This window comes from Engystomops pustulosus, chromosome 2, assembly GCF_040894005.1.
Source record: "Engystomops pustulosus chromosome 2, aEngPut4.maternal, whole genome shotgun sequence".
Classification (NCBI taxonomy): Eukaryota; Metazoa; Chordata; class Amphibia; order Anura; family Leptodactylidae; genus Engystomops; species Engystomops pustulosus.
Genome location: NC_092412.1, coordinates 68,561,703 through 68,633,791, shown reverse-complemented (window position 1 = coordinate 68,633,791; position 72,089 = coordinate 68,561,703). Strand labels below are relative to the sequence as shown.

General features: G+C 40.5%; 1 protein-coding gene and 1 long non-coding RNA gene across 4 annotated transcripts; one reads left to right on the top strand and one right to left on the bottom strand.

Moving 5' to 3' along the window:
- Positions 1 to 33,980: 33,980 nt before the first annotated feature.
- Positions 33,981 to 65,717, top strand: NR4A1 (nuclear receptor subfamily 4 group A member 1). 3 transcript variants are annotated; one of them, XM_072135198.1, is made up of 8 exons: positions 33,981 to 34,224; positions 34,502 to 34,556; positions 59,804 to 60,618; positions 61,826 to 61,955; positions 62,192 to 62,343; positions 62,426 to 62,628; positions 63,018 to 63,196; positions 64,789 to 65,717. In XM_072135198.1, exons 2-8 carry the CDS (start codon positions 34,526 to 34,528, stop codon positions 65,043 to 65,045), a joined length of 1,767 nt encoding a protein of 588 aa, XP_071991299.1. In that variant the 5' UTR covers positions 33,981 to 34,224; positions 34,502 to 34,525; the 3' UTR covers positions 65,046 to 65,717. The 3 variants fall into 3 exon arrangements, with proteins under 3 accessions (XP_071991299.1, XP_071991300.1, XP_071991298.1); XM_072135199.1 differs by lacking the exon at positions 34,502 to 34,556; XM_072135197.1 differs by lacking the exons at positions 33,981 to 34,224; positions 34,502 to 34,556 and adding an exon at positions 57,931 to 58,083.
- LOC140117942 (uncharacterized) lies at positions 61,824 to 71,288 on the bottom strand. Its single transcript, XR_011853108.1, has 2 exons — positions 71,151 to 71,288; positions 61,824 to 62,736 (listed from the first exon to the last, which is right to left on the bottom strand). It is a non-coding gene; the product is annotated as an uncharacterized lncRNA (long non-coding RNA).
- Positions 71,289 to 72,089: the final 801 nt, after the last annotated feature.

Genomic DNA, 72,089 nt, shown 5'->3' with positions numbered 1-72,089 from the left:
CTATGAAAATAAATATCTCAAAAAGTCAATTATTACCACATCTAACAAATCCATAGTAAAGCAGGTTTATGTACAGCTGAGAATAATACATAAAAGTTCTCTTCTTGAATTCTGCGCATTCAGTCTAACTTTGATCCTGAAACACGTGTCAGGGAGCATGTGATAGAATGACTTAATCTGCTTGAGTGTCGTTCCAGAATTTTTGGGAGATCCCGTTCTGTCAAACAGGCACCTCACAAATGGCTCACTCCACTACATCATCTGACCGCATGTGCCTGTCTTGCGCACATTTGACTCTTTGAAATGTCCCCTTAATCATCTGACACATAGACTGTCACCATGGTGAAACCACACCATGCTCTCTAATGTTTCAGCCGCACTCATTGCCACTCTTACCAGCAACACTCAGCATCAGGTGGGGAGGGATCAAGTGGAGGGACACTGTCCAAAGCCACAAGACCCCGTGCTAATAGAGGGAGGGGGTGTGTTGTGGTGGCTGCTTATTGCAGCTCAGATGTCCTGTGCCGGTTCCAAAATTACTTTGTGTCTGGACATTTATGGTATGGGTTACTTGTGCCTTCTTTTTACAGTCAAGGACATTGCTATATCGAGCCCAAAGAAATTATTCCTGTCCTGTGCTCCTGCCAAACAGAAAATTCTAGCACCGGGCTAGTAATGAGATGGGTCATCTGATGAGATTCCTTCATGACTGCTCTCACTGCCTCTTAAGCAGGGCTTTCCCATTTTCCTATGCTACTAATCAGCTGGTCACATCGAGTGGGATTTAAAGGAGGTTCATTCTGCAAATTCAGCGCGTCATAAAAAGACAGTGAGTGAGAGCATATTATTACCTGTCAGCAAGTTGTAAAGTTAATGAACAGCGATTATGAAACTAACTGCACTACATTTTCCTATTAAATCTGGACTGAACGGGCATGTGAAAATGCAGGGTTAGTATGACTGCTGCCCAAGAATACTAAGATAATTGATTATCTTATAGGTTATAAAGAATGGCTGGGCTACTATACAAATACTGTCACCTCCTGTGTCACCCCTTCATCCTCATAGATTGTAAGCTCTTGTGCCCTCCTTTCTTCCTCCTCGTAGATTTTAAATTCAGGTGAGCAGGGGCCTCATTCCTAATTTTACATCTGTTGATGTATTTGTGTATGTTCCCCATGATCTGTAAGGCATTGCAGAATATAATGGTGCTATATAAATAAAGATTTATTATTATAGAGATTTTGAGGCTTATTTACTAAGGGTCCGCGGACGCATTTTCGTCTGACTTTTTGACTTTTTTGGGTTTTGCAGAGCTGTGACGGGTATTAAACAGGGGATTGTGTTGCACACGATCGGATTGTGGTGGAGCTGCGCCGGCTTTAATGCAACAGAAATTCGGCGGGTGTGTTGTCGGACGATCCGATTGATTCAGACTGAGCGCAGGATTTAACTTTCAAATTGTGTCGCAAGATCAAGCACTTACATACACCAGGAAGAAGATGAACTCTGGCGGAGCTGAGCGGGGAAGCGACACAAGCAGGATATCGGGTGCACAATCTTAGTGAATCACGGCAGAGTGCATTATTGTCGGATAATGCACTTTCTGTGAACTTCTCTGGATGGGTAAGTAAATGTGCCCCTTTGTCTGAATATGTAGAGAGTAGATGTTATACCTGCCTGGTCTACGTGAAAAAAACTTTTTTTTTTACTGATTTAAATTTTTTTTTAAAAGAATTAGTAGACACATATAAGTGTTATAGAGAAAGTCATAAGAATATTGATTGATTAAACTAGCAGATGCTCTGTAATTAAAATTACAATGTTATACATCTCAGAAGATGGTGATGGAAAAATAAATCAGTTTTTATTCAAATTAAAAAACAAAATGAATTCAGTGTCATCGGGGCACATTTACTTACCCGTCCCTGGCGCATTCCCCGATGTGCATTGTCCGTTCGCAATGCGCTGTGCCGCTACGATTCACTATGATTGTGTGCCTGATATTCTGCATCTGTCGCTTCCTCGTTTAGGTTCGCCAGAGTTCACCATCTTCTTCCCAGTCTATGTAAGTGCATTGGCTGCGATACAATTTTAATCTTAAATCCCTCGCTCAGTCCAAATCAGTCGGATCGTTCGACGGCCCGCCCCGAAAATGGCAGGAAGTCCGTCGGAAATGCGATCCGTCGACTCTTGGTAAATAAGCCCCATTGTGTCGAACAGAGAATGCCACAAAATTAAGCTAAATTTGTGCTTTTTTTAAAAATCTCCCCAGAAAGAGGTTATATAATTTTCATCATTAATAGGCACCTCACAATGGTGTCATTGAAAAATACAGCTTATCACACAAAACTCTACCCTGATATCTAGAAATCTTCAAATCGCAACATCATATCTCACAATTCTTTACAGAATATGGGGTACACCAAAATAAGATATTACAGTATTAAAAAAGTCATCATAAATCATAAATATAAAAGTAATCATAAGTTGAAACAATTGGAAGGACCCTGGTCACAAGAGCTTACAGTCTATGAGAACAAAAATGTATACTGCACCAATAAAAAAAATGTGCTGCAACCTTCAGAGCACAACTTACAATATCAGGAAGCAAAATTCCTAAGAAATATAAAAGCTATGTGATACTACATCACAGTATACTTCATATTTTGAGTTTACAATGAAAAACCTGAGGTTTGATGTATCCAAATACAGGTATAAATACCCTTTGTTACACCTTTATTTCTATAAAATAAATACATGCAACAAATGTTGGTGAAAATACTCACTAAACCCCTTGATAAATGCTTTTAAGGGAATATTTTCTTAAAATGGGGATATCACTTTACTGCCATCACATATGTTCTGAAAATGTGAAAAGTAATCACAAACCAAACTGTCTAAATATGTACTTGAGACACCATCTATAAGCCTTTTCTATGCAGGATACATTTATATCCAAAGAATTGCACATATACGAGAAACCCCTGCTAGCTACACAGAGAACAGTATCACATGGCAGGCAGAAGCGTAATGGGCGCAGGATATGCGACCACAAACGGGCCTGGGGCAGGAGTGGGCCTGCATTCTGCCAGCTGGAAGGCTGTGGGTCCCTCCAAGGGGAAGAGAATCAAGTGTATACATTAAGACCTGGATACAATTGATCACCAGAGTGGTGCAGGCAAAGACACATCTGTTCGCTCTGCCTGAGCACACCCTGTGATGTCATCATGCACGCAACAGGGTGCAGGCAGAACTCGCAGAACCATCTCTGCCTGCACTGCTGCACTGTACTGGAAGCTGAGGGAAATAGAAGTCTCCCGGATTGAGAGAGAATGGGGGTAAGTACATAGTTTGTTTTTTTACTATGTTGAGGAGCCATGTGTCTGCGCTGGACTTTTAATTAATGACTATGATATCACACACTATGATGTTAGCAAGTGGCTGAAGTTGTAGTCTCCACGCTGTCAGCGTGCATGGACCCTTTGCTGCCAGGGACACAGAAATCAAGAAGAGGGCATGGGCTGGGAGGCTGTATACTACGGGGCAGGGGCTGGCAGGCTATATACTAGGGGCATGAGATGGCAGGCTATATGCTAGAGAACATGGGCTGGTGGGCTAAATACTAGGGGGCATGGGCTGGCTGGCTATATACTCTGGGCATGGGCTGGCTATATACTAGGGGTTATGGGTTGGCTAGGTATATACTAGGGGTGGCAGGCTGTATACTAGAGGCATGGACTGGCAGGCTAAATACTAGGAGGCATGGGTTGGCTATATAATAGGGGTTATGGGCTGGCTATATACTGGGGGCATGGGCTGGCAGGTTATATACCACAGGGCATGGTGTGGCAGGCTGTATACTATAGGGCATGGGCTTACAGGCTAAATACTAGGGGGCATGGGCTGGTTGGTACAAAGTACAATGATTACATCATCCAGCTCACCTGGGAGTGCATCTTGAGGTTGGCGTGCCAGCAGCACAAGTAGATGCAAAAAGGAAAACGATCAGCAATTCCACTTTATATGAATAAAAGTAACTTCTTTATTTGTTTTTTTTTTAAGAATCGCATGACATTTAATAAAGGAAAAAAGAATCCAAAGATCTTAAGCATTTCGAGTCCTTCCAACTCTTAGGCATGGCCTGGCTGTATATTGGGGGCATGGGCTGGCTGGCTATATACTAGGGTCATGGGTTGGATATATACTAGTGGGTATGGGTTGGATATATACTAGGGAGTATGGGCTGGCTGGCTATATACTGGGGGAATGGACTGGCTATATACTACAGGGCATGGGCTTGCTGGCTATTTACTGGAGACATGGGCAAGCTGGCTATACACTGAAGGCATGGGCTTTACTATATACTTGGGGGGGGCAGAGGCTCGAAGGCTATTTACTGGGGTGGCTGGTGCTGGCAGGCTATATACGGGGGGAAATGGGCTGGCAGGCTGTATACTGGGTGGAGGCTAGTGACCAATATATTTACCACCATAGGCTTCCACTGGAGTCAACAGGTTTTCCCAGTTTTTTTGTGGTAAATTTAGGTACCTTGTCTTATATTCAGCTTATAGTCAAGTGCATACATATATATCAGTATATTTTAAATATTCTTTACATGCATAAAATAATTTAAGAGCACTATGGGTGTGGGTGTGTGATACTAGGCGGTGAAACTGGTATGGAGAAGGCGCCTATATTAAGTTCTGTTGCCTTCTTCCTTTGAATATTTTCACTGTTGCTTTCCACTTATGCAGTTATAGAATAAAAAATCCTTTAGAAGGCTGGTATTGTGCTGTTTTGCTATGTCTAAGATTCCTCAAGGCTGACACTGGACCATCAGGGTCTGTGACCTAATTACAAGGTCGCTCTTACTGTAAGACATGAGGCTGACTGAGATCACTAGAGGGAGTCTTGCATAGTTACTGATGACTGTGCACAACAATGCTGATAATATCGGGACATTCTATGCATTTGGGAGGAGGGGATGGAAAGGGAATGCTTTAATTTAGCTTTTTGGTCTAAAACGAAATTGACTTTATACAGTAGACATAATATAAGATACTAACTATGATAAAACGAATAGGTGAAGTTCAGCTTTTGACTAAGATTTTCTATGGTTAACAAATGTAAAATATGGCATCAATATGTCTGGGCATGTTTTTCCAATTTTTATCCATCTTTTCAGTTTGTTTTTATTTTAAGTATTATGGAGAAAAAACTCTGTTTGCAACATTCTGATCCAAATTTTGTAGTTTAGGTCATAATTGTTTGGTCACAGCCCAGGATCAGGTGTTCCATGGCCCAGTCTTGAACCGCAGCCGGACTGTTGGGGGATCCCTGCCTTAGATGACTCAGTGCTTTTTTTCCGTTACTGGTTTTTACTCCCCTTATTCCAAAAACCATAACTTGTTTATTTTTCCATTTACAGAGAAGTATGAGGGCTTGTTATCTGCAGAACAAATTGTACTTTTCAGTTGCACCATTTATTATTCCATGCAATGTACGGGGAAGCTGATCAATGCCAATCTCAGTTTTGTTTTTCAGCTTTCAATGAGCACTCTAGATCAGTCGTCCCCAACCTTTTGTATCCAAAAATTTTTTGACAGGGACTGGGTCGTGTAACCCCCTTACCATGGTGCATGTGAAAAATTGGTTGCCCGGTAAATACCCTATATCTAACCCAAACCCATTTCCAGCTGCCCCCTTTTCTCTGCCCCCTCTCCTGATAGTGCTACTTTTTGTGTTGTCTGTCTATATAATAAGGGGGGCTACAGAAAAGGGGACATTATAATAGCCCTTTTTCTATAGCCCCACGCACACCTAAAATGTCCTCTTGTCCTTGGCATTTTCAAAAAATACTCATATTGTACATACTCAAGTATAAGCCTAGGCATCTAATTTTACCACAAAATAAAAACTAGGAAAAGTTATTCACCCAAGTATAAGCCTAGGGTGAAAAATGCAACCACTACTCTTTAATAAAATATCCAGCAGCCTTGCCTCATCAATGAAATGTCCAGTAGAAACCTCCCCTAACTGATAAAATGGCCAGCAGCCCCTCACTAATGAAATGTTCAGCAGCCTCCCCTCATTAATACAATGTTCAGTAGCAGTTTCCCAATACAAGTAAAACATTGGGCAGTTGCCTTCCCTCACTAATAAAATGCCCAGCAGCAGCCTCCCCACACTAATAAATTTTCCAGCAGCCGCTTCCCCTCACTAATAAAATGTCCAGCAGCCTTCCCACATTAATAAAATGTCCAGCAGCAGTTTCCCCATAATTGTGAAATGTGCGGAAGCCTCCCCTCACACATAAAATCAAGTAGCAGTCTCCTCTCACTAATAAAATGTCCAGCATCAGCCTCCCCTCACTAAAAAAATGACCAGCAGCAGCGCCTCATAAATGAAATACCCACAGCAGAACCCCCCCGGCTAATGAATGGCTAATGTCCACATCAGAGCCCCCCTTTAAAGAAATATCAACAGCAGGTCCCGCTTTTAAAAAAGATGTCCTCGGTAGAGCCCCACTTTATTGAAATGTCCACAGAACAGCACGTTTTAACGAAATATCCACAGCAGAGCCTCCCCCTCACTAATGAAATGTCCATAGCAGAGTCCCCTTTAAAAAATGTCCACAGCAGAGCCCCCTTCATAGAAATGCCCATAGCAGAGCTCCATTAAAAAAAACCTCTATACTTACCTCTGGCTTCTTCTCCCCATGGCTCCGTCTTCTTCTCTTCCTGCATGTGTGCACACACTATGAAATCACAAGGCCGCATTGCAGCCGTGTCATAGTGTATGCATGCAGGCAGGAAGAGAAGACGGAGATGTGGGCAATAGAAGCTGGAAGAATGTACAGACATTTTTTTTTTTAAGTTGAAGCTCTTTGGCTGGACCCGGGACCTGGTATTTTACAGCCCGGTGGTTGGGGACCACAGCTCTAGCTTACACATCCACTTTATTCTTTGGGTCAATATAATCACAAAGATATGCATATAATTTTTTATGTCTTGATCTTAATGTTTAAAAAATATGTATAATTGCTATCACCAGTTTCGTTGTGTAAGGGAATTGAATGACCATTTTATCACTTATTGGTGAATTTTTTATGAGTGGTAAAATTATGAAAAAGCACTGATTTGGACATTTGAATATTTTTCTGTTATGACGTTAAGTTTAGGGGTTAATCATTTTTATATTTTGTTAGATCAGAGATCTAGGGGGTCTGATCACTTATATAGTATACTGCAATACAAATTCAGTATTTTATATTTCAGTAAATTAGGAATATACTGCTCATTGATTACAGAGTGCCTCTGGCAGACTGTAAAAAATAACAACCAATAAGTGCTCACGAGGGGTACTGCTAATATGGTGTCCATGCACCTCCTTTTTTTAGGTGCTATGGACTAACCTACAGGTTAACTGCCACAATCAAGGCAGGTGTCTGCTGTTTAATATCTATGAGCGCATGAGCCCCCTACATACAGGCTTAAAAGCACCAAGAAGTACAGTTAAGTTGAAAGAGGATGGGAAAGGAGCCTTTATATCCAGATTTATCGACTACAATTTTTTTTTTCAAACTGCATAAAATCTCACTCTGAAGGGTGGGGTTTGGTGGAAAATGGAGCAACTTCTTAAGTTAGATTTGAAGATTCCCAAACCACCAACAATCAAGAGTAAAACCCACTTGCAGGGGGGAAATAAGGGATGCATCAATACGGTCAACTGACTGGCCAAGATTTTTGAAAGTATCTTGATGTCTACATCCATTAATGAGATCAGGTGATAAGAAGATGGACATTCTGGATCTTTTCCCTCCTTGAGAAGTCATTTAATATGTGTTCATATGTGCGGACATGGGGAAACCCTTCAGTCATTTAAAAAAAACGTATTTGTTCATTTATGGTCTTATGATCTGATGTATCTCCTCTGCCCTTACTGACGCATTGAGGATTTGTAACTGGTCAGATGCTAGCGGTGGTCACACAGAAAAGTCTGGCCAGAAGTGCTCCATGCACTGAAGGGGCTAATGCTTCAGAGTCTCTACCTCTCTTCTGTTGCCCGATGGGCCTAATCCTGCTGATCATGGAGATGTACTCAGTGGGGGGAACGCAGGAGCCACTTAGCATGTCATCCCCATCAGTGCCAGACCCAAAGTCTCCTTCATCTCTTGAACTAAGTCCTTGGATCTCTGCCAAATAATGCGACCCAATACAGTAAATATTTTGTAACAACAAAATGTACATTATTTGTTCCTAATATATATATATATATATATATATATATATATGAATATACATATTTTCGTATATATATATATATATATATATATATATATATATTTTTTTTTTTTTTAATTATATTATTCTGCGTTCATCATTCTGAAAGATTTGGCACAGATTCCACCTCTCTGTGTAACTTTAAACTACTATTCATTCTGCCCTATTGTGTCCATGCAAACCTTTTATACTTTATGTGACGTATAAAGTTGGAAAATGTCTATCAAGATCTTACTAAAGTTTACTTTACATTATATCTTTATTTAATTGTAATCTTCACAGTTAAATGGACCAACGACATAACTGTATTGTGTGGGTGTGTGTTTACGTGGAACATTGTGTGCTGACTGCCAACTGCAGTATCTTGTATCTTTGAGGGACAGATAACTTTTTTTTCTCTTATTGAGGACCACTGTGACCACTAGGGGCAGCAATAGGCCTTTGGAGTATAACTATTTCAGACCAGCTGGTGCAATTTATCACACACTGTACACATGTCATGGTGTAATACAGACAGGTATTGCTGCCACTGGGATATTAACTCTGAAGAGTCAGACTTGAAGAAGAATTCTATTAAGTATCAAGATGTATTATTTATTATAATTAAAATAATTTTTTTTTCTTTTTATTCATACAAAATATACATATGAAAAACACTTACAAATCTTTTTGACACACTGTATTGCTCCATTTAAGCTTAGCGCTATACATAATAGCAATATAATATAATTTATATACATAGAAAAAACATCCCTCACCCAACAATCCCTCCCACCTCTGCACCGATGGAAACAAAAATGTAACATTTTCCTTCACTACTAACAATAAATAGCATTGTTCTTCCATGTCCTCATATTTCTTTCCACTTTTATGTACCTCTTGTACCCTGTCTGGCAAACCAAACCCTTCCATACTGACTAATTTGATTTACCAAATTTATCTAATAGTCTATTGACTATTGAGACAAATTACAACCCCACTTCCTCACTACACAAACTCAAAGCAAAGTCCTTTGAACCAACTGTTGTGTTTGTTCATCTATCACTTTTCCCTCTAACTCCCCCAAAATTGCTACTCGAACAGTGAAATCATTAGTTCTATTAACTTTGAAATATAAATATTTCTTTCCAGAAACTACTAATTACTGGGCAGGAGCATATTATTTGCCCCAACGTTGTTATATCTTAAAGGACATCTACCGCCAGGATGAAAGATTGTAAACCAAACACACAAACATGCTGGTATGTTCCCCATCTGGCAGGATCTGCTCTTCCTTAATCTTCTTATGACCTGGTTTTTACAAAAATAGGCTTTTAAAATTATGCAAATAAGCCTTAGAGGCTCCAGGCTCCATAGGTGTTAATGGAGCCTGGAGCCCCTCAGGATCATTTGCATAATTTAAGGCTTTTTTTTTTTCTTAAAAGCAATGGCAAAGGATGCTGAAAAAGAGCCTATCCTGCCAGAGGGGGTACACACCAGTATGTCAGTGTGCTTGGTGTACAATTCTTCATACTGGTGGTAGATGTTTTTTAAGCATGTATCATCTCTGCTGATTTTCATTCTATATAAATATTTGATTTAATTCAAGTTATAATGTATGCCAGCGAGTCCTTGTTTGTCCATATTTGAAGCGATGACTCTGGACCTTTTTCAGGTCTTTACATTGTTATAATTACATGTGAAAGAACAAAGCGGCACAGCTAAAACCTAAAAAGGGGAGTGCTAAGCCATATGGTCCTAGGCCCAAACCAGCTATGTAATCCACAGAAGAGGCAGCACTCCAAAAAAAAAAAAACTTAAAAAAAAAAGTGACAGTGAACTTTATTCCATTTTTCATGGAAGCGCTGCCTCTTCTGTGGATTACATTGTTATAGTTAGTCACAGAGTCTATTTAAAGTAGAGAACAACAAACTGAACAATAGAGTATATTCCCTGCCCAATACCTCAGTATATACAATCTATAAAAACAGGAGATAAGTATGCATATACCCCTTGCTAAAACATGTGAGTGCACCTACATATACTGGCAGTTATTAAAACAAATATTTAAATAAATGCCTATGATAAAATCTTACCAACAAACATTACACATGCCAAACCAAAATCTCCAAAGTACCGACAAAATATATATAGAATATAAATATAAAGTACTACTATCCTTACAATAAGATAAAGACAAATAACATACACCATACCATGAATTGCAAAATCAACTAACCATAATGATATAACAAGTATTACGAAGCAGACAATGTAACAAATTAATGTGATTCAATGTATAAAGAACTCACCCATAGTGCATGTTGCAAATTTTAGAAACAGTATATTGTCCTCTTGTTACCCCCTGTCAAAGAAGATATAATAGATATTTGATACACAACATGTTCTTGTATTCATAGAAAGTCTTGCACAGGTCGTACATTTCGTCCAGCCGGAATAACAAAGTGAAGTGTACAGTGCTGGATTCAGATCTTGAACACATGGGGGCTCATTTAGTAAGGGTCCGCAGACCGCACTATCGTCGGATATTCTGACGATTTCCAATTTGCGCCGCATTTAGCAGGGGATTTTTGGCGCATGCGATCGGATTGTGGCTCCGGCTTCCATACAAAACAAATGGGGGGGGGGGTTGTCGGGAGATCCGACTGATTCGGACTAAGCGCGGGATATAACATTTAAATTGTGTCGCAAGACATGCGTTTACATACAACGGGAAGAAGATGGTGAACTCACCTGAGCAGGGAGAGACACATGCAGGATATGGGGCGCACAAAGTAAGTGAATCGCGGCAGCTGTGCATTCTTGCCCATTATTAGCTCAGATCCCTGATGAAGCCAGTTTAGCTGGCGAAACATGTCGGGGGGGAGGGGGACTAATTTTGCAATTTTAACTAGCACTGTTATGCTCCCTAGTCTGTCAGTGTTATACATCATATACAGAAACCGAGAATTGTGAGGTGTGAAGTGTGTTCTATTGGATATATAGGGCTAGTTAGAAAAAACTATCACAAAGATACTTTTGTGAAATCAGCTCACCCTCTCCGTTCGAACAATCCTCTTAGTCTTGACTCTGGACACTCCAGCACGGACAAACCTCGGTCACAGGTGCGGGCAGCATTAGACAGGAAAAAGAACTATTTCCAGCTGGACATCAGACGTCAGTTTTAGGATAAAAAGTAGCAAAATTTTATTTGAAATCCATTAAAAAGGGTACAATGATACATGACACAGCATAAGGAATAAAAAATAGCATCAAAGCTTACGCGTTTCGGTGATTAAACCTTATTCATAGCTTCTGCACAACTTTCTGCAGTCTGGCTATTTAACCCTGCCCTTTCAATCCCATGGATCTCTGGGTAAGGTTTTTTTAACCCTTTCCATGATTTTTTGTATAAAGCGTAAAGCGTAAAGTGTAAACATAAAATGTAAACATAAAGTGTAAACATACATAGAAGAAACTTTACATGTTTAAAAACAAGGAAAAACAGGTGGTAATTATCACCTTAGTACCTGCAAGAAAAAATGTAACTTTTCATTGTTTTTCTATCAAAGAAGCAAAAAAGAGAGGTTGTATTACGTGGGGAGCATTATAGGATATTAGAAACAATATTTTATATTTATTATATATTTTATAAGTTAGCAATTTTTAGCAAAAATGAATCAAATCTTGTTTCTTATTTAATCCAAAAGGGACCCTAGTTTTTAGAGAGAAAATCCAGTACGTTTCTCGATTTAAAAGGATCCTCCTAAGATCTCCCCCTCGCTTAGGTTTCATTACTTTTTCAATACCCCTGCATCTGAGGACACTGCAGTCTCCGGCATGATGTTCCCTAACATGTCTAGATACTGCGGAAATGTTAACCGCACTGTCTGAACTGACATCAGAGAGATGTCGACGAATGCGGGTTTTAAGATTGTTCGTAGTACAGCCTATGTAATCTAATCCACATGAAATGCATTGTATCTGATAAATTACAAATGATGTATTACAGTTTATGAATTGTTTTATTTCTTGTTGTGCATCGTTAGAGTACGAGGAGAAAAATTTGCTTTGGATCGCATACCTGCAGCACTTACAACGGTCTGCTCCACATTTGAAGAAGCCTTTAGTGCTGAGCCATGTGGTATGGCCTGGACTTGATTGATATAGGCTTGGTGACAGTAAATTACTGAGATTCGGAGCCTTTTTAGCTACACATTTTATATTGTTGTGCATAATTTTGGACAGTACGTGATCAGTATGCAGGATGGGTAGATTTTTATATATAATTTTTTCAATTTCTTTGTACTGAACACTGTAGGTTGTAGTAAACACTATTGGTTGTTGTTTTTTGTGTTTGGATTTTTTGTTTTTATTCATGTTAATCAAATCTGAACGGGGGATATTATGGACTATATGAGAAGCCCTTTTTAACATCCACTCCGGATATTTTCTCTTCTTTAATTTGTCCCAAACCTTTTTCTCCTCTGTTTTATACAGGGAGGATGTGGAACAATTCCTTTTAGTGCGGATAAGTTCTCCTGTAGGGATATTCTTTATAACATGATTGGGGTGGCATGAACTAGCTAGTAGGGTGGTATTAGATGCCGTTGGTTTGACATATGGGGAAATTTGAACTACAGTATTGGTACCAGTTAAGCTGATATCCAAGAAATTGATAGTTTTAGCCTGTAAATTAAATGTGAATTTTAAATTCATGTAGTTAGAATTCAGATATTTGACAAAATTTTCTGCATCCAATACAGTTCCCTCCCATATCAGGAGCTGGTCGTCAATATAACGGCCGTACCACCTGATATGGGAGAGAAAAGGATTCGCCCCAGAAAACAGATAAAGTTCTTCCCATCTGGCCATGTACAAATTTGCTAATGATGGAGAACATCTGCCCCCCATCGATGCACCGCATCTCTGTAAAAAATAGCTGTCATCAAATGAAAAATAATTTCTTTTCAAGAGAAAGTTAACTGCTTCTACTATAAACTCTTTTACTGCAAGTGAATACATGCTATATTTATCCAACCAGTAAGTCAGGCATTGTAATGCAATTTCATGGTCTAAAGATGGGTATAATGCTACCACGTCACACGACAGCCACATGGAGCTCCGTCTCCATGGTATACCGTCAAGTAAAGAAATAGTATGTTTAGTATCTTTCAATAGGCCAGGAAGGGAAGCAACCAGTGGCTGAAGGTGGTGGTCAACCCACTCCCCCAATCTTTCACTCAGAGATCCGATACCCGCCACAATGGGGCGGAGGGGAGGGGGGAAGACCTCCTTATGTATCTTCGGCAATGAGTGAAAGACTGGGGTAACGGGAAATTTGACATACAGGTAATCTGATATTTTCTGGGATATTGCACCCATATTTAATCCCTCATCCAACAGTTTCCTTAACAACATTTGAAATTCAATAGTAGGATTTGATTGTAATTTTAGATACGTTTTTTCATCACTCAACATCTCTAAATTTAATTTTTTATACAGTCCGGCATTAAGGAGAACTATCGCACCCCCCTTGTCTGCAGAGCGGACTAGAAGATCAGAGTTCATTTTAATTTCTTTTATGGCTTTCCGTTCCTGGTTTGAAATATTATATTTCTGGTGCTGAGTGGTAACTTCTTTTAGTTCAATCAAATCTCGTTCCACCTGTTCTTGGAAAATGTCCATTGTGGTGGATCTTGAGTTAATGGGGTAGAACAAAGAGTTGGAAGTTCGGAAAGATTGGTTCAAGTCCACTATATCATATTCTTCAGACTGAAGTTGGCGCAATGTCGAGAGGTGATATTGGTCTTCAAAAGTGTTCATATCTTTGTTTAGGCTTAGCATCCTGGTATTACCACAGTCCTTAGAATAGGTCTTATCACCCTCTGGACATTCAAAAAAATGTTTTCGCAGAGTTAAATTTCTAATAAATTTATTTACATCTAGGATAGTATGAAATATATTGAAATTATTGCTGGGTGAAAAACCTAAACCTTTAGACAGTAAGGCACTTTGTTGAGGACTTAAAATGTAGCTCTATAAATTGTAAATGAGATCTTGCTTCACTTCTGGTTCCTGAGAATGTATTTTTTGGAGGCGGGATCGGTGCTTCCTGCCTCCCCTTCTACGTTTTTTGGTTTTTTGTTTTTCTTAGTTTTTTCTCAGACTCCGACTGAGTTCCGCTTGTAGATGCAAGTGAAGAAGCTGAGGAGTCAGATAAGTCATCAGATGTTGTGGCAATAGAAGTCTCTGTATCAGTGAAACTCACACGACTATCACTTCTCATTTTTTTCTGTGCATTTTTATTTTTAAGAATGGATTTAGTTTGTTTATGTGATCTTCCATAATTGATGCGTTTGCGGACATACACTTGATTGGTAGCGTAGTCCTGTGCATCTCGTTGAAACTTACTTTGTTTAGTTTTCATTATAGAGTCTTCAACTTTTGTAATATTGTTTTTCAGTTTCAAGTCCATTGTTTGGAAGTCAGGAGAATTGGATAAAGGATGTATTGAATCTTGCATTTCTTTAATTTGTGTCCTAATTTGAGCAAGTGCTGATTCTTCCTCTTTGATAATGAGGTGCATGAGTTTTAGCGAGCATTCAGATAAAACTGCATTCCATTGTTGTGTGAACTCAGGCGTATATTCCGTAGTTGGAAATTTTCTCAGACGTAAACCTCGTGGTATCATGTTTTTCTCCACATAGGACTTTAAAGTTGTGGAGTCCCACCAGATTTTCACTTCTTTGATTAAAAGCATTTCAAGCTGGTACATATAGGTGTTAAGAACATTGGAACTCTGATGTTCGGAAGTATTATATTCAAAAATACTAGCAGCCTTGGTAACTCTATCCGAGCAATCCGTAATATCGGCTAAGCAATTGTTTTTAGCTTCCTCAGATGTTCCTTCCATTATGCTGTGTCAAAAAAACTGGTAAGAAACGGAGGGTGTGCACGATTAGACCTCCATATACACACAGAAAAAACTATCACAAAGATACTTTTGTGAAATCAGCTCACCCTCTCCGTTCGAACAATCCTCTTAGTCTTGACTCTGGACACTCCAGCACGGACAAACCTCGGTCACAGGTGCGGGCAGCATTAGACAGGAAAAAGAACTATTTCCAGCTGGACATCAGACGTCAGTTTTAGGATAAAAAGTAGCAAAATTTTATTTGAAATCCATTAAAAAGGGTACAATGATACATGACACAGCATAAGGAATAAAAAATAGCATCAAAGCTTACGCGTTTCGGTGATTAAACCTTATTCATAGCTTCTGCACAACTTTCTGCAGTCTGGCTATTTAACCCTGCCCTTTCAATCCCATGGATCTCTGGGTAAGGTTTTTTTAACCCTTTCCATGATTTTTTGTATAAAGCGTAAAGCGTAAAGTGTAAACATAAAATGTAAACATAAAGTGTAAACATACATAGAAGAAACTTTACATGTTTAAAAACAAGGAAAAACAGGTGGTAATTATCACCTTAGTACCTGCAAGAAAAAATGTAACTTTTCATTGTTTTTCTATCAAAGAAGCAAAAAAGAGAGGTTGTATTACGTGGGGAGCATTATAGGATATTAGAAACAATATTTTATATTTATTATATATTTTATAAGTTAGCAATTTTTAGCAAAAATGAATCAAATCTTGTTTCTTATTTAATCCAAAAGGGACCCTAGTTTTTAGAGAGAAAATCCAGTACGTTTCTCGATTTAAAAGGATCCTCCTAAGATCTCCCCCTCGCTTAGGTTTCATTACTTTTTCAATACCCCTGCATCTGAGGACACTGCAGTCTCCGGCATGATGTTCCCTAACATGTCTAGATACTGCGGAAATGTTAACCGCACTGTCTGAACTGACATCAGAGAGATGTCGACGAATGCGGGTTTTAAGATTGTTCGTAGTACAGCCTATGTAATCTAATCCACATGAAATGCATTGTATCTGATAAATTACAAATGATGTATTACAGTTTACAGTAATTTACTGTCACCAAGCCTATATCAATCAAGTCCAGGCCATACCACATGGCTCAGCACTAAAGGCTTCTTCAAATGTGGAGCAGACCGTTGTAAGTGCTGTAGGTATGCGATCCAAAGCAAATTTTTCTCCTCGTACTCTAACGATGCACAACAAGAAATAAAACAATTCATAAACTGTAATACATCATTTGTAATTTATCAGATACAATGCATTTCATGTGGATTAGATTACATAGGCTGTACTACGAACAATCTTAAAACCCGCATTCGTCGACATCTCTCTGATGTCAGTTCAGACAGTGCGGTTAACATTTCCGCAGTATCTAGACATGTTAGGGAACATCATGCCGGAGACTGCAGTGTCCTCAGATGCAGGGGTATTGAAAAAGTAATGAAACCTAAGCGAGGGGGAGATCTTAGGAGGATCCTTTTAAATCGAGAAACGTACTGGATTTTCTCTCTAAAAACTAGGGTCCCTTTTGGATTAAATAAGAAACAAGATTTGATTCATTTTTGCTAAAAATTGCTAACTTATAAAATATATAATAAATATAAAATATTGTTTCTAATATCCTATAATGCTCCCCACGTAATACAACCTCTCTTTTTTGCTTCTTTGATAGAAAAACAATGAAAAGTTACATTTTTTCTTGCAGGTACTAAGGTGATAATTACCACCTGTTTTTCCTTGTTTTTAAACATGTAAAGTTTCTTCTATGTATGTTTACACTTTATGTTTACATTTTATGTTTACACTTTACGCTTTACGCTTTATACAAAAAATCATGGAAAGGGTTAAAAAAAACCTTACCCAGAGATCCATGGGATTGAAAGGGCAGGGTTAAATAGCCAGACTGCAGAAAGTTGTGCAGAAGCTATGAATAAGGTTTAATCACCGAAACGCGTAAGCTTTGATGCTATTTTTTATTCCTTATGCTGTGTCATGTATCATTGTACCCTTTTTAATGGATTTCAAATAAAATTTTGCTACTTTTTATCCTAAAACTGACGTCTGATGTCCAGCTGGAAATAGTTCTTTTTCCTGTCTAATGCTGCCCGCACCTGTGACCGAGGTTTGTCCGTGCTGGAGTGTCCAGAGTCAAGACTAAGAGGATTGTTCGAACGGAGAGGGTGAGCTGATTTCACAAAAGTATCTTTGTGATAGTTTTTTCTGTGTGTATATGGAGGTCTAATCGTGCACACCCTCCGTTTCTTACCAGTTTTTTTGACACAGCATAATGGAAGGAACATCTGAGGAAGCTAAAAACAATTGCTTAGCCGATATTACGGATTGCTCGGATAGAGTTACCAAGGCTGCTAGTATTTTTGAATATAATACTTCCGAACATCAGAGTTCCAATGTTCTTAACACCTATATGTACCAGCTTGAAATGCTTTTAATCAAAGAAGTGAAAATCTGGTGGGACTCCACAACTTTAAAGTCCTATGTGGAGAAAAACATGATACCACGAGGTTTACGTCTGAGAAAATTTCCAACTACGGAATATACGCCTGAGTTCACACAACAATGGAATGCAGTTTTATCTGAATGCTCGCTAAAACTCATGCACCTCATTATCAAAGAGGAAGAATCAGCACTTGCTCAAATTAGGACACAAATTAAAGAAATGCAAGATTCAATACATCCTTTATCCAATTCTCCTGACTTCCAAACAATGGACTTGAAACTGAAAAACAATATTACAAAAGTTGAAGACTCTATAATGAAAACTAAACAAAGTAAGTTTCAACGAGATGCACAGGACTACGCTACCAATCAAGTGTATGTCCGCAAACGCATCAATTATGGAAGATCACATAAACAAACTAAATCCATTCTTAAAAATAAAAATGCACAGAAAAAAATGAGAAGTGATAGTCGTGTGAGTTTCACTGATACAGAGACTTCTATTGCCACAACATCTGATGACTTATCTGACTCCTCAGCTTCTTCACTTGCATCTACAAGCGGAACTCAGTCGGAGTCTGAGAAAAAACTAAGAAAAACAAAAAACCAAAAAACGTAGAAGGGGAGGCAGGAAGCACCGATCCCGCCTCCAAAAAATACATTCTCAGGAACCAGAAGTGAAGCAAGATCTCATTTACAATTTATAGAGCTACATTTTAAGTCCTCAACAAAGTGCCTTACTGTCTAAAGGTTTAGGTTTTTCACCCAGCAATAATTTCAATATATTTCATACTATCCTAGATGTAAATAAATTTATTAGAAATTTAACTCTGCGAAAACATTTTTTTGAATGTCCAGAGGGTGATAAGACCTATTCTAAGGACTGTGGTAATACCGGGATGCTAAGCCTAAACAAAGATATGAACACTTTTGAAGACCAATATCACCTCTCGACATTGCGCCAACTTCAGTCTGAAGAATATGATATAGTGGACTTGAACCAATCTTTCCGAACTTCCAACTCTTTGTTCTACCCCATTAACTCAAGATCCACCACAATGGACATTTTCCAAGAACAGGTGGAACGAGATTTGATTGAACTAAAAGAAGTTACCACTCAGCACCAGAAATATAATATTTCAAACCAGGAACGGAAAGCCATAAAAGAAATTAAAATGAACTCTGATCTTCTAGTCCGCTCTGCAGACAAGGGGGGTGCGATAGTTCTCCTTAATGCCGGACTGTATAAAAAATTAAATTTAGAGATGTTGAGTGATGAAAAAACGTATCTAAAATTACAATCAAATCCTACTATTGAATTTCAAATGTTGTTAAGGAAACTGTTGGATGAGGGATTAAATATGGGTGCAATATCCCAGAAAATATCAGATTACCTGTATGTCAAATTTCCCGTTACCCCAGTCTTTCACTCATTGCCGAAGATACATAAGGAGGTCTTCCCCCCTCCCCTCCGCCCCATTGTGGCGGGTATCGGATCTCTGAGTGAAAGATTGGGGGAGTGGGTTGACCACCACCTTCAGCCACTGGTTGCTTCCCTTCCTGGCCTATTGAAAGATACTAAACATACTATTTCTTTACTTGACGGTATACCATGGAGACGGAGCTCCATGTGGCTGTCGTGTGACGTGGTAGCATTATACCCATCTTTAGACCATGAAATTGCATTACAATGCCTGACTTACTGGTTGGATAAATATAGCATGTATTCACTTGCAGTAAAAGAGTTTATAGTAGAAGCAGTTAACTTTCTCTTGAAAAGAAATTATTTTTCATTTGATGACAGCTATTTTTTACAGAGATGCGGTGCATCGATGGGGGGCAGATGTTCTCCATCATTAGCAAATTTGTACATGGCCAGATGGGAAGAACTTTATCTGTTTTCTGGGGCGAATCCTTTTCTCTCCCATATCAGGTGGTACGGCCGTTATATTGACGACCAGCTCCTGATATGGGAGGGAACTGTATTGGATGCAGAAAATTTTGTCAAATATCTGAATTCTAACTACATGAATTTAAAATTCACATTTAATTTACAGGCTAAAACTATCAATTTCTTGGATATCAGCTTAACTGGTACCAATACTGTAGTTCAAATTTCCCCATATGTCAAACCAACGGCATCTAATACCACCCTACTAGCTAGTTCATGCCACCCCAATCATGTTATAAAGAATATCCCTACAGGAGAACTTATCCGCACTAAAAGGAATTGTTCCACATCCTCCCTGTATAAAACAGAGGAGAAAAAGGTTTGGGACAAATTAAAGAAGAGAAAATATCCGGAGTGGATGTTAAAAAGGGCTTCTCATATAGTCCATAATATCCCCCGTTCAGATTTGATTAACATGAATAAAAACAAAAAATCCAAACACAAAAAACAACAACCAATAGTGTTTACTACAACCTACAGTGTTCAGTACAAAGAAATTGAAAAAATTATATATAAAAATCTACCCATCCTGCATACTGATCACGTACTGTCCAAAATTATGCACAACAATATAAAATGTGTAGCTAAAAAGGCTCCGAATCTCAGTAATTTACTGTCACCAAGCCTATATCAATCAAGTCCAGGCCATACCACATGGCTCAGCACTAAAGGCTTCTTCAAATGTGGAGCAGACCGTTGTAAGTGCTGCAGGTATGCGATCCAAAGCAAATTTTTCTCCTCGTACTCTAACGATGCACAACAAGAAATAAAACAATTCATAAACTGTAATACATCATTTGTAATTTATCAGATACAATGCATTTCATGTGGATTAGATTACATAGGCTGTACTACGAACAATCTTAAAACCCGCATTCGTCGACATCTCTCTGATGTCAGTTCAGACAGTGCGGTTAACATTTCCGCAGTATCTAGACATGTTAGGGAACATCATGCCGGAGACTGCAGTGTCCTCAGATGCAGGGGTATTGAAAAAGTAATGAAACCTAAGCGAGGGGGAGATCTTAGGAGGATCCTTTTAAATCGAGAAACGTACTGGATTTTCTCTCTAAAAACTAGGGTCCCTTTTGGATTAAATAAGAAACAAGATTTGATTCATTTTTGCTAAAAATTGCTAACTTATAAAATATATAATAAATATAAAATATTGTTTCTAATATCCTATAATGCTCCCCACGTAATACAACCTCTCTTTTTTGCTTCTTTGATAGAAAAACAATGAAAAGTTACATTTTTTCTTGCAGGTACTAAGGTGATAATTACCACCTGTTTTTCCTTGTTTTTAAACATGTAAAGTTTCTTCTATGTATGTTTACACTTTATGTTTACATTTTATGTTTACACTTTACGCTTTACGCTTTATACAAAAAATCATGGAAAGGGTTAAAAAAACCTTACCCAGAGATCCATGGGATTGAAAGGGCAGGGTTAAATAGCCAGACTGCAGAAAGTTGTGCAGAAGCTATGAATAAGGTTTAATCACCGAAACGCGTAAGCTTTGATGCTATTTTTTATTCCTTATGCTGTGTCATGTATCATTGTACCCTTTTTAATGGATTTCAAATAAAATTTTGCTACTTTTTATCCTAAAACTGACGTCTGATGTCCAGCTGGAAATAGTTCTTTTTCCTGTCTATAGGGCTAGTTAGTGCTGCTCTCAATCTCTAATATAGGGTTAGCGTGTGGATGATATGACATGTAGGGCCAGCCTGCAGCTGTGACCTTAGATACGCCATCAGTTTAGCACTACCAGCCGCCTACAGGGAATATACAACTAGTACAATCCGAAACACCAGAATGGCCATAGTGCTCCAACACCCCCCATAAGGGTGATTGAGATGTTCACCTAGTCCTCAGTGAGTGCCGTGACTTTCACGACTTGGAGGCGAAGGTGATACTTGAACAGTACCTCCATATTTCTAGCCGCATATGATAGTGATCACACAACTGTCTGTACAGTACGGTCACAATTGTGACCAACACACAATTTATTTACACACTGGGGCACATTTACTTACCCGGTCCATTCGCGTTCCAGCGGCGGCTTCTCTGACGAGCGTTCGGGTCTTCCGGCGATTCATGAAGGTCCTGCGCCCGATGTCCACCAGGTGGTGCTGCTGCGCCGAAGTCCGCCGAGGTGCCCCGGAGTTCTTCGTCTTCATCGTGGTGCATGTGAGTATGGCCCGTGCGACCAATTTTTTTTTTTTTAAATGCAGCGGTTTTTCCGAATCCATCGGGTTACCGTTCGGCCACACCCCCTGATTTCCGTTGCGTGCATGCCAGCGCCGATGCGCCACAATCCGATCACGTGCGCCAAAATCCCGGGGCAATTCAGGGAAAATCGGCGCAAATTGGAAATATTCGGGTAACACGCCGGTAAAATGCGAATCGGGCCCTTAGTAAATGACCCCCAGTGTCTCTGTCCGAATCCTAACTAACGATACAGTATATGAGAACAGAGTTTAGGTGACTAGACTGGGACTGTGCATTACACTGTGTTTTTAAACACATTCATCGTTTGAGCACTAAGCAATACAAACCCACAAGTATTGCTTTTATAATCTGATAAATAAAAGTGACGTTTCGATTTATTCTTTCGTGTCCGGATATGGGCTGTTTTGTCTGCCAATGGCAGTTCTGTTAAATTAATTGAGTTAATAATCCCTGCCAAGATACTACGTCCTTTGCTGTGTAATAAAAAATGTAGGGTGTGACAGATTCATTGAGAATGTGCGCCAGAAATCATGAATCTGGCGTTTCCATGCACTAGGCCAAGAGATTTCACCAACTTTTTTGTGGTACACCTTTAACACGACTTTGCATGTTAAATCTGGCGCACGGTCCGACTGAGCACAGGAAGGTCCCCTAATTTGTCGCATGGTGCCTAGTGCAGCTGCGCCACAATTTGTGCTGCAGACAATTCTTAAGTACCTGTGCAAGTAGTTTCCACTAGAAAGAACGTGCAAAGTCTGACAGAAAACTGGCGCAAAGCCCTTAGTAAATGTGCCCCACGGTGCCTCAGTTTGACCACAGTACCTAACAGTGCTGCAATCTTGGATGGCTTTTTAGCATCCTCCATGATGTCATCGGAGGGCATCAAATGATTGCCACGACAGCTGGGAGCCTGTAGAAGGCTCTATTACGTATAGTAGAGAAGCAGCATATTCACAATATACTGCAATACAGTTGTAGCACATGGAGGCTATTCTGCATTTAATACCAACCTCGCCGAGGATGCAAGAATTCCTCACCAACAGGTCCATCAATTTCAGAATTTCTGCAGCAGCTACAGGCCACAGACCTTACATGCTGCCTGCCTCTCCTGTCCTCACCAAAACAAGGATTGTAAACCAAGAACACAGACATACTGGTGAGTGCCCACTCTGGTAGGATCAACTGTTCTTTTAGCTTCTTATGCCCTTGTTTTTAAGAAAAAAGGGTCTTTAAAAAATATGCAAATGAGCCTGAGGGGCTCCAGGCTCCATTAACTCCTTCGAAGCCTAAAGCCCCTCACGCTAATTTGCATAACTTTAAAAGCCCCTTTTTCTTAAAAACAAGGACATAAGAAGTTAAAAGAACAGCAGACCCTACCAGAGGGGGCACTCACCAGTATGCAGTGTACTTGGTTTATAATCCTTGAGCTGGTGATAGATGTTCTTTAAGTATCTATTCCATTAAAATGCTACCCCTCCCCCTATTTCTCCACATCTTCTGCTCCCTCCCCATCCCTATTCCTGCTAAGATATTAAAATGCATCCATTCCTGTTTATCTTGTATGTATCATTTCCATGTAAAATCATGTTTAGAGACTAAGTACCGAAAACCCAACTTAAACCCACCTATTTATCATCAAGGGCCAACACAGCAGTTTAAAGAGTAACTATAAAGGTTTTTGCTTTCCACAAATCAAAAGCTCTTGGGGTGTAAAACAACTTTGACTATTATCTTTGTTACCCAAATTCTGCAGTTTCTATGCTTTCCCCCTCAGATTATCTTAGTGCTGCAGTAGCTGCTTCCTCTTCCTGTGCAGATAAGCCCTGTGAGCCCAGATCTACAGACTGCTGGGAGAGGAAGGAGTGCTCACAGAGAGGGAGGTCATGTGACAGTGTATGTAGCAGAGCTGGATGTGTTCCCAGACTGTGGATACAGATGTCTCCTGCACACAATAGTGAGGTACAAGATCTCCCCTGTTACCTATCAGTTCCACCATCCCAGACTGTGATTCTACAGAACTTTCTCTGTCTGTCTCTGCTCCCTTATACCTTGTCATCGGCAGTATCAGCTCTGTGCAGATAAGCTATTAACCCTTAGTGATCACACGGCACTGGCTATACACTTCATTTACTAATGATTTCTACCACTTATTATATGTTCCCTGCTCCTCCATGTGAAGGAAGCTGCCAGGCTGTCACCATATACAGACTGAGGGCATAGAAAGACAGACATTAGTCTCTGCCCACTTCCCCTCTGGTGAGAAAGATTTTTGTCAAACACTTTCAGAATAGAAAATGTCATAACTTGGGAAAGAAAAGGGTGAACAGCACAAAGTAGGCATCGTTCTGGTTGTTTTTAAAGGGGGAATCACATGTAATAGTTTGGTAAAATCAGTATAACTTTACAGTAACGCTTTAAGCAGTGACTTATTGTTCCCTTGTTTTCCACAACTTTTCATCATATTGGCTGCCTGAGGCCACCAATACAGTTGAAAGGAGGACAAATTCAGGAGGACATCCAAAGATAATAATAATTCTCACTCTTCCTGCAGTTCAAGCAGCGATGACTGTGTTGTTTTAAAATAGTGCTTAGAGCAGCATCTCCTAAATTGCCTGAGACTGCAGGATGATTTTTTGAGACCTCTGTGCTGGGGCAATGGCTTGGGTGCCCACATAAAGGGCTCTGAGTGCCACCTTTGGCACCTGTGGCATTGGTTTGCCACCACTGCTCTATAGAGACTATAATATGGTCGCAAGCTGTGTAGCCAGATCACAGCACCCAATACGGTCATGTGAATGGGGTTAAGATGTGTATTCAAATCGCTTAATGAAGAGTAAGAACCACTTGTTGCCACTGACCTCTACTAATTTTTGTCTTTTTTTGCAAAGTGTGTCTCAGCAGCATCAATCCATAGTAACAAGAGGATGCAGTCTTCTTCTACTGGCGGTGATTTTATCCGCCAGGCACAAATACAGTGTGATACAAAACAAGCAGGTGCATGGATTTCTTGGAAATAATACACTCTCTCCTGGCCTCAGGAAACGTTGAGGAATTAGCTGGGAATAAGAGAAGGCTGGCTGCCTAGCAACCTGTATGCGACCAGATCCCGCTAATCCCCTGTGTGTTCCCTAACCTTGATACAGGGGCCTGGTACACGTTCTAAAGCCGGAAGACAGAGCATTGTCCAGCACAATAGCAGCCCTATTTACATCCAACTTCTCCAACATTAAATTAGTTAACTACCAGTGTATTGTAGTTTCAAAGACTAATCTGTGCTGAGTGTTTTACAATACAGCGGTATGTTTGGTTTTTGTAGCTTTTTATTGCTTGAATTTTTAGACATGTTATCTTATTTTATATTATTTTAAAAACTGAAGGTAGCTTTTGGTTGAAGCAAGCAACATTATTAATTAACATATTTTCAATGCATAAAAAAAACTTTTTTTGCTAAAAATAAGTGTTTTCAGTATATTACAGAGGACCCTGGCTACTGTTCACAGAGCAGAAATACACACCTCTCTGAGCTCTGAACTGAAAGGACACATGAAAAAGAAGATGAGAAATTAAACAGTGTATGCAGTGTGTAAGATTATTTTAAAGCGGTTTTCCATATAGACATTGCCCGCATTTACTAAGGTGCTTGCGCCAGTTTTCTGTCGGACTTTGCATGCTCTTTCTAGTGCAAACTGCTTGCGCAGGTATTTAAGAAGTGTCCGTGCTACATATGTGTCGCAAGAGGATATGGATAACAAATATAAGATTGTCACACTCACTGTGCTAAGCGTCCCTGGTTTGTCATGCTTAAGGCTACATTTCCTTTAAAGTAAAACCATCAGTAATGATATTATTTAGCATTTAAAATTGTGGTCATTTCACTTGCCCATACAAGGCAGCTGTATACTGATCTAAGAGAAGTGAAGTAGAGAGACATCTGATACAAATATGAACATGAGATCATTTAAATATCATTTAATCCATCTCCTACGCACCGCTGGTCTGTCCTACGAGTTGGTTACTAGCGCACCAATTAAGCTCCATTTTGTCTTTTATCTACATATTTATTCATCATATCTTATGTATCTGGTAGTGCTGGAGCAACGGGATATTCATCGTACAATCTTATGATAAATCCCCCATAGACATGACAACCTATAATGTTCTCACAGCATGAAGTCACAACCTTAAATAGTTAATGAATTATGGGCACACGTGCCTGCCATATAATGCTATAGTGTGAAGGAGCTCTGTGCCTACAAGTCATTTCTTGGTTTTTAATTAAAAACAGCATCTGATACTAACATTTCCACCACACACAGATGTGACTCATTCTTTTGCAAATTAATTGTAGCTCATTAACCATATGATCCGGTCAGTGATGAAATCACTTTATTAATAAAGATTCCAGACAAATCAAATCTGGTAACAATATCCCCATTTACAGAATGGCCAATACTCTGACATTTTACCCAAAGTCTATGAATTATGTATGACACTCCGACATAAAATACAATAAAATATACTTACCTGATGACGGTTATCACATTAAATCAGCAGTGGCCAACTTAATAGCCTCACTGGCCTTTCAGGTCATGTGATTGGCCTACTTAGTGGGATTTCTCTTGACTCAGAGGATATTATGTTGTCATATCGCACTATTAAAGGCATAAACATTTTTAAAAAGCTTTGACAAAATAGCCATTTTAGTGCTTCCTGCCTCTCAAAATAACAAATATGTTAAAGATCTGCTTGCCTGTAACCACCACTAGAGGGAGCTCAGGTCATTGTACTACAACAGAACCCAATAAAAGCAGTCTGCCTCCATGAAAGGCACCCCCACAGATGCCTCTGTGTTTTTAGTTCACAGTAATTTACATTTTTGAGAATGTTTCCATCATTTTTAGAAATTAATATTATAAATTGCTCTGAGTGCAAAGGGTCTGTCCAAATATTACTTTGAGGCATTGTGTACATTTGTTTCCATGGTAATTCCAATGTCATATGAAGGTGGTTAAGCTACATTATTTCAGCATATGAATATCTCTCGTTGCTATTTACATCTTTTACTATTAGAGGGAAAGCACTGGAATTTGACTTGCTTCGACAATCTTTTTATACCTATGCTGCGTCATAATGTTTCCTTTCTAGTCACTTTCACCACTAAAAATAAGACTGAGGGGGTTATGAGTGGAGGAAGTTAAAAATGATCATATGATGAGTAAACACTAGCGTAAGTGTGAAATATAATAGAATCTGCATTAAAAAGAGGAAATCCATTGTAAAAGATGTAGGTCCGGAGCTAAGCCATCACTGAACCCTCGACTATCTTAGCTCCTAGCACTAAGCTCAATAAAATAAATGTGTACAAATGGATTACACCCCAGATTTCTTAAAGAACTTTGTTCTATTATTGCTGTGCTCCTGCTTACATTTTTTAGAGATTCCCTAATGACTGACACATGCCAAATATGCAAAAAGGGCTCTAGATTTTACCCAAGCAATTATAGGCCTGTATGTTTAAGTTCCATTGATATGTAAGGACTACATAATGGAGTATGTAGTCATGTATGACAAAGAGAACTAACAAAGCTCACAAATATCCCAACCATTCCGGATTCAGTGGACCAGACTTGGTTTTTAATCGCTGCCCCGCAGTCCTGCGCAGTTGGGAGGTTGTTCTGGACTGCCCTGCTTTGGCAGGAGCAAAGGGACCAGGAGCAGACAAGATTCCTGCTATCTTGCATACATGTTTCTCTTTAGCACAAATGTATAGAGGTAGTTCCCCCTAGGCTGGCCCCATTCCCTCCTCCAACTCAGCTCAAAGCCCCCGCATCAGAAGAGGAAGCAGGGCTAATGTGGGAAAAGGAGGGAACGGTAAGTAACACGGTTTTTTTTCTGTTGTTTAATATAGTTACAGGAGGAAGGCAGGGGTCATCATATAAAAGCAATGGAGGATAGGGGCCACAATATGAGGAGGATGAAGGACAGGGGACGACAATATGAGGAGGATGGAGGACAGGAGGCCACAATATAAAAGGGATGGAGGACAAGGCACCAGAATATGAGGTAGATAGAGGATAGGAGGTCACAATATAACAGGGATGGAAGACAGGAGGCCAAAATACGAGGGGGGTGGAGGACAGTGGCACCAATATGAGGGGGATAGAGGACAAGAGGCTACCATATGAGGGGAAAGGAGGACAGGAGGCCACAACATATAAAGGATAGAGTAGAGAGGCCACAATATGTGGGAAATGGAAGACAGGAGGCAACAAAATAACGGCAAAGGAGGACAGAATGCCACAATATGAAGGGGATGGAGGAGCGAAGCCACAATATGAGGGGGATCCAGGAGAGAGACCACAATATGATGGAGATGGCGGACAGGAGGTCACAATATAGAGGACAAGAGGAGCATGTGACATTAAATAGTATAATAAGTGATAGCTAGAATGATTTCTCTTAGGACAAAAGTTTTCAGACTAAATTGATTTTTATGAAGAGGTGAGAGAGAAGAATTGCTGTGGAAATAGTGTTGTTGAACTTTGCTAAGGCATTAGACACTGTCCCTTCTAGACGCCTAATGCGTAAAATAGAGTATAAGCCGACCGAGTATAAGGCGAGACCCCTAATTTTAATACAAAAAACTGGAAAAACCTATAGACTTGAGTATAAGCTGCGGGTGGGAAATGCATTAGTCACAGACTCCCCAGTATATAGCCAGCAAGCCACCTGTAGTATATAGCCAGCCAGCCCCTGTAGTATATAACCACCATCCCCCAGTAGTAAATAGCCTGCCAGCCCCTTGGCTTATACTCGAGTATATAGGGTAAGTTCTATTGGTTTGGCAGGAATCTTTGGTAATTGGATTGAAAAATGACTAAAGGATTGTATCCAGAGAGATCCTACTCAAAATAGCTGAGAGACTTTGGTGGGTGTTTCCAGAGCCCCTCAGTGGTAAAGTGACACAAGCTGTTACAATGAGCTGAATATGTCTTCCCCTTCTGCCTGTGTAATCTAGCAGCAACAGCAAGTGCAGGGGGAGGGGAGCTCCCCAGGCTCATTAGCATAATTATAAAAGGCTCTTTTAGAAGGAAGGAAGCAATCGATAACAAATATAGGATTACCACAGTCAAGGTGCCTGGATGTATGAGTAAATGCCCCTAGTTTATCATGCTTTAATTAGGATTTTCTATTTTATACTGTATCCAGCAGTTACCCGGCCTGTGCCTCCATACCCAATCTTACTAGAAGGCAGCAAGAAAAATGTAATCTAACAGGAATTGGAGAGAACAAGCTTGACACTGACATATATGCATGCAATGTGACTGCAATACTTAGGATTAGGATATCCTAATTATGTATCACATTAGTTTCAATAAATATCTAAGCATTTAATCAGACTTGGTGCACAAGAAAGGTTCATATGATGTTCCATGGGACAGAATGGTATGTTCTCAGCCAGCATGGCCCATAGCCACAGCCAAGATAATGAGATAATGCAGTAGGGATATGACTTGTGGGACAAGTCTGAGGAACAGGTGCTACGGGTAGAGTCTTAATGTGACCATCAACAATCATTTACGTTTTAATATGAAAACATGTCAGAACTTTTTAATGTATGTCGTTTACATGGTAAGCATCTCTCTCAATTACTAATGTATTGGTAGAGATGAGGAATTTGTCCTCTCCCATCCTCCTTATTCTTTTGTATGCTCATAGCATAGTAGCATAGATTTGTACCGCGCTAGGCATGGAGAGCAGAAGAAGAGTGAAGAAATCAGGCGATACCTTTTTGAGTATATTCGATGGTGAATTTTTGAGAATACTAGTTCTCTTCGTCAGACATGATGTTATGCATGAAATAGAAAATTCACAGCATTTTATACACACTAAACAGTGATCATCAAAGGATATTAAAAAAAATTTAAAAACAACAAATTGATAAATACAGGGACATCTTATTTACGACAGGACAGCAATAAACACACTAAAAACCTGTGAGGCATGACAAGATCTGTTTGTGGCCTCCATGTCAGAAGATGGCATGAATGTTAAGACCACTTTGTAAGGTGTTGAATCTCCGCATTAATTTATACTCCCATTCTTTCCTTTCCCTCTGTGTCTTGGAATGTCCCATTAAAATAGTAATCTGCAAATCTTCCATAGTATGGTCCTCTAGTGTGCATATGCTGATGGAGTCTCTGGCCTGTTTCCCCAACATAAATGCCAGTGGCTGGACACTGTTCACACATAGTAAGGTAGACCACATTAGAAAATCTGCAGGAAAATGTCCCCTTGATCTGATGTACCTGCTGCGATTGAGGTACAGGTACCTGGTCAAATAAGAAAAGCAGCAGCCATCAACAGAGACAGCATACCTACATATAAGGACACCCAACAGGAGGCCAGAGTACCCTAGTAGTCACTAACAACCCACAACTGGAGATCCTACGTCATATTGCCAACCGATTCTACTTAAAGATACAAGACTAAAAGAAATATCCCCAGTCCCTTCTTTCCTGTCCGGTAACCACCAAACCTGAAACAACTGGTTGTCCGGAGTGCCCTGAGACCTCCATCAGAAAATGGTACCTCACTCTGCCTGCAAAGCAGGTGTAAAACGTGCCAGCACATCCGCACAGGTGACCAGGTACCTGTACCCCAATCACAGCAGGTACATCAGATCAAGGGGACCTTTTCCTGCAGGTCCTCTAATGTGGTCTACCTTATTATGTGTCAGCAGTGTCCAACCACAGGCCTTTATGTTGGGGAAACAGGCCAGAGACTCCATCAACGTATGAACTCACACAGATCTGATATTAAAAATGAAAGGAAAGATCTCCCAGTGGCTCATTTCTCCAGAGAAGTCCACACTATGGAAGATTTGCAGATTACTATTTTAATTAGAAATTTTAAGACAGAGATGGGAAGGAAAGAATGGGAGTACAAATTAATGCAGAGATTCAACACCTTACAAAGTGGCCTTAACATTCATGTCACCTTAATGACCTCCTACCTCTGACCTGGAAGTCACAAGCAGATAAGAGCCAGGGCTCTCTTGTCATGCCTCACAGGTTTTTAGTGTGTTTATTGCTGTCCTGTTGTAAATAAGATGTGATTTTCTGTTTCATGCACAACATCATGTCTGACAAAGAGAACTAGTATTCTCGAAAACTCCACCATCAAATATACCCAGTTAGCCTCAAAAAGGTATCGCCTGAATGCTTCTTTAGCATAGCACATGTCAGCCATAAAGTTTGTGGCACCTCCTGACTTTGGCCTTGGGCAGATGTCAGGTGAGAACAGGACTAGGGTATTCTAATTCAACTGCTTGATCATTTTCTTCTTCATTTTCCTTTTAAAAAAAAACCTGAAAATTGATGACAAAGAATAACAATTGGAAGCAATAGGTGTTTAAAGTTTTCTGTTTTTCTCTGATTTCTGTCAAGTCCCCCATAGGCAAATTGCCGTGGGGAACACATGATAACACAGCCCCCCCTTCTTGTTTTCTTCCTGGTAATCAATTTTACTTTTGCTGGGCATATTGTTTTTTGCAGGACGTCAGGAGTCTCTGGCGAGAAGCTGGGGGAGTTTAAAAAACCTCTGAAAACACCATGGTCATGCAGTAGTTTGCTGACGAAAAATGAAATAATTCAGAATTTTTAAAATCAGCCTAGCATAGGCTGATGGAACCTGACACCAGCTAAAAATCACATTCCTGGTGTCCAGTTCACTTTAAGTATTCAATAGGGTCACTATAAGGGTGGTGGCACACGTTGCATTTTGAACACGTTTTTAGTCATGCATTTTCAGTCCGTTAAAAAAACGCATGCGTTTTCAAAAACACATCTGTTTTTGTCCATTTTTAGATAATTGTGAAAACCAGACAAAAATGGATTCGTTTTCAAAACATCGCACGCGTTTTTTTAACGGACTGAAAACATGTGACTAAAAACTGTTTCAAAACGCCACGCGTGCCACCTCCCTAAGGGTTTGGACTAAATCTACAAAGAACTGACCAAATAACAGAAATTCTAATGAATGCCCAACAGATCCCATTTTAGACAATGAGGTATTTTGGAGCCCACTGGCATCTTTTATGACACCTATTGGGGACTTGATATTTTTAACTATTTTGCCATGGAAGCTCCTCAACTGAAGCCTTATTACTCTCTTAGACTGGTAAAATACTCACCAGGACAAATCACTTTCACCAAGCAGCTGAATCCTTGAAATAAATATGCTCAGAATTCCCTAAGCTGTGCACAGAACCTTGAGAAGTGAGTCATACTGTACTATGTAAACAGTAAAACCGCTGGAACTTGCAGCGTGTTTACGAAGACTGGCACACAACACAGAGGAAAGTTTATGTTTGCAGTGCGTCACAGAAAATAATCCGGGGTCCCTATGTTAGCTTAACTTTTACTGTGCAAAAAGAGGTCACAAAAGAAGTTCAATCTAAAAACAAGTTTCCGGATCCAGCAAAGCAAAGATTTCACAAACCTCCAAATATGGACAGATGAACAGGTAAACTAAAATATAGCCCTAGCGAACTGTATAAAAATATAGATATTTACCCGATGTATTGTTATTTGTATGATTTCTATCAGGAAACTTTTGATTTATGTTTAAAAAATAAATAGATGTTCAGGCTGTTACACTGTCTCCCGCAGCACTTCCTCCTCCATCTGCATGATGTATTCGGTCTGCAGCACACAGTACAAGGGGGAAGTGTTCCATACATCCTGTGAATCTGCAGTACGGAGAGCTCTTGGAATCGCCCCAGTAGCCTTTCAGGTTGACTTTAGAAAGAAGGCGGCCATGGATCAATATACGATACAATATAACTTTATTGAAATTCTTTTGTACACAGTTCTCAGGCATATAGTTAGAGACAAAAAGGATACAGATACAAGTACATACAGTTACGGTATATACATGTTACACAGTCTGTGACAGCCGACTACATTTCCTTTGCTTGTAGATTACTTGCTTACTTCAGGTTCTCAGTTACATACATTCACTATAGACATACACAATTATAAGACATACTAGTAATTACTTACAATCAGCGTTGGCTGGGGGACAATACTGTCCATTGCCTGGGGAGGGGGGGGGGGGCATGCTGCCGTTGCATTATGCTGCCTGGCTGACAACCCCCTGAAATACAGTGTATCCTTCACGTCCAGGGCAGGTATCCATATTATATATGGTGGCAAATGATGTTACTAAAAATAACCCCAAAATCCCTGGATTATACACGTATATTTGGCAGCATATAGTATATTTTAAACGTTTCCATACACTGTTAGGGGCCATATTGAATAGAAATACTGGAGCAAATAGTCTCGCTCACAGTACGGTGGGCTGTATGTTAATGGATAACCCATTGTAGAGAATGTGCTACCCGTCTGAAAACTGTACGGTATGGGCAGCACATGTTTTAATACATTTCTGTGAAAGGGGCCTAAAGAGCATAGAAATAATAACAGTACAACTTTGTGAATAGTGAATACCTAAAGGAATCTGTCACTTAGATTTGTCCTACTAAAGTACCTCTAGGTCCCTAAACTGTAATTCACGCACACTCATCCCTTAAGAAAGAAGTTCTGCAGCAGCTGCTTTGTATTGTGTGTATTATATCTTCTATTATGACTACAGGAGGTTTATGGTGGCTCTTCATGTGGATGCCCCACAGTTTCTAGCCCTAGTAGTTGATGTGTACTCGGCATGTGTGCAGTGCATTCTCCTCCTACTGTCGCCTTTCTAACCTAATCCTTGTGACCACAATGTGCCTGTCTCCACAACTGGGAGCACGTCAAATCACCGGAGATTCTGCATGATCTCAGCTGACGTCTTGAGTCGTCTATTTGGGAAGATAAGAACTTGGCTCGCATTAAGTGTCTGTAATTAGCTCTCCCTGGTGCATGTGGAGCCTAAAAATACAAGCTGCCCCCATTGTTGTCTGTGGAAGATCTGCTGGAGCTTGTGACACAAAAGGCATGAGAGTTATTTTGGTCTTTTCTTCTGCGCGCTATATTTAGCTCATTGATGCAGATACAGGGATTCCACTGACGTCAATGGAGCACCGCGCTGACGTCACCGGCCCTCCTCCCCCGGCCAGGAGAAGGAAGAACCTGGCAGAGAGAATGCGAGCAAGGCTATGCGCTGCTCACACACAAAGGGGCATCAGATTTCCCTGCCTGGGCAATGGGCAGCCGGCTGCACCAGAGCAGGAGCTCCCACCGCACAGGAGAGGGGGAGAGGCCTGTAAGTCACCCAGGGATCCCCGCTTCTCTCCCCCCACCAACAGCAGCAGGTGGATGTGTCCGGCTCCTGTAACCTGATAACAGAGAGACACAGCGAGTTCTCAGTGTGTAAGTACAGAGGCTGCTGTACCAGCCATGGATGCTAAGGATTATTTCTATTCCTGGCCTTATGTTTGTATAATTATCTTGTTGCTGTTTTCTTAGTGAAAGAAACTTTGTAAAAGTCTAGTGCCTTAAAGGGATTGTCCAAGCTATACTCTTTTGGCTGGTTGTTAGAAATGACATGGGTGGGATTCTGAAATCAGAGGTCTTCACTGATCTACTGGAGATTGGGGGGGTTGAGGATTTCCCTGGGACAACTCGATTTTGTTTTTTTGCGGTATAGAAAGAAAGTATAAGGAAAGAATGAATGAAACAGGATTGTCCCTTCAATTCAACAGGTAAAGCACAAGATTTTGATGTAGTGAGAAAATACTGACTATAAATCATGTCAATTTGTATGTGGGTTTTTTAGTTTGGAAAACTTGGCAAAACATATATGACATATTACAAACTTTTATTTTTACCTACCCATGGCCCTTCACATTGAATTCACACTTTGTAGAATGACAGTTCAATCGTCGTGTTTGGGGTTATATTGACACATGGATCTGTGCAAAACCCATTCATTTATAAAGGAGAATATTCAGAAATTACAGCACTCCAAGTACAGTGCAAAATATGACAATTAAAATAAAGGGAAAATAGTTGTTGGTTTAAAATCTTTACCAAATGTTATTTTCACCCATAAGATAACTACCTGATCACTATATTGTACAGTCATATAGATAGATACATGTCATGCTAACTAGAATATATGTATGGTAATTTTCTCTATAATGTATCATCGCCAATCTATGTCAATATTCACAGCTTCACAAATGTACAATATTAATGAGGGATAAAAAAAAAGGGAAAATAGTGGTATAGGCAGTCCCCAGGTTACATACAAGATAGGGTCTGTAGGTTTGTTCTTAAGTTGAATTTGTATGTAAGTCGGAACTGTATATTTTATCATTGTCATCCCAGCCAGAACTTTTTATTGGGTTGTCATAAGAACCAATATTAACACTAAAGCTTCATTACAGACACATTTAATAACTGTTATAGCTGATCATTGTAGCCTAGGACTAAAGTACAATAAATTACCAATATCCAGAGGTCAGTTTGTAACTAGGGGTCGTATGTAAGTCGAGTGTTCTTAAGTAGGGGACCGCCTGTATATAACTTTTCCGACTGCCATTGTGATACTATAAAAGTTATGAATGAGCTGGGGATGGTAGACTACTTACTTACATATTCACTCCCTCTCTCATATGCTGTTCTTATCAGAATTGTTCTCTTTATGAGTGAGGTACTAATGACCTTCTAGTAAAATTAAGTACCCAGTGTCTTCCATAGAGCCCTCAGAAGGCAGAGACCATTGTATAACAACCTGCATCTGTAATGCCTTGGACAAAGTATATAATATATAAAAAAAAGGCTTCATGCATTCTAAGAATTGTTGTGTGTGTAACGGTCCTGGAAAATCCTGAGTCTTAAAGGGAACCCGTCATCAGGGAGGTAATTTTTACCCAAAGACAGGTTCCAATAGACCATGGAATTTTCATTTAAAAATGCCTTTGTCAGCAAAATGTATAAATGTCTAGAATTTTTATAGGACATCTACCACCAGATTACCGGTGGTCGATGGTTCCAGCGAAATCCAGAGGTCCTGTATTACAGAGAAAATGACTTTATAAAAATATGTTAATTAGCTTGAAGTGCTCAGGCTCGTGTCACCTGAGCTCCTTATGGCTCTGCCGCTCCATGGTTATGCACGCCCCCTGCCTGTTTAGTATTCAGCCCTCCATCTCCTTGCGCGGTTGCACTAGCATCCTGTGGGCTGCGCAAGGCGCAAGTTCTTGCGCACATGCTGATGTCACCGTCTGTCTGATGATAGTGGACCATAGGGGAGTGAATACTAAGCAGGCGGTGGGGGGGTGCATAAGAGGACAGTCTATCACCGGTAATCTGGTGTCCTTTAAATATTATTATCTATTTTACAATTTCTTTTATTAGGTCCCGAGGGTACTTGAACCCTATTAGTTATGATCACTCATGCAATATTCTGCAATGGGAGCATTTGAAAGACATTGGGAATTATTAGCAAGAGATCACAGTCCCTCCGATAAAGGGGGAATAGTGATAATCCAAGTTAATATGGTGGCACCGATATGCCACCGGCATTTAAGTGTGATGGGAGAAGTGGCAGTTAAACAGTTCTGGCATTGGTAACACAGCAGTCACCTGATTTTCACTAAAGTGAGGTTATAGAGGCAAATTACAGCTGCATTGCGAATCTGCCTTTCTGCTTTCTCTAAGCATTTGCATTACAATATAATCGGGTGTTATAATTTACCTGGCACCCTGACATAATCCTCTGTGTAGTCCCAGGGGTTGGGTTTTGGTTGTGATGCATTTCAATAAACATGTGACTTTTCTGTGCTGCTCACTCCTCAGCTCCCAGCCCCCACCTTTGTGCTCCTGTACAGCTCCTCCCTCCTGCTCCTTCACAGAGCTCACAGCCTGGTGAGCTAACATAAGTGGAGGCAGGAGGAGCTGTACAGGAGCACAAAGTTGGGGGATGAGAGCTGAGCGGTCTGCAGCAAAAGAAAGTCACATTTTGTTTTTTGAAATGCATCCAAACCAAAGCCCAACCCCCTAGGACTACATAGAGGATTCTGTCAGGGTGCAAGTTAAGTTATAACACACAATTATATTGTAATGCAAATGTTTAGAGAAAGCAGAGAGGCATTTTGTACTGTGTCATGGGCTTTTGCAACCGGTCTTTAGTGAAAATGAGGTCCCTGGTGACAGGTTCCCTTTAACAACGCCGTGGGGTGCTGTTACTTCACTCATCATTATGCCCAATCGCTCCAGTGCTAAAGACATCTAAGATGGTCTAGTTCACTTGAGATGGCACCTGGTGTGTTTTTTTTTGTTTGTTTTTTTTAACCTATTGACTTACTATGCATTTCTGTGGTCTGCAAATGAGAAAAAATAGTCTGCACGTCTGTGTAAAAAATGGATACATTTTTTCGCTAGATAGAAAACTATGGGTCATTATGCTATCCACAGTTTTTTCTGAGATGGATGCTCAGTCATAGGGAATTATTGTTTTTTTCTCTCCCTTGTGCCATGACCTGATCTTAATTTCACTTAAAGAAGTACGAGTAAGCCGGTCTCCTGAAACCACTATCCTGTAGTCACACAGCACTCCCTGACAGACATGGAGCAATAGCACACAGAAAATGAGGGATGTATGGAACATCAACCATGGAGAATGGTGCTTATGGCTACTCATGTCATATACGAATATACAAATGAATATTCACATTGGATACTGTCCCAAACTACATTGTCATTGAAACCAGAAGTGGTTTCAAGTAGAAACCGACTTTAAAATTATTAGACCCTGATTGTTGGTTTTTAGGAACTTCTATAAAATGTAAATAAATAATCTTTTGTATTGCATGTTAATGTCACAAGTATTAAATGTAAATCAACCGGATCCCATATAAACACAAGTAAAAGCAGCATTGTTTAGGGCACAGTCCCACATTTTTTGTTTTTCCTGTTGGCGGAAAACACAAGTATATGGCATGACAGCCAGTCATTTTCCCCTTTGTGTACATCAACTCTGCTGGATTTTTGGTTTTGTTTTCTTGCATCCCATGTAAAATCTTTATATAAGAGGGACACTAGACCTGACGTTTTACTAGGGAAAAAAATATTACTGCCTTTAAAAACTTTTGGCTGTGCTGTTTTAATTGAGACCTATAGTAGTCCCTATAATTCAGGCACTTCCCGCTAACATGCACTATTACCATATGTCTAGATTCAGTAAACTATATACGGTAAGTCTGACTAGTGTATTCGTCACATGATGAGCTAATGACCCTGCTTGCAAGACAGATTGTTTTGGATGCAGTGATAGAAGTCTATGCAGAGACACAACAAATGCGTCTGATTAGATAATGATGAGCAACTTGTACGTATCCCACTATCCTATAGTAGAAAGAGAGCAGTCTACTAACGTTTTAATGAAAGATCCCACTGATAATACAGTATATAATCTCAATAAAATGTGGGGGGAAGGGGGAAGCAGGACTCCGGACCGCACTTCTCAAACGTAGTAATAATTTATTTATTGGCAAATAAAGTCTGTTTACCTATAAATAAATTATTACTATGTTTGAGAACCACAGTGAGGAGTGCTCCTTTTTTTTTCTTCTATCTTGGTATACTTCATATCCCGGGCACAGGACATGCAGCAATGTCATATTCTACCCATATGATGTGGAACCTTGGACCTATAACTGTTTCCTCTATTTTTAATGCTTCATGTGCAGTGTTGTTTTTATTTGTAATAGCTACTTCTATAATCTCAATAGACAGCAGGACAGTGTCTAATGTTAAGGGGAATTTGTATAGGATTTTTTGAGTTCGATCCTATAGTTTCCTTTAATGAAAGCATCACCAGGTCATCTAGCAGCCACCGATTGTCTTCCTTTCTATCATGCATGTATGGCTAAATCAGTGAACATTAGCAAAATGTTTCCGTTCTTTCCAGGAACTAGACTACTTTTGTCAGTGGACTGTGGGCACCTCATTTTCCTTCACGCCTTTGGGGGGGAATGCATTTAGACTGGTGGATAATACAGTTGTAAAATACTCGCCACACTGGCACTAAAGATAGGTTCCCACTGACTTTCTAAATCCTAATCTATCACCTTAATAGGTAGGTTTTACCTTTTAACCTTGTAACGCTCTGTGCCATTCATGTACGGTAAAGAGATACTAAGGCTGTATCATAAGTGCTCAGGGGATGAGCCCCCATCATTCGGAGATGGAGTTCGCTGAATTTTGCAGCAAACACCCACTGCTAATAGTCATGAGTATTAACCTCTTGATCGCAGCCAGCAGCATTTAAAACAGTTTGCTGCTCGCCATGACATCATCGGAGAGCGGCAATCGGTTGCCATGACAGCCTCTCGGGTCTTTGTCAGACCCCAGGCTGTATGGCTTCTTGAGATGCGTTGCAATGTCCTAGTTGCGCATTGTAATGAATCCTATGTAAGAAACGCCATATACCGTATTTTACGGACTATAAGGCGCACTTAAAAGCCTTGGATTTCCTTGGAAATCCAAAGTGCGCCTTATAGTCCGGTGCGCCCTATGTATGGCGCTGGGCAGCGGACCATACTTACATAGGTCCCCGCTACCGGAGACCGGAGACAGCAGATCTCCAGCGGGAACTGCAGACCACGCGGCACGAACAACTTCTGCCACGTGGTCTGCAGTTCCCGCTGGAGATCTGCTGTCTCAGGTAGCGGGGACCTATGTAAGTATGGTCCGCTGCCCTCCTCCACCTCCCCCTCACCTTCCCCGCTCACCTTCCCCGCGTTCCCCGTCGCGTCTCGGCGTCGCGTCCTGTCGCGTCCCGTCGCGTCCCTTCGGGTCTCCGCTCCGCCCCCGGACCTCCGCCACGCCCCCGGACCCCGCGCCTTATAGTCCGATGCGCCTTATATATGGAATTATTACATATATAAGGCGCATCGGACTAATGCGCCTTATAGTCCGGTGCGCCCTATAGGGCAAAAAATACGGTACTGCAGCGGCCTCCCTTCACTAATAAAAAAAAATAAGTTATAGATATTTGAAGGTTGGGAGCAAAAATGTACGAAAAAACTCTGTATCCTTAAGTGGTTAAATAAGCAAGGACGAAAGGACTGGTGGAAAGGATTTAGGACCAGGAATTAGATTATTTATACAGTACACAGAGACTTGTGCAGTACAGGTGGGAATTATTATTAATTCATCACATCTACATATTCATTGAAATCCAATCTGATTTGTTAACTGCTGGCTGTGCTCTGTGGCATAATACAGATCTATCAATGCGTTTGCTAGATGGCTTGTATTATTTTCCTAACAAAGCGGGGTTTATCAGGCAGAAAACACAGTGGCATGGGCACAGTTTATGGAGATATTTCAGTACTCGGAGAGAACGTGCCACCATCTGCCTCATTGTCATGGTAACCGTATGTAAGATTCGGAACTGCTGCATGTACTCACTCACAATGAACCCACCACACACATAAAAAACACATAGCCTGATTATGACTATAGTAAAATCACAGCATACAATGGTTTATCAATATACCAATATTAGAACTTTATGGAAATTATCATATTGATGCTGGCAGTTCCTTGCATGTCTGGCAAACCTATAAAACAAAAATAGGAGACATTTTCGTTAAAAGAAAATAAATGTGCAATATTTTACAAACATTTAAGGATTTTTTTTTCACCTTCCTTGACTTATTTTTGGTCTGATACAAAGAAAAATACCAATGCTATAAAAACAATTCATCTTCAACCCTTAATATGGATTGCAAAGTTCAGGCTGATATCCCAGTGAAGTCACTGTCCTTATATCAAATATACTTTGGTTGATTTTCATCAAAATATATATGAAAAAAATACTGACATTATCTTGTGATGGGAAGTCGGGAGATAATACATTTATAGGTAAAATAATAAAAACCAAAAAGATTGATATGAAGAGTTTAGAATTCATGTAATACACATAATTCTTTTTTTTTACAAGATAATTGGAGAATTGCTGTAGTTCTAAATGGTTAGCAAGATTACAGAGTCTTTCTTTCTCTCTATTATATTATATATACATATATAGTATATTTATGGGGCATGTCTTAAAGCTTTTGTGGCACAGCAATTGAGCAATTTCCCCTATTGTTATGACCCACAGTTTAAAAATCCTACAGATCTGAGCTCGGTCAGTGCAGAATGTAGACTCCATTTATCAATAGACTGCATCTTAAATAGGGGTTGTGCAACTTAATCTCAAGCTACTTTAATGCAGAATAGGTCTAAAATAATTAACAAAACCTTTTCTGGCCCCTTCGTTTTAATGTTGGATTCCTACTTTGGCTGCGGCAGGTTTCCTTTGGTGTTATGTAACATAATGTTCAAGGGCAGGTAGCAGCGACTTCTTCTCAAACCTGAACAGGTGTCTTCCAATGTCACAATTGGGCTGCGTGCTTTGAACCTGTCTCCACAATTTTTCACAAATACAGCTAGTGGCAGATTACCATAGAACCCTATTAACTTACACCCTTCTTGTAGCTACAAATTGTTTCCCTCAGATTTTCAGCTTCTCTCCATGCCTACTCAGCATTCAGCAATAATGTCATGTGACCAGGGTCCTTAAGCCTCATTCCTAACATTAGCAAATGGTACCCCATGCATGTATCTGATCACATGAAATCACAGCATACCTCCAAGCAATTCTACTCCTCCCCATCCTCCATGGAAGAATGCTGTGATTTCAAGGAAGACGTAGGAATCAAGGTTTCTTTTAACTGACTTTGCAGTTTAAAATGGCTTAACCCCTTAAGCACACAGCCCTTTTTTTGCTTTTCCATTTTACACTCCCCACTTGCATAACTTTTTTAAAAGCCTGTTTTCTGTGTAACAAATTGTACTACCCACTGATGGTAATTAATATTCCATACAGTGGTGAAATTGACAAACACCACATTTGCTCCATTTTTCTGTTTTTATGGCTTTCACTGTGCACCCCAAATAACAACTCCCCTTTATTCTTTTGTTTGGTACAATCACGGAGATACCAAATTTTATATAGGTTTTAGTAGATTTAAAAAAAATCTTTTGTACAAAAAAAAAAAATCTTCATTTTGCCATATTCTAATACCAATAACTTTTTTATATTTCGAAGTAAGACGTCATGTTTTGCGAAATGAGATTAAGTTAAGTTTGGGCACTATTTTCTGTAACAGGGTTAACCGAAGGGAATAACCCTTTTAAAATATTAGTCCAGGCAAAAAGGCAGCACTCCGTGGTACGTGGAAAAGGGTGTATCTTTATTCCATGAATGCAACGTTTCGATGTGGTCACACACCTTTTTCAATCGTGAACAAGGTGTGCGACCACAACGAAACGTTGCATTTATGGAATTAAGATACACCCTTTTCCACGTACCACGGAGTGCTGCCTCTTACCTGGACTTATACTTGTGACCCTTGCCAAAGGATCTACGGCTCTGCATCCAATGTGACCTGTGCTGCTCTGGATTTTTGCCATTTTCCATTTTAAAATATTGATAGATCAGGACTTTTGGGAAGCAACGATGCCCAACATGTTTATAATTTTTATAATTTATTTTTATATCAGTTCTAGGTAAATATTATATAGGTATAGGTATTATATACTACTTTTTAGCCACCTAAGGTAGTTTAACCCTAGGTTGTCTAATCGATCGTACCATTTACTGCAGTATAGTAGTATATGGGGATCTTTCACATGATCTGTTACAATGTGCTAAGTCTTTACAAGTCCTGAGACCTTGTAAAGACCCCAGACTGCCATGCTAACTGATCGTCGATCCCCTATGACAGTGATGATGAACAGAGCGAGTGCCCGAACGACAAAAAAAACCATTTATTTATTTTAAAGTGCCAACATGGCAATTTAGGCAATAATTTATTGCTTACTGCTTTGTCAAAGCTTTCAATTGTATTGGCGTCCTGAGGACATCAATACACTAGAAAGAGGAGAAATTCAGATTATTAATGTAGCGTCCCTCCAGGGTACAGGAACAATGCAGGGCCCATGGCAGGAGCTCAAATTATAATCCAGCTCTGTCCACATCTTCTCACTCCTCCTGCAGTCCCAGGCAGCCAAGGATGTGTTGCTTTAAAATAGTACTGAGTGCACAATGTCCTGTGTGGCCTGGAACTGCAGGGGGAGGCCATGGGTCCTGTCTTATGAACTCTATGCTGAGGACCTGGGTGCCAGAGAGGGCTCTGAGTGCCACCTGTGCCATAGGTTCGCCACCACTGCCCTATGACATCATGAGGAGCAATGATCAAGATCATGATGGATGGGTCTGTTACATCTATTGACGGCATGTAAAGGATTAAAACTCTTTGCGGATTTTAGCGGTGGTGTTTTCTGCATTATGCAGCAAACACCCTGTGTGTATGAAGAGGGCTCAGCCATGGTGGGGCATGGGGTTAAAAATTTTATGCTTTGTACATTTTTTTTCACAAATGAATGAAAGAATATTTCAGTAGAAAAAAATGAGATATAGCTGCTGCCACTGTTCTATTGGATGGTATGGGTATAGAAATACAAGTACTGTCACTGCACTATAGTACCATATGAGGCTATAGATGATATAAGCACTATCACACTGCCGTGAAAGAATTACTCTGGATGGATGTAATTAGTACTGGCACTGCACTTTAGCAATAAACAGTTCCAGTGAACACTGACAATTAAGAAATACAGCTCTTTAACCGGTTAAAGTTTGTTGTAAATAGTACTAAGACAGGTACCGTAAGATATTACTGTATAATACTGGAAATGCAAATAGTATTAAACACCCACCTAACCAATCACAGCCATGTTATATATGGGTATGACTGTAGTTGCTAGAGGGCTGCAAGCTGGTTGATTGGCTGCTTAGCAGTCAGTTGCCACATTTTCCCACGTTGTGGGTGCCTAACCGCCATAATCAGTACGGAACTGAACTTTGAAGTTGTGAGTCATGACTGTGTTTGACAGTACATCTTTGAATGCAGTTATACACGAAGGGTTACACTGCTTGCACATGTACTTATGAAGTATTTTGTGCCATTTTTTGTGTTGCGGCTACACAGTGTCTCCTGTGCCACATAATTCTGCGCCTAAAGGGACGTTACAGTGGCGTTTCGGACCTTGCTCCACATTTCTTATAGTGACTCAACAGAATTGTGTCACACTCTCTGTTAAAGTTGCAACAACAAAAAAGTTGGTGCACGCTTCCTGAACAGTGCTGGTTGCACCAGATAAATGAAGACGATGCGCCAGTAATCTGCACATAGTGCAGTTTGCACTACTTTTGATAAATGTGGGCCAGTATGGTCAGTATTATCTATTGTGTATTTTGTTTTTTTAGCCATTCACTTCAAAACCTAGAAAACCTGAGATACAAATAGTTTTCGGTAGGAAACACGTCTGGAAACCTGGTGACAGGTGTGTGAACACCGCCTCAGGTAGTCTGCCAGATGAAATCTGTGACCTGACTAGTTGCTGTGAGAAATTCCTCCACTCGGTGAACTGGTTATTGACATACTGACGTAATAGTCACTCGCTACCTGCCGTCATACCCTGTTATATATGACATTGTTTTATGTCTTGTGACACCTTATGACAGTCGTCCACCGGCAACCTTTGCATTACTTTGGTATTACCTCTTATTTTATGTAACATTAGAACATTTCTGTTCCCTTCATGCCCTAGCTCAGTGATGGCAAACCTTTTAGCAACCAAGTGCCCAAACTGCAACCTCAAACCCTCATTTATCGCGAGGTGCCAACCGAAAATTAAAGCCGTAACTTATTGCTGCCTGCTCTTCAACAATGCTCAATCATCCTGGCCTCCTGAGGACACCAACAGAGTAGAAAGGAGGGAAAATTTGAATCACTGTAGCTTCTTTCCAGTGTCTCTCTGTACAAAGATATGGGGCCAGCAGGAGGTCCTTTGGAGATAATTAGGCCTTGTCTTCATATTCTCCCTCTTCCTACATTCCCAAGTAGCCAAGTAAGTCACTTTAAAATATCACTGAAAGCAGCATCTTTGTTTCCAAGTTGCTGATTCTTTGAGTCCTGTCTGGTGTGCTGTGGCAATGGCCCTGGTGGCCACAGAAAGGGCTCGGAGTGCCACCTCTGGCACCCGTGCCATAGGTTTGCCACCACTGCCCTAGCTTATCTAGCAACATTATAAGCTGCTGCATAAAACATAAGCACTTGGTTCTGTAGTAAATTGGGCAGCAAAAATAAATCTTGTTACCAGCTACACATAGGTTCAAGGTATGACCCCCCCCCCCCCCCCTATTACCTTACTGCGCTTACAGACATGAAAATAGTTTGGAGAAAATTGTGTTGAGAGATTTTAATTAAGTGCTAAATTGTAAGGATTTATATCACTACAACTTTAGTAACTTGGCACTAGGTGTTGTAAAGGTTTTTTTTTTTTTTTATAAAACCCTACACCATATTAAACCCAATGTTGTGGGGGTTTTTTTTACATCCTATATGTTGCAGATATATTTAGTTAGTGGTATTTCATTTTATATTTACTGTGGGAGTTAGAATCAAAGGTGAACTCATAACATTAGTTGGTAATTGGTAAATTACCTAAAATAGTATTAGTTTTAAATGCCACAAGAAGCGGCATACATGAAAATCAGAAAAAAAAAAAATCCATGTCTGGAAGGATTTTTGTTCCATTCACATTGCTAGGGGTTTTCTTTCTGACTGTATATTAAATCCCTCCGGTTTTACTGTATGGAAGGAATGTATAGAATCTCCTTGTATTATCATTGAGGTCAGGGAAAACACCAGAAGTTGTAAATTGTCGTAAGCAGGGGCCCCCTCACATCATGTTTCTGTTAGTGCTGTGCATCAATTTTCCACTGTTCAACAGCACGAACGGCAAATGTGGAAATAAGTGAATCATCCTGGCTGCTTCTTATAGACCGACTGCTTATAATGCTGAGGGCTGGCTACGCATTGTAAAGATGCTCTATATCAGACATAGTTGTCCCCTCTGATCTCAAAATCTGGGTTCCTGAGTCCCCCAAATCCTGGCCACAATGAGGTGAACATTGAACTACGCACTATATTATGTACAGAGCATCTTTATTCACTAAAAGTGATAGACACAAGTGCAGTTCTTGGCTCATTCTGTAGGACTCGTAACACTAAAAGGAGCCAGAGTAAAGGGCTTTGGGCCCTTGATAAATCTGCTGTCAATGTCTATGTGGGGTGCAGGCAGGGCCCCATAGACTTCTTTTCTTAATGGTGGCTCCCTTCCCGCTTAAAAATATACATATTACACTAATATATACACACATTTCTATACCTTTATACATAAACACACATTTCTTCACTTATACACACAGATTTATGCTCTCTTACACACAGATAAAGAGCATATACACATCAAATATACACATAGGTTTATATCAGAAATTTGATGGTAAATCCCCCCTTTTCTAGTTAGTTGCCCATATAAACCAATCAGAGCTCAACATTAATTTTATAAACAGCAGTGGGAAAATGAAAGGTGAGCTCTGATTGGTTGCTATGGGCAACAGTTCTGTTCTAAGACACTTAGGATTAATCTCCCTCATACAGTGCATACAGTATATACACACACCATATACACATCACAGATATACACAAATATACAGCATATATGTTATATACATACTATGCTACGCTCCATTCTTTATTGTCAGGTCGAATCATGCGCCCCCATGACACTGCTATGGCTGCTACCACTGTAGTTACGCCCCTCGTTGTTTGCAACAGTCGCATAAAAAGTCAAAGAACATAAACCAGGATAGGGACTGGTGTCAAATTTGCGCAAACACTTGAACCTAAACCGATAGTTGCAAATCATAAATTCATTTCTATTGTGAGAACTAGCCTATGCAAATAATGAATGTGCTGCAAACGGGGTCTCCGTCTGAGTGACCTATGTATTTGGCGCAATTTAAAGGCACAAAACAGCATTTGTACCACAACTACTCCAAAACATTGACCAAATAAAAACAATGAAACATCACCCCCAGTATTTTTAATGTTTCTAAAGGGTAGACTATGGATGCCGCAGTTATATATGTAGGTGAATTATGTCTTGTGCATACATTATAAGGGCTTGCCAGCATATGTGAGAAGAAATGTGAACTCTCCATGTGCTATTGTTTGGTACTTCTGCACAGTGAACTTGGGTATATGCTCCAAAATTGGTGTTGTATGATAATCTGTAGGTAAATTATCAAAAGTTCAATTCCCCTGCAGCGTGCCCGTTATACAAATGAAGCATTACCTTTTCCTGTAAGACTTTGGATTTTCCATGTGTTATATATATCCCATGTGTTTTATATATTACGCTTATATGATATGATATCAAACACATTATTTCATCATAGCTAGAAGTCAGATAGCGGTTGTTTTCAATGGATGTCTTTGGAAACTTAAGTTAAACTGGCTCCTGAATCAGTCTATTTGGATCTACAATACAGTACGGTAGATTGTTTTGCCTATTGGGATATTTAGATGTTTTGTAAATTACTATATTATTGCCTTTGACATGATGTTGAAAGTTATATTCCCGCTAAATACAACAAGAAAAAAACAAATGACAAAACGCACTGAAATAAACATAATCTCTCAATTTCTAGATGCCATCTGTTCAGACTTTCCCTTCCTTTTACTTATTGATGCATGATGAATGCATGTAATTTAAAGTGTTCTTTAGGCAGTGGCTAGGATCCCAGAAGGTTGTTGGCAAAGCATTCCATAATAATAACCACCATCACATTCCGAAAAGCAGCAGCCTGGGCCTTTTTCCAAGAATCCAACGCAAACATGCCATAAAGTTGTATTAATTACGCATGTGTGTGGACCTGCTTAACTGAACCCAGAGAGGACTCCCAAAATAGAATTTGACAATAGGAAAAGTGCATAACCTATTTCTGTTCACACTTCTCTTTGCAGAGGAGGATTTCCATATCTAGCTTTTCCATTGCCAGCGTGTGACCGTGTTGGAGTATGTGTTCTGTGCAGAGCTTGGGTCTTTATCTGCAAATGTATACCTTGCGAGATGGAAATAAAACTGACTAGTTTACATTTTGTTAATATAAATGTGCATTTTTTAAAATATACGGTAGATTTTTTTTCCCATTTGAAGGTGCATGTTATCATCTCATCATCCCAAATAACTGCCTAATATTATTTTATCTGTATATTGCAGCTTTGAAAAAATGTGAGAAAAGTTGAAAAAAGACACAATGTACAGATGAGTGAATCATTAAACATATATATCTGTATATATTAAATATTAAATTTAAAAAGAAGAAGATTTGGACCAAATCTATTCTGACATTTATTTCAAATGTTCTGGAAATTGGTACAAAACTCCCCATAGTTCTGCAAGAAAGTGAGAGGAAAATGAAAAGTTTGTTAAAAATAAAAAGCAAAGAAGCAAAGTAGAAAAAATTCTGATTTGTTTTTGGTGCTTCAAAAATAGCAAATTTGTACCAAATCTATGAATCTTCAAATGGATTCACTCATCTCTATCACACGACTCCTTTAAAAGTGTGTGTCTTTGGCCAGGTTGGGTCTACTGCACAATTTCCATAGTGGATATTCCACATCTGGTCCAATTTCAGCAAGATATAGCTCTCAGACGCCATTCTCATGCTGCTGGAATATTCAAGTACTCGAGTAAAAGCCGACTCCAGTACAAGCTGAGGCCCCTAACACAAAACTGGGAGGACCTACTGACTCAAGTATAAGCCTAGTAAATAACCTGCCAGCTAATGCCCCCAGTATACAGCCAGCCCATGTCCCACGTATATACGGTGTATATACATCCTCCATATACTTCAATGGCCTCACGGCGCCGTACACTTGGACTGTTCCGTAGCCCGTAGAAAGATAGGACATTCCTATCTTTCGACGGAATACAAAGCGGGCCCTATGCTACTCTTTGGAGGGGGACAGGGGTGAGCAGCGCTCATCCCCTGTTCTTCTCCCTGGCGCCGATGTATGCCTGCCATACTACGGTACGGCGAGCATACATCATGTGAATGTAGCCTTAGGTTTTTTCAGCACATTTTTTTTGCTGAAAAACTCTGCTTATACTTGAGTATATACGGTAGCTTGTGCAGTATATGATATATATTTCTTTAAATGAATTGTTCCATTTCAGCAAATAAATAAATAAATGATATTGTGTAAGAAATTTTCCTATATACTTTCTGTATGAATTTCTCACCGTTTTCAAGATCTCTGCTTGCTGTCATTTTATAGAAAGATTCTGGGGCAGATTTATCAAGCTGTCTGAAAGTCAGAATATTTCTAGTTTCCCATGGCAACCAATCGCAGCTCAGCTTTTATTTTACCAGTGCTCATGAATATTTTAAAGGGGAGCTGTGAAATATTCTGACTTTCAGACAGCTTGATAAATCTGCCCCTCTGTGTTTACACCCAGTGCATAGAAATCTGTCCATGGACATGTGATGGACATGCAGGTACACAAGCCATTATTATCACACGGTTCTGATTACTCGGCTCGTGCACCTTTATGTCCATTGCACACCATGGACAGATTTCTATCCACTGGAAGTATACATTGAAGCTTTCGATAGGAAGACAGCAAGCAGAGATCTTAAAAACGGCAAGAAATTGATAGTTATACAATTATCCAATGTACTAATTCTAACTGTCCAATTTATTGGAACTGTACGTTTAGAGGTGGATTAAGCCATAACTCGGCCCATGAAATTGTTAAGGGCGCTGGAGATCAGGGGACCCTACGCTAACGTACTGAGGACACCAACACAATTTAATGCTATGGTAGAGTGGAGCCATGTATTTGGGGGACCCCAGAAATAAACAAATCCTCCCCTTTTTTGCAAAATGGCTAACCCCGCTGTAATTCAAACTTGTTTTCTGACAACATTTCTTGAAGAGTAATGTGCACATCTTATTTCACATTTGTATGTGAGCAGAGCAGCCTAAAATAAACATAAACTTAATCTACCCAACCACTCTACATAAAGTCTTGAGAAATAATAACTAGAGTTTGAGAAAGGAAACTACACCACAAACCACAAGAATAGCAGTAAAAATGTCACAGGCTAAGGCAATTTCTTCAAAATTGCACCAAAAGCATGTTTCTGGGTACTACAGAACCAACGATCTGAAGTAACTCCTCCTGCATCCTCTAAACTTGAGTTATCACAGGAAAAATATAACTCTTCTTATTTTCAAATGACTTTGAAGCATATTGAAGCAAGATCTTACAAAAAAGAAGTAATTCTATAAAGAACATTTGATACCAGGTCCCTCTATGCAGGTTAGCTGGTCCCATCAAAAAAATCAGGTTTAGGATTTTTTTGTGTATGGCTCCCTTAACAGCTAAAGACAGACCACCACTGACAACTGATCTGTCTCCGATGAGTCAATACTCATATCAAGGCTGTATAAGCACAACTGCAAGCAGACGGGATAGAGAATTTATATTCATCTGCGCTATCTTTCTCTGCCACCTTATTCAGAAATTATTGAAAAAGAAAAATGTAGAACGTAAAGAGAATTTCTGCTGACCAAGATACAGTGTGCTGAAAGTTTTCAGATAATAAAGCAAAATCTGTCATTCTGTAAAACTGAGATAACACTTCATTTCAGAGAATCTCATGGGTTGCCTTCAGAAAAGGACCCTGAATCTGCCTAAGTGTTAATCTGGGCATCTCTTTATCCAGTAACTAGTGATAAGCTCCTATAGAAAATCAGACAGAAACATCACATCTCTGTATCTCTCACTAAACCAAGTCAAGTTTTCCTACTGACGTCAGTGGTTGTTATCTCTGATGATTACTACTCTTCGTGCATGACTGCTTGACCATTTGCAGAATTGAAAATAATTATTAAGTAAGTGTGATATGGATTTTTCTTTACACATCTAAGCTGACTAATGAGCCATAAACCACAGAGTGGAACAAGAGGCCTACGAGGTCATTCTGTATACATAAAACATACATGTAGTTCATTGTCCTTTCAGGATTCAGCCAGTTCCTTCACAATTGGTTCTTTAAGTTCTAGTAGCCGTTTAAGTTGTCACCCTGGTTTTCGACAACTAAAGGAGTTGTCAGTGGTCAGTGAACTTGTTTGTTTACAGGGCACGGAAGCTCCACTGACTTTGGCTTCCGAACGGCCGAGGAGACCGTCCACGCCTTGCTGGCTGGAAGCCGAAATCAGGGGAGTATCCGTGCACCTGTAAACAAATGGGCACAGACCAACCAGACAGCAGCGCGGGACCCCAGGAGCGATGGAGGAGGCAAGTACAGGTTTCTTTTTTAAAAACTTACCTCCCAGCCCACCTGCCTGATTTTGTAAAAGGTCGGACAAACCCTTAGACGGCAATGGCTATCCGGCGGCGATGGCTATGTGTACGGCTGTGTCTGTGCTGTTTTCTATGGAGGGTAGGGGGTCACCTCCTCTCCAGCGCACAGCGGGCGGGCATACGGCTGTATGAATGTAGCCTTAGTCCCAGGCTGCAATGATCAGCTGTGAGGCGTCTGTAATTAAGCTTTATTGATAATCCTTGGTGCCATTACAGCAATACATTTTGAAACTCCAATTGTCACAGGAACAAAAAAAAATTTTGGCCTTGAGTTACAATTATAAAATAAACAGTTTCAACTTGCATACGAATTCAACTTAAGAACAAACCTATGGAACCTATCTTGTACTTAGATAACATTCAAGAAGAACGGACAGGGAAAACAGATCCAACACCGATGCAGCTTGTCCATTTAAAAATACACTTGGCTAATAATAAATCTGTATTAATCTAGTGCAGCACTTTACAAATCAGGGGGTACATACAAACCTAATACAGAGCAATAACATGTTCTTTTGAAAGGACTGGACTGAGGGCCCTACTCACAAAAGCTTGCAATCTATGAGGACGAAGGGGTGACACGGGAGGTGACAATCCTTGTTAGACGTTACAGATACATAAATACACTTCGAGAGGTGCGTTCTTACATGTTGCTAATTCCTTGGTTGAATACAAACAGTTACACAATTCAAAACGGCACAATGCGGGTTAAAATGACCACATTACATTTTATTTGGGGAAACCATTACGGTCCGAAAATATACCAGTTACAACAAATAGACATAGGCTAGGCAGGCATGCATGGAGGTGACTACAGTTAGGGCGCCGCTGCCCTGCTAACGGTGTTGTGGTGAAACAGTGGTGTGCTGCCAAATTTTGCCAAGTACTGGCGTTGAAGCTGCCTAGTTCTGGCTTTCACTGGAGGCTACAGCTGTACCCTCCCTGGGACTCGCACATGCTGCTGGCAGGGAGCCAGTTAATGTAAATCAAACTATTATAAACTAATGAAATGATTCGAAATGCTGACAAAGGCATTTTTAAAATCCCCATAGCATAGGCTATTGTAACCTCTCACCAGCTATAAATCACATTCCTGGTGACAGGTAGGTTCACTTTAATGTTCATTTTTCACTGCAGAAATGTCTTGCTTGCATGAAGAAGACCCAGGAGCACCCGTAATGCTGTAGCCAGTATTTTTGAGTCCCTTGCCTTGTTGTGGTCACAATTTTTAAATTGTAGGAGATAGAAGCAAAGCCATCACCCAGCTTTCCCAGACGTAGCTAAAAATGTCTAAATAGAAGTTTTATCAATGTGGTAGAGGAGGACAACGAAAGATTTTATTTACCGTTGATTTTGTATTTTAGGTATAAAAGCGCCTTAATGTTATAAAAAAAAAACAGCGGACTAAAATAAAGTGTTTACGGAAAGCCAGCTAAGACTGTGCACTGTATCTATAGTGTGTTTTTCCCTCTGCGCCGGTATAGTTTATTGCTCGGCTCGCTCCCCTTCTTGGCGGCTGTCATGGTAACAAGCGTGAGCATGTTGCTAAAAATGCCTGGGTCAATAGTTACAGGCAGGGTAGGTTACTGTGGTGCGATGTTAGAGGCCTCTATAGAGCTGACCATGATCTCTTTGACAACTTACAGATTTATTACAAAGCAAAGAAATGCCATTTCCACAGGCTGCTTATCCCACAGAGTTTAATGCTCCATGTAGCCACTTGTTTTGTTTTCTTGTGATGATTTCCCACATCAGATTCAGCGCAGACAGAGGTTGTTCTCAGTGAAGTGTAACCACTATTGTATTTATTTCAATGCTTCTAATGGAGTTTTAGCTTGTCTCCTGCACCACAATATTAGGACCTGCTAAAATTTTTACTTTATAGATGCGCAGCTTCACGGTGACCCTTGGGAGGCCAGACCAAGGGGAATAAAAGGACTTGACCTTCTCCTGCTCCCTTCTTTTTCTCTGTCATGTGACTTACAGTCATATGAAAAAGTTTGGGTGCCCCTATTAATCTTATTCATTTTTAGTCATCAAAATGTGGGTTTTTGCAACAGCTATTTCAGTTTGATATATCTAATCACTGATGGACACAGTAATATTTGTGTGGTTGATTTTCATGGTTTTGTTTTTTTATTTTACTTTCTATGTGCGTGTTACTACCTGGAAATCTTCGGAATGACGCTGATCATGGATTTGTTGATTTTGCTTTCTTATTTCTTTAGTAGTTTGAATGGATAATGTATCACTCTGGGTTATAATGACTCATTAATACCAAAAATGGGTGTTCACATCCAGCATATTTGCACTACAATTCCACAGCCATATAATCTATCATGGATTAACTGCCCAATTGTACTGATGGGGATTCTAAGCCTGGTATTTTATGCCTCCAGATTCCTTGTGGAGAATTGTGTAAGAATTGTACGATGACTGTCTTGGGCCTAAGCCTAGCGGCACACAAGTTATCTTTGTGCAATCTTAGCCCACAAACAATAGAACCATCTGTCAAGGATAAGTAAGGTCTGCCCACACGCCAATGACAGAGACTGCCTGAGCCGTAAACTCGAAAACATTTGTCCACGTGCTATATTGCGCTTGTGCAATGAACCCAGGGTGTACAGCTCCACCTTCATTGAAGTACTGTACAGTTTCGGGGAGCACAAGAGATAAGTCCGATCCCTCTCGTTAAGTATAAAGGTTTGTTTTTTGATTTTTTTTTTTTTTGATGACTGCATCTAGTCTCTCCAATAGATAGGAATGTAAAATCCAGCCTGAAACCGGTGGGGAACTCTTCAATTAATATAGGTGGATTTTGACTGGATTGGCTTCAGATTTCTCCTGTTCCTTAAAGGGAACCTATCACCAGGGACCTCATTTTCATTACAGACAATTTAATTGTGTGTTATAGCTTACCTGGCATCCTGACAAAATCCTCTATTTAGTCCCAGGGGTTGGGCTTTGTTTTGGATGTATTTAAAAAAAAAAAAAAAAAAAAACAGGTGTCAGCTCACTGAAGGAGCACGAAGATTGGGGCTGAGGAGTGAGCAGCACAGACAAGGTCTCCAGTTGTTTTTTGAAATGCATCCTAACCAAAGCCCAACCACTGGGTCTAAAGAAATGATTCTGTCAGGGTGCAAGGTAAGTTAAAACACACATTTGCAGATTTGTAATGCAGGTGTGATGGGCATCTGTAACCTGTCTTTAGTGAAAATAAGGTCCCCGGTTCCCTTTAAGGAAGATCTGTAGCTGAAAATTGACTTTTGCAGTTTTTAAGACACAGCAGATGTCAGTCAATTTCCGTGTGTAAATATTCTACTTTTATAGATACCATTCATTTCAAAGCTACTGTAATCTGCTGTAGATAACTGATAACTTACATGTACACTGAAGAGCTTTTGTCTAGGCCCACTATCTATAGGGTCACTGCATGCAAAAAAATGCCAAAATTACAAAGGTGTGAGCTGGCCCTAACTCAATTACACAATGAATACCCGATTTAACCATTAGCTACTTTTCCAAAGAACAAGATTCTTGTTTCATCACGTCTTAGAACAAACAGAGGATCTAGAAATTTCAATAGGTGATTTAGTGAGACTTGAGCAGATATTTAGAAGTTTTATGCCAGACTTTGAGGAGGCAGAGGTGGAAAATGAATTGTGTTGCAGAAGATTACGCACTTTTTGTTTATGAATAGAATGGAATAGGTAGGATAGAAATTCAGTTGTTCTGAAAGGATTGACGTAAGACATGCAGATTACCTGCCACTTAAAATAAATGATTCAGACTTCTAATTATCACAGGCAGAAATATATAATTTTGCGCACAACATTGCTAATATGACGCCTATTCTTCTATTTATTAGTATGTTCACATTGAAACGCAACCTTTAAATAAAATCTTTATTACGTTCCAAATATTTAGTTTTTCTCTTTGCATATTGTCAATGCACTGGCTTCAACAATTGCATGCCTATAGTGACTATGATCAACTATAATATTTATGTGTCCCAACTATTTTAAGAGTATCCCAAGACTGCAGTTGCCTTCTGGGTCACATTCTGTGAAGGTTGTTCTCCAGGGTGACAAAACCATAAATTAAACAACCTATTACTGACAGATCTCTGCCCTGACCTCTGTGACCTGGGATGGACGTTGGCCTTGATCTGCAACCTGGGCCACATTTCTGTCACAGATGGCTTAATGGGTCTCAAAAATAGGTTGAATGACTTGTGTCATATCAGGTCAGCTGAATGCTTTATTCTCACTGGTGTATCATATTACTCATAAATTCATCTTAACGTGAACCATAAACCATTGTGTGATCTGCAGACGGCATGTTATAGAGCAGGAGAAGCTTAGCACATTCTATAGTGTTCTATCTGCAGGCAGCGTGTAATAGAGAAGGCATGGTTATCAGGTTATCATGGTTAATTAGGTTATTTTGAAAACTTGCTCAGCTGCTCCTACAACATGCTGCCTGCAGATATGACCCTGTGCAAAGTGCTTAGCTCCTCCTGCTCTATAACATGCTGCAACCAGATAGGACACACTGTACAGTCTCATTAGTAGATCATTTGTAGTATAAAATTACTGACTGTCAATAGCCAATTCCTGGACAAGAACGAGTCATTAAAGGAAAGTGCTAAACATAAGAGCTTGAGGCCAATGATTCTAAAAGAAATGGGGACACAAGAAATTCAGAGTTTGTAGAGTTAAAGATGTTGACATGAAGGTCTTTAATAGAGATGAGCGAGTATACTCATCAGAGCTTGATGCTCGTTCGAGTATTAGAGTACTCGGAACGGCTCGTTGATCTGACGAGTATTTCCCTTGCTCGAGATTGAGCATTTACTTAAGAAAAGACAGTGAAGAATACAATTAAAACAGTGAACACAGTGAAGAACACATTGCAGATGTTCCGAACATCTGCTAACTTAGCCGAAGACACAAGCGCCGAGCATCATGGAGCGGAGGCTGGATCAGGCATGCAGGAGCGAAGGCTGAAGTGGAGCGGGCATGGAGGAACGGAGCGGGGGCTGGAGCGGGCATGGAGGAGCGGAGCGGGGGCTGGAGCGAAACGCAGCGGGCATGGAGGAGAGGAGTGGGGGCTAAAGTGGAGGCTGGAGCGGAGCGGGCTGGAGCAGGACCAACAGTCCGACCCAGTGAAGAACACATTTCAGATGTTCCAAACATCTGCTAACTTATGGGAAGACGCACGCCAAACGATGTGCTCTTCTTTAGTGTTCTTTCAATGTGTTCGAGTCTCCCATTGACTTCAATGGGGTTCGTTATTCGATACGAGCACTCGAGCATCGGGAAAAGTTCGACCCGAATAACAAGCACTCGAGCATTTTACTGCTCGCTCATCTCTAGTCTTTAAATTAAAAAGGTACTTTTTGTTCATAAATGCCAGAATCGGTAAATGTACCATAGATTGTTGTACATGAAAATAGTCACTAGGCTTGACGGAATTCAGAGGGTTATGATGTATGTGATGACCACAGTATATTAATACATGTTGGTTTTTTTTGCCCAACGATAAATGTGAATTTCTGTTCATGGAAATAATAATCATCTTTAATTATATGACGCCATCATAGTCTGTAGTGTTTTACAAATCAAAAATAAGACATCCCCTGAAAATATGACCTAGTGAATCTTTGGGAGCAACAATTAATGACACGGTCCTATTTTCAGGGAAACCTGGTATGTACAATGGGTTCAGCAACCTGTGCTTTATAATGTACTTCTTTATAATCCGAGCTCTAATATGAGCAACTAGAACAGTTGTGTTATCACCAATCTCACCCTATGTAGTCTAATCAGCTCCTCCTGCTCTATTACTCGCTGCCTTTTGATATGGAAATATGTACAAAACACTCGATTCCACCTGCTCTATAACATCCTGCCTGCAGGTAGGATAGTATGTGCAATATGCTCAGATCCCCCTGCTCTATAACCTGATGCCTCATAGATGCGGTACTATGTACGTTGTGCTCAGCTCCCCCTGATCTATAACATTCTGTCTGCAGTTAGGATAGTATGTGTAATATGCTCAGATCCTCCTGTCCTATAACCTGATGCCTATGTACGTTGTGCTCAGCACCCCCTGCTCTATAGCATGCCATTTACAGATTGGACAGTGTGCTCCATCTGTTCTATAGCATCATACTTGTCTGCAGCTGGGGCAGGTTCCCTATAAATAGTATGCATCATGCATGGAGTGAAGTCATGTCTTTGCACTATGTAGAGGAGTGACAGGCAGCGGTCCTGTCACACACATGACATAGTAAACAGTGAGTGGAGCTGTGCAGGTGATCAGGGGTCAGGTACAGGGTCACAGGCCTGCTGATGTAACACCTGCACATGACCCCCGTGCTCCCGTCTCGTCGCCGCTTATGGGATCCCTTGTGCGGTAAGTATGCAGAGAATCCCAGGGAAGCCTCGTGCCCCGGCTGTATCCGCCGGGTGATGACGTTCATTCGGGGTCTTCCCTCCCATGGCTGCTATTTCAGGGCTGAGTCCCTCCAGCCGCCCGGCTATTAATAGAGTGCGGGCTAATAATAGATCAAACAATGTGTCCTGCCTCATAGGAAACAACGTGCGTCATCAGATACATTCCAGCAACGTGCCGGAAAGGCCACGCCCCCTGCCGCCTTGTATGGAGAGTGGAGCAGATTCACCCATGTGCGTCATACGCCCCTTTGTCGGATACGCCCCCACCCCCCATGCTTCTCAGAGGCTTTAATAGAATGTAGAATGCGGGAGCAGAGCACAGTGATCGGTGCACACTCCGGGGAGACACTCACACTGAGCCGGAGAGCGCACCCTGCGGACTGCCCGCACCGGGGACCTCCAGCTGACACGTCTGGTATGTCATGTCCTGCACAATAGCCATGCATGTATTGTAGGTGACAGCGGGCGGTGGCTGAGCGCTTTGTAGCAACAGGTGCACAATTGTAGCAGCACCCCGTGCCCGTGTTCCTGCGGGCACCCTGGCATAGGAGATGCCCACTAGTCTAATACACAATGTGCTGGAGAATGTGTAGTGCAGCTCTTGTGTGCGCCTGCATAGACTGTAGCCTCTCCTGCATCTACCTCCTATTCTGCACATTTCTTCTATAGAACGGAATTGCTTAGAATAATTGTTCATTTTCGGTGAATTTTCCTCCTTTGGCTATGGATAGGATAGAAACTCTCCCCTGTCTATGAGATGGATTTTGGAGTTTAATTTTTCCATTTTTTTCTATGGTCTTGTTGATAATGGGGTAATGTGTATTATATAGAGGTCTGGCCTATCAGGAGCTCATCTTTTGCCTTGTCTTTGTTTTCTGTGCAAAGTGCTTTCTTGGCTCTATGCAGCCTCCTATCTCATGCTCCTGGTTACATTTCCTCTAGGGAAACGTCTAACCTATAAGGCTTCTAAAACAGTTTTGTTGTGTTGGATTACAATGGTGTTTGTCAGATGAGAAAAGAAAGAAATTAGCAGATTCCATGGAACGTAACCCACATTTTGGGTATTGTATATTTTTATTATAAAGTTACAGATTTTTATGACTCATAGGACGTAGTAAGTTCTTCTGCATATTGATATTAATGATGCTACTGCAAGTATACTTTATTAACTAGTGATGTGTAACTGCTGCAGAGCCTCTTGAAGTGCAAATGCAGCTGTCAGCGCTCCGCTTGATGACGTTCCATCCATTAAAGGAGTATGATGTAAAGAATCAGAAGACACATTAACAGGTCTTCTTCCCAAGGATCTGTGCAGCAGCTGAGATGCCGGCATTAAGTCCAGTCATCCTGGCAGATCCCTACAAGGTCTATAAATATAGTGAGAATACTGACGGCTTGGCTATGACTTCAGTTGGCTATTTTTCCTCTAAGTTTCATAGTCTGGTATTAAGATTTGCACTTGGAGTTGTAGTTCATGGGTGAAAAAAATGTTTTAATCCAATTCCTTTTGCATTTTCAAGAACCAGTCAAACAGATTTTGTTCTGTTCTATGTAAAAAGTAACCAATCAAGACCATTTTCACTGCAGTGTGCTATTGCTCTGTTTTCCTGCATTTACTGTACAAGTAAACATTACATGTTGGAAGATTTTGCAGGACACCTGTTTTAGATAGATGTCATATGTAATAGACATACGTGTCATACAGTATTTAATGACTGATAACCTGAGCCTTACTGGCGTGAACTTGTAGCGTTGACAAGTAAATTTATGATTCTTTGCAAAGCATCGGTCAGTTCTTTTTTTTGAGCACAATGTCAGAGGAGCCATGTAGAACAGCATTTGCTGCAGAAATTGATCACCTGTTTCCGGCTGAAACCAGACTGGTGAACCGGTTGCACGTCTGTTAATCTGATTCTAAGGTGCTGTTATTTTTCATTAGGGAAACTCTAGGTCATCTGTCCAAGAGCAATATAATGATTAATGCATTATATTATTTACAGTACTTTATACTTTTATACAATGACTGTAGCTGTCATAAAATATGACTTGTACCACTAATAAAATGTGGATTTATGTTTGGCTGGAATCAAGTACACTTCAGTATATTAACTGCCTGTTTCCTATTCTTTGTACAGAAATGCCCTGTATTCAAGCTCAGTATGGAAGTCTGTCCCAATGTGCAGGCCCCAGTGACACTTATCTTCCAGACATCTTAAACTCTGAGTTTAGTAAGTTCACCATGGACCTTGTTAACAGTGAAATTGCAGCTTCCACTTCATTGCCCAGTTTCAGTACCTTCATGGATAGTTACACTGGAGAATTTGATGCTTTTCTCTACCAGATCCCTTCTACCACACCCCAGTCAGCACTAAAGGTGGAGGAGTTCCAAGTGTTCGGTTGTTATCCAGGTTCTTTCACAAATCAAGTTGATGAAACCATGTCATCGAGTGGTTCCGATTATTATGGAAGCCCATGTTCCATCCCATCCCCATCTACACCTGGTTTCCAGAATCATCAAGTTCCTACATGGGAGAGCTCTTATGGAGCCTACTCTCCAACTCAGAATTATGACAGCATGAGGCCATGGACTGATCAACAGAAAAACAGCATTCCACAGTCTTCTTTCTTCTCTTTTGGGACACCATCCCATAGCCCAAATATGGCTTCTAATTCATTAAAGATGACCCAAGGTCCTCATAGACTTGATCAACAGGTTGTGGATCCTGATGTGTTTGCACTTGCACAAAGCTCTTCTGCCGGATTTCCCTCTATCCCTATTGGTCAAGGGCCTGTGGTAATGGATAGCTCCGTTATATTGGACAGTCCACTTTCGCCTTCTAAAGCACGGAGTCCCAGCTCGAATGAGGGGCGCTGTGCTGTCTGCGGAGATAATGCTTCTTGTCAGCATTACGGTGTACGAACCTGTGAAGGATGCAAAGGTTTTTTTAAGGTAAGCTGTATGTGCTGTCTGCATCTTTTGATTGTCATCACCTACATTCGACTTTGATTGCCTCACCTCCTGGTCTCCTCATTGGCTAGCACACTTGGCAGGTGGTCTTGGCACATATATTTGGTTTTGAGCCACCCTGTCTTTGCGCTTCAGCTGATACGCGTTCCTAGGGATGAAGAAAAGGGGCTCGTCCCAAAACTGTCCTGTGGTGTTAAAAAGCAGCTGTCCTTCCCGTGTACAGTTTCTTGGCCCACTCTTATAGCAGTTGATCATCTCTGCTAAATTTTCCTAATGTCAACCGAAAGAATTGAGCTGGGGAAAACGGGATGAGAGGAGGAACCCAACACTCATTAAACAGCGGTTATTGGAGAAGAAGTTTCCATTAGGGAGTAGGTGTCGGAACAGTGCAAAATAAACTGCAACCATAACCCTCTATAACAGAATTCTCAAATCATTTATTCTACAGTTACCATGCACAAGTTTACATCTTTTTCACATTGGCCACATTTGTTTTGGTGGAAATAATGAATAGGGGATCTTGAAATTGTGTGATAAAAGTGGTACATTTCCGTTCATCTGTGACCTATGGAGGCAGATTTACACTTGCCAATCCAGAATAGTTATGTAGTATATTACTCAATCTTAATATAATGGTCAGTAATGCATGTCTAAGAGTACTGAAAATTAATGCATATGTATCTAGTCTAAAAGGATTTGATGTTAAGGATTGTTTAATACTCTCCATAGTGATATGTTGGGAAGAGACTTGGCAGTGAGTTGTTACTTGCATTCTGTCCAAGTGTAGTAAAACTCTAAATTATGAGTAGGGTTTCCAACGCTGCAGCGAGTGACTTCTGAATTTGGTCAAAGACTAGTTTTTGGCTTGTGTCCCTTCCATTTGCAGTAATCAGTCTCAATATTTCTAGCCTGAGCAACATGTCTACAGTTTCAGCTGTCCCCCAAATTTGTTTTAGCATTTCTTGGGCTAAATCCATCTGTGTTGTAGGCAAATCAGGTGCTTTAGAAGAGATGCTCAGCTAATTAAGATAGGTGAATCACTCCCTTTTGCTCAGAGCCAAATGTCAACTTGATATTAGGAACAGTCCGACACGAGAGAAATGTTACAAAAATAAATAGGAACAGACTGGGCTTTGTGTTGGTCTGGCAACTTGCTTCCCCTGACAATTGTTCCCTTTTCTCCCCACAGAGGACTGTACAGAAAAATGCCAAGTACATCTGCTTGGCTAACAAGGACTGTCCTGTGGACAAAAGGCGCAGGAATCGGTGCCAGTTCTGTCGGTTTCAAAAATGCTTAGCAGTGGGAATGGTAAAAGAAGGTATGTCCGTAATGTATCTCCTAGAATGTTCCAAACATTTCTTTTACAGGGGTAGTGGGGGCGGCATTGATTCAGTATGAAATTAATATCTTTGTTTTAGTTTGTAGCCTTATTTAAAGAAACACATTGCTATCAGAAATATACATTTTACCCAGATTATATATTTTCTAAAAGCAAATTATGGCCAAATGTTCGTTATCCAGCAGTACTAACCAGGGCTGTGCTTCTTTTTTCAGTTGTACGTACAGACAGTTTAAAGGGGCGGAGGGGTCGCCTTCCATCAAAACCAAAACAAGTTCCAGACGCTTCACCAGTTAGTCTCATCAACTCGTTGGTGAGGGCACACATAGACACTATCCCCAATTCCAGTAATCTGGATTATTCACAGGTAAGTCAGTCAATGTCGCAGAACCAATGTTACCTTGGGTTAAAACGCAAGCTTGACTTTATGTTGTCTTTGTTCTTATTAGTATCAAGAGAATGCCCCCATTCTGCTGGAGAAGGAGACTCCTGTAGATGTGCAGCAGTTCTACGACCTTCTCTCTGGTTCTTTGGAAGTGATCCGTAAATGGGCAGAGAAAATCCAGGGCTTTACTGAGCTTCCTAAAGAAGACCAGGATCTTCTTCTGGAGTCGTCTTTCCTGGAACTCTTCATCCTTCGACTCGCTTACAGGTAAAGCATCTGTCACTTGCTAGAATTCCTAGTTTCTTTTGGGTGGCTAATCCTGTTCTGAACATTGGGCAGAACATGTTGTAATAAATGCATTTATGTGCGAATCTCCTAAAGGAAAATAAGCCAAAGAAAAAAAAATGGTTATTTTTAGTAGCAAAAGTAAACATGGGTATTTAGAAGTTCAAGAAGGCTCAATTCATAGGCACAGATCTAACTCAATTTGTCATCTACTTTAATTTTGGACAAATTAAGTGATGGATAGAAAATGCAGAATTTAATTTAAATGATCAATTTAATTAAATATCTATTTTAAATTGCTTTATTACTAATTTATTTGTCAAAAGACCAGCTTAGCTCTAAGTTTACCTGATTTCATTCTCCAAAAACAGCTCAAAGCCTGAAGAGGGAAAGTTGATCTTTTGCAATGGAGTGGTGCTTCACCGAATGCAGTGTGTCCGAGGGTTTGGCGAGTGGATAGACTCAATCATTGACTTTTCACACAGCCTTCAGCGCATGAACATTGATGTTCCCTCATTCTCCTGCCTCTCTGCACTTGTTATCATCACTGGTAAGCCCAAAGCTTGGAACTTATGAGTTTAATATCACCTACACTTTAAAGGAAATCTACCATCAAAGTCAAGCATGATAATCCAGGGGCACTTGCTCATAGATCCAGGCATGGGGACTGTGGTGATCTTCTTATATTTGTTAGCCATGGCCTTCTAAAATAAAAGTTTAAAATTATGCTAATGAGTTGACTGATTATGTACGTGTTACTGAAGCCCTCTGTGCTTTGGCTTCACAAACTGTTACACTGCAGCAAAAGGTCTGTACTTCCTGTAATCTTGGTGGCGCGCACACAGTGGCCAGGGGAAGTGCTCTTTGACAATGTAACAGCTTGTGAATCTGCAGCACAGAGGGGTTCTGATAACACACCCATACCTTTCAGGCTCATTAATTTTAAAATCATAATTTTGAACATTTATTTTAGAAGGAAGGAGGCCATGGCTAAAAAAAATATATAAGAAGATTGCCACATTCATGGTGCCTGTGAGTAAGTGCCCTTGGTTTATCCTGATGGATTTTGATGATTGATTCTCAAAGGGAACCTGTCACCGGGGACCTCATTTTCACTAAAGACAGGTTGCAGAAGCTTATTACACCTGCAGTGCAAATCTGCCTTTTCTAAGCATTTGTATTACAGTATAATTGTGTGTAATAACTTACCTTGCACCCTGACAAAATCCTGGGGTAGTGACAGGGGCTGGACTTTGGTTTGGATGCATTTAAAATAAAAACAAACATGTGGCTTGTCTGTGTTACTCCCCAGAGCTTAGCCCCCACCTTTGTGCTCCTGTACAGCTCCTCCTCTTGCTCCTTCTGAGGTCACAGCCTGGTCAGCCTGACATCAGTGGGGGAGGAACAAGCTGTATAGGAGCACAAAGATGGAGGCAGCCTGCATCTCAGACAAGTCACATGTTGTTTTTTGAAATGCATCCAAACCAAAGCCCAGCCCCTGTGACTACCCCAGGATTTTGTTAGGATGCAGGAATAAGTTATAACACACAATTATATTGTAATGCAAATGCTTAGAAAAGGCAGAGACGCACTTCGCAATGTAGGTGTCATGGGCTTTTACAATCTGTCTTTAGTGGAAATGAGGTCCCTGGTGACAGGTTCCCTTTAAGACCTCCACTATGGCTCACCTAAGGTATACTAAAGGCAAACATTTAATGTACATCTTAAACATAGATATAGAATGCCAGGATGGCTATATATAATTGGAAAATGCTGTCTCCGATTAGATATTTATTTCATAAATATTCCTATCTGGATGGGTTTGTACACCTTGCATCGCACCACATTCGAGGGCAATCACTGGATGAGGCCATCGATAGTAGAAAACCCTGGTTAGTGTAATTTTCATATGGAGAAAAATTGTGCAAGATTCCCATCACCAGAGGAAACTCTGTACACAAACAATGGGGTAGGGAATTTAATCATTCGTTGAGTGGTGGGAAAAATGCCCATGTTTATATCTTTGTCATGACGTCACAGTCGGAAACTCAAAGCAGATAGACACATAAATCTGTATTGAGTACTTGATAGTGTTTAAATATGCAATATCCAAGTCAAATTGATTTGTTTCTATTATTACAGACAGACATGGCTTAAAAGAACCCAAGAAAGTAGAAGAGCTACAAAGCAGGATTATTAATTGCCTTAAAGAGCATGTACCATCAAGCCTGAGTGATCAGAACAGATCCAACTGCCTGTCCAAGTTACTGGGCAAACTTCCTGAGCTCCGCACTTTGTGTACGCAAGGCCTCCAGCGCATTTTTTACCTGAAGTTAGAGGATCTAGTACCACCTCCTCCTATCGTGGAGAAGATCTTCATGGACACACTGCCCTTCTAAACCAGCACTGCACTTTTTTGTTCTTACAAATACTGAGAAAAGGGAACCTGCATGTGGACAGTGGAGAATCCTGTAACAAACTTGTGGAACCTTTTTCTTTGTTATTCGGTGCCTAACCCAGTATATCCTTTTGTCTTTGGGATTTTCTGGGTCTTATTTTAAGACTTTGGTTTTTATTATTCTATACTATCCAGATGTGCCTTTGGCTAAAAACAGACTTATTTTTAGTTTATCTTTTGTTTTAAAGTATTTTTTAAAAAATACTTGCAGATTTCACCAGGCTCCTAAACTGCCTTTCGTATAGCACTGCGGGACTCGTCCTGTCCTCCACAACAGACTTTTATTCAAAATATGGGGAGGCAGGCGCCACCTCCCCACTCTAATGTCCCATCTGTCTTGAAACAGAATGGGGTGGACCCTATTTCAATCACAGCCAGTTTGTAAAGTCTTGTACATAAATGAAGAGTGAACTGTACATAGTATTAAAAAAGTATAAAGCTACCCCTTGTTATTGTCACTATGGTTTTCACAGTGTTCTGGGCTGTGTGTAAATATGTGTAATTTTTTGAATAGAAACATTTATATTTGTGTATCCTACTGGATTTACAGTACGTGTTTTTCTGATTAATATATATTTAATATATTGAATAAAAAATGCTGTAATAGTATCGAGCTGCAGCTCAGTATTTACTTCTCATAAATCAATGGAGCTACCTAGAGGCATATGTGGTCAAAGACGCTCTCAAAAGTGGTGCACACCAAGCTCCATTTAAAAAAAAAAAAGATGGGATAGGTGATCAATTTGAGATTGGTAGCTGAAATAAGTTAATGCTTATTTATTTATTTTTGCATTATTTCGCTGGGTGGCTGCACAAATACCTTCTCTTGCACTTTCTTTGTGTCACCACCTTTGCATTTTTTAGTAGATACAGCTCCTCTGGTTCTTGCTCAGTTGGCCGATTATCCTGAGCATCAGAGTGCATTTGTTAACTGTCAGGTGGGTGGTCCTGGCCTGGATTAGAGGGACTCAAATCGCCCATCGGTGAACCTAGATAGTACATTGGGTACTGAAACTAAAGGCCCAGATCTGTTTAGGAGTAGTTGAGGCTGGGAGAAAGTCTTTAACGGCTGCATTAGTTAAGGGTAGATATCCACAAACCATGTTTCAAATTGTACAATTTTACAGAGGGAAAGTCGTACAATTTCAGTCCTAGTGCTATCCAGCAGTCCATTTTTGTATTCCATGTATAGTGCCAGATTTTTCACAGCTGAGTTAATTCTTTGAAACACGTGTGTGTGTGTGGCATCCTAGTACCATCTGTACAACGTATTACAATGGAGAGTGCTGCGTTTTACTCTGATAGGATCATGGCAACAGACTGTTGAAAACATCCGTATGCCTAGTACAATGGTCTTAATGTCTGATGTAGACTTGGACAGCTCTGGTACGAGAAAATTGTTCATGGGCAAGAGACCTAAGGAAACCAAGGATTCAATACTTATGGTTGGTGGTAAAAAGTTCTCTCCTAAAAAATGGGTTTCTGTGCACTGGTAAATTCTGTATAGACGGCTGTAGCACAGAATCACAGCCAACCTTACAGAACGCACCTTTTTATTTGAGTTGATTCCATAACTACCAATCTACAAGCCTGTTAGATGGATGCACACTTTACATTTCTAGTACCGCTGCAGCTTTAGTCAATTTTGCTGGAAATTCATAGTTTTTAACTATATATCTGCTTTGAAGCCAACATTGTACTCTATGGTTGCACCTTTTGTATAACTACCTCCTAAAGCTCAATTTGTAGTACATGCAGTCCCCAGGTTACGTACAAGATAGGGTCCGGAGGTTTGTTCTTAAGTAGAATTTGTATGCAAGTCGAAACTGTATATTTTATAATTGAAGTTCTAGACAAATTTTTTTATTTGCCCCAGTGACAATTGGAGTTTCAACATTTTTGGCTGTAATGGGACCAAGGATTATCAATAAAGCTTCATTACAGACACCTTACAGCTGATCATTGCAGTCTGGGACTATAGTAAAGCATTCAGAGAACTTCACCAGTGGTCACAGTGGGCAGAGGAGTCTGTCTGTAAATTGGGTGTCCTTAAAGGGAACCTACCACCACGAATCTACCTGTAGATCGGGTGGTAGGTGGATGTAAGGGACGTGAGGATAGCTCTTTTTAGAGCTAATCCTCACGTCCCCGCTAACTTTTGGTACACTTTATTGAGCGAATAAGTTAATTTTCGTTATGCGGCTACTGGGGCGTGGAGTAGCCGAGCACGAGGCTACACAGCGCGGCTACTCCACGCCCCAGTAGCCACATTACTCCTCCTACCCTGTTGCGTGCGGCGCGCAGCTCCTCATAGCTGCGCGCCCTCGTCCGTCATGATGGCGTCCCAGCTCTGAGGCCGGAGCTACTGTGCATGCGCAGTAGCCGGCTTGTCGGACGAGGGCGCGCAGCTACGAGGAGCTGCACGCCGCAATCAACAGGGTAGGAGGAGTAATGCGGCTACTGGGGCATGGAGTAGCCGCGCTGTGTAGCCTCGTGCTCGGCTACTCCACTCCCCAGTAGCCGCATAACGAAATTTACATATTAGCTCAATAAAGTGTACCAAAAGTTAGCGGGGACGTGAGGATTAGCTCTAAAAAGAGCTATCCTCATGTCCCTTACATCCACCTACCACCCGATCTACCTTTATAGATAGATTCGTGGTGGTAGGTTCTCTTTAAGTAGGAGACCTCCTGTATATACAGTTTGGCCTGCAGCTTTCATGACATTGTAAAACATTCTGTTGGTAGGATAGAAGAATTATATGAAGCTCACTGTTGATGCACGTTAACAGGAGCTTACTAATTTAGCTCTACGGCGCAGAGGTATAAGGAGTGTATGAAGAGGGCTCACGGGCTGAGTCCTCTTCATACAAAGGTGCGGGTTTTTGCATTTTGGAGAAAACCCCCACCGCTAATAACCGCGGTCGGTGCTTGCACCAATCGCGGCTATTAACCCTGTCATTGCCGTGCTGGCGCCGCCATCTTTATTACGATCACCGCGCCCCCCGAACGTCATCGGGGGGCGGCGATCGGTTGCCATGGTAGCCTCGGGTCTTCTTTTGACACGAGGCTACATGGCTTCTGCAGATTTGTTACAATGAGCCAGTGGCTCATTGTAATGAATGAGCTGCAAAAATGCCATATATTGCAATACAGAAGTATTGCAGTATATGGTAGGAGCGATCTGACCGTCTAGGGTTAATGTACCCTAGATGGTCTAAGAAATAGTGGGAAAAAAGAGGAAAAAAAAAGTTTAAAAAAAATTTAAATATTAAAAATTCAAATCCCCCCCCCTTTCCCTAGAACTGATATAAAACATAATAAACAGTAAAAATCACAAACATATTAGGTATCGCCGCGTCCCAATATGCCCCGTCTTTTTTGTACACATTCGTTTAATTTTTGAAAATGTATTAAAACACAATAAAACCTATATAAATTTGGGATCACCGCGATCGCACCGAACCAAAGAATAAAGCTGAGGTGTTATTTTGAGTGCACAGTCAAAGTCGAAAAAACTGAGCCCACAAGAACGTGATGTGCGTTTTTGTTTTTTTATTTTTCCACATGTGGAATTTTTTTTCAGCTTCGCAGTACACAGCATGTTAAAATAAATAAAATTACGGGAAAGTAAAATTTGTTACGCACAAAATAAGTCCTCACACAGGTCTGTACACATAAAAATGAAAAAGTTATGGATTTTTGAAGTTGGAGAGCGAGAAATGAGCGGAAAAACCCTCCGTCCTTAAGGGGTTTTTAATACACTTATGCTATATGGTAACTGTATTGATGTTTGCCATGTTGATTCATGTTATATATATATATATATATTTTTTTTTTTTACTTCCAAAAAAGGATAAATATTTATTCACTGACTTAATTTATAGTTGGGAAGTGTCCCCGGCTTTCTGAACACTCCCCAACTACTCCTCTGTTGCCTTGAGTGGCCTCATGGATCACTGCTTGAGCCAGGGTTTGCCTAGGGGACACATTGGATCACAGCTCAATCATGCATTGTTTGATTGCCACCGTTAATTTATCAATATAGCGCACACAAATTATGCAGCGCTTGCCAAGTCATTGGCTTCAGTCCTTGTCCCCAATGGGGCTCACAATCTTACCAACCTACTAGTATGTTTTGGAGTGTGGGAGGACCCAGAGAGAACATTCAAACTCTTTGCCGATGGTGACATGTATGGAACCCAGGACTTCAGCTCTGCAACCACTAAGCCCACTCGCATAGGTCAATTTTTAAACTACTTCATATGTTACCTGTCTGGGGCTGGCAGCTGTTTTCAAGGGTAAAAACTGCTGTAAGCCCCCCTTTTTTTTTTTTTTTTTAAGTTACAGCCATAAACTTTAATGTAGTTATGGATCTTGTATGCCATAGAGAAAAGCAAAACAGTACTTGCAATTTACATAATGCATAAGTATTCAACCCCCTGTTCTCAAAAACCCCTAAATAAAATCCAGTGTGTCCAATTGCCTCAGAGTGATACCACACGTTAGTGCTTTGTAACGGAATCAAAGCGCACTGGGGTGGCCCGCGGCTGATCGTCAATCTGCGCCCGGTGTCTTGTATTGTGTAAATGTGAGACACCGGGCGCTGATTGACGATCGCATGCAATTGCAGTGCACTTTGATATCGTTACAGAATGGAATGAAATGCTAAGGGTGATGCTACACATGGTGTTTTTGGTCCATTTTAAGCATGCATTTTAAAAAATGCATCTGTTTTTGAAAACCCATCCATTTTTGACCATTTACCATGCGTTTAGCTGCTTACAACCTGTTAAGATCTATTAAGTTAATTGGGAAAAAAAAAAAATCGACAAATACAGTCAAAAATAAATGGAATTTTCAAAAAACGCATGCGTTTTTAAACGGACTAAAAACGTCATGTGTGTCATCACCCTAATGTGTGACACTACCCTTAGGAGTTGCCCAATTAGTAAATATAATACATCTGTATGTTATTTATTCAGTATAACTACAGCTTTTTTTTGTGGAGGATTCTTGGGGTAACAGTGAACAAACATCATCATGAAAGCCATTTTAATTTAACAGCCCACAACATCTTATGGAACACTGTTCAATCCATAATCTGTAAATAACGGTATCGCACGACTGCTAACCTTCTGAGACATGGCCGTCCACCTAAGGCTGATGTCACACGTGCCGCTTTGTCTGAGTTTGCAAACGCAGACAAAGCCGCACCCACCGGGGCGGGCCGCGGCCAGATCGCATTGGCGATTCTATGGTTTCTATTTGACATCAAAAACTGCATCTGAAAAAAGGAACGTGTTAATGCACCGTGAACCAACAGAGAGCCCTAGAAAGAGAATCAGCCAGGAGGTTCAGGGCACGTTCACACTATCCGCTAGCGTTCCGTCCATAACGAGACGCTAGCGCACAGGGAGCAGGGCTCGCGGCGATCGCGTTTCCCGGGAAACGCCCCCTGTGCGTTAGCGTCGCGTTATGAATGCAACGCTAACGGACTGTGTGAACGCGCCCTCAGGCTCACTCTACAGGATCTCTGTCCACAGGAAAACTATACACAAATCTGGCCTTTGCGGAAGAGTGGCAAGAGGAAAGCGATTTTTGAAAGATCAAACCTTGTGCCCTAAATGCCAAACACTACATGGTGGCAAGATATGGGGGTGTTTTACTACAGTAGGATCCAGGAAAATTGCAAAAGCTGAATAGAACTTCCCAACTATCCCAAAAGGAAATAATTTTGAATATTACAGCTCCATGCCTGGAATCAGATCATATCACATATAAAACACAAGTTAGTAAATAGTACATGCACAAATGGATGGGGGAAGGGGTGGCTAGTTTAATACTTTGTTTTGGCCACCAACTGGTGTAGCGGTTTCGCTCAAATGGAGGGTGCAGCGACAACAGAGATCGCGTACGCAACAGGAATAGAATTCTAGCACAAAATCAAAACATAAAACAAAATCCCATGTCTGTCCTGCTTTAGCTATACAGCTGGATAACTCGCTATCCTAGTACAGGCACCAAACAAAGCTCAAAGTTCATACCTCCAGTGGCACTCCATAGGTTTCCAACAGATGACCTGTTTCAAGGCTTCACTCCCCAGACTGTGAAGTGCACTGATGATCCCTGCAAGACTCACCTGAGAACCATGGATTAGGGGAAACTCCCTTAGTGGACTGGAGCCTCCCACTACATGCCTGCCATCCAGTCCAAGAAATCCAGCCCATAGAAGTTTAAAGGAAGAGCTTTAGCAGATTATTCCAGACTTTGGTTACCATTCCTGGCTGAGAAAACAAGGAGAGATATACACCCCATCCACAATCTTACCAGACACCTCACTACGCTGGTTATAGAGTTAAATTGTTTCTGGAATAAATGAATTGTGAAATCTTGTAGTCTGTCAACACATCTGGTGGTAGTGGTTACTTATGGGGCTCTGCTGTTGGAGAATTGTGGTGTGTAATGGGTGTGTATTGCTTACAGCTATGGTCTCGAATTTGTTCAGGCGTATGTTGTGCCAAACCACCTCAAAGGGAAGCAGTTTTTCTCCCATTGTGCCCAAAGCTCTCTAAATGATTTTATTCAGCCTATGCTTTTCGTTTCCTTTAACTCCTTCCCAGCAGATGACAGCAAAGAATATTATAGTCGCAATTGTTTTTCGGGAGAAAATCTTCAGGGTTTAGTTGCATATGTGAAATGATTTGAGCTTACATCTACAGTACAGTCTTGACATTGCTTTGCTATATACCTTATCGTTAATTTCCATTAGTTCTAGGGCCATTTTGTTCCTCTGCAAATTACCATCTCCTTGGTCTTTTCAACATTAACAACCAAGTTGTTTTTTTTCGCTCCAGTCTACGACTGCTGATAATTTACCTATATTCCTCGTCACAGATGTAGTCAATGATTATCAAATCATCAGTTAGTGTTTGCCCCCTGTAGCTTAGAACTGTTTTGGAGCGCACCTCCCTATTTGGACAAAC

Excerpts from the sequence above, each read along its gene's own strand:
- NR4A1 (XM_072135197.1), top strand. The coding sequence starts at position 57,972 with ATGCGGGAGCAGAGCACAGTGATCGGTGCACACTCCGGGGAGACACTC. Across the intron at positions 62,629-63,017 it reads ATCCTTCGACTCGCTTACAG|CTCAAAGCCTGAAGAGGGAA; the intron begins GTAAAGCATCTG and ends CTCCAAAAACAG. Across the intron at positions 63,197-64,788 it reads TGCACTTGTTATCATCACTG|ACAGACATGGCTTAAAAGAA; the intron begins GTAAGCCCAAAG and ends CTATTATTACAG.